This window comes from Microchirus variegatus, assembly GCF_963457635.1.
Source record: "Microchirus variegatus genome assembly, chromosome: 2".
Classification (NCBI taxonomy): domain Eukaryota; kingdom Metazoa; phylum Chordata; class Actinopteri; order Pleuronectiformes; family Soleidae; genus Microchirus; species Microchirus variegatus.
Genome location: NC_139803.1, coordinates 32,379,328 through 32,451,078, shown reverse-complemented (window position 1 = coordinate 32,451,078; position 71,751 = coordinate 32,379,328). Strand labels below are relative to the sequence as shown.

The window sequence follows — 71,751 nt, the reverse complement described above, 5'->3', positions numbered from 1 at the left end:
CTGCTCGTTGTTTGGGTCTCCACCACGACTCAGAACAGCCACCCTTGCTGACTCTTTGACTCTGTCTGGAGACAAAGCTCGGGTCCATGGCCTATTCTCCGCCTTTACTTTCTTGGCCTCCTCAGAATCAAAGAGACTGGCATGACCGTCTCCCCTCTTCCTAAATTTAGGATTCATTCTGTTACTAATTCTGGAACAAAAACAAACAACGACAGTTAAAATATGCTTGGTCTGATATCTTACTGCAAAGTATGCGTATATGCATGTGTGGGGACATGAATGTATGTTTATGTATATACTGTTGCCCATAAAGTCGGAATAAAATATTTTATACCTCTTCTCATGAAATGATTGTGACAATGTGATTTATTCTTGATAGATGAAGTGTATATCTTCTCAAAACTTTATTGATCAATATCTTCCAAACATATAAGTGAAAATTCAAACACATAAATAACATTAAAAGATCAATGTGTCTGAACACAAAATCATTCCAACTTTAATAGTGTATCTGCCTTACAAATATATTTTTCTGTCCATACAATGTATTTGTTGATTATGCTTTTACCTTCTTTTTTTAATATCATAATGCAGAATATAATAATTTAGCATTTTCATAAAACAATCAAAAATACATTGACTTCTCCATACATATCTGTTTTGGCCTGCTTTAGATAACAGGGGGTCCAAATAAACAATAACATATTACGTTGTTTAACTGTGTGACACTCCATCTTGTTCTAACGTCACTCTTTAACATTTATTAACAGTGTAGTGAAGTTACACGGTTTCAAACTGGCTCAAAGTTGTGACTGTTGTCAGCGTGTAAAATAAATGGCGAATTGTCCGTCTGTTAATGTTACAGTCGTTCGTCTGTAGTTACAGCATGCAACGCAAATGAATGAAATGTTCATCATTAATGTTTAAACAATACACGTAAATATTACGTTGGGAAACTGTGTGACATTTACACGTCAATCTTGTTCTAACGTCACTCTTTAACATTTATTAACAGTATAGTGAAGTTACACGGTTTCAACCTAGCTTAAAGTTGTGACTGTTGTCCGCGTGCTTGAATAAATGGCGAAATGTCCGTCTGTTAATGTGACAGTCGTTCGTCCGCAGTTACAGTATGCAACGCAAATGAATGAAATGTTCATAATTGACGTTAGGGGTGTTTGATAACTAGCACCGTAAGTATATTAATTCCGCGTCACAATATATAATATATAAGACACAAACACTTTGAAACATTAGAATGACAAGGTACTTACTGTAAATACAACGTAAGCGCAACAAGTTGTCCGTCGGTCCTCAGCGAAGCAGCGGCTCTCAAATCTTGGTAGCAATAGCGATTGTGATTGGTCATATCGTGGTAGCCGACGGCGAGAGCTGATTGGCTCTCGCCATTCTTGGTAGCAGGGCGGCGTCTGATTGGTCAATTCGTGGTAGCATTCTTGGTAGCGATACGCGATCTGATTGGCTCTCGCGCGACGTCAGAACCTCGACAGACAAGCGACAGGGAGCACTCGAGGTGGAATCGAACCAGCCATCACCAGACAGGTACAACCTTACGGTCGTGAACAACTCCACCACGCCACACATCCCTGTTAGATTTTGGAGCTCTTGGTGCTTATCAGTGTACACTTTGGCTGTGGAACCTTAAAATCTCGACATATAAGGGAATTGAACTCTCGACCTCAGGACTGGGGTTCTGATGCCTGCTCTTTAACCAGTTGAGCTAATTCCACACTGTTTCATCAGTTTTCGAACACCTATTTACTCTTTTTCGTTGAACAGTGTACTGAGAAAATGACTCCAACCAAGATTCGAACCCTTGCCCGAATTAGGACAAGGATTCTGATGCAAGCTCTTTAACCAACTGAGCTAACTCCACACTCACTCTTTTTTTTTCGAACACCTATTTAACTCCTTCTGGTTCAATATTAGACTTAAAAAGTCACTCCTTCATGGATTCGAACCCTTGCCCATAGTAGCCTTAGGAACTGTAGTCCTTTTCTTAGTCACATGAGCTATTTGTCCTTGTATGCTTGACCCCAAAATTTAGACCCCATGAATTCACAGTATATTTAAATACGTCTGTCTGCTCATGGCAGCCGAAAAGTTGGTGTAATGGTTTGGTTGCTTGCCTTTGGAGCAGAAGACCTGGGTTCGAGTCCCGCTTGGAACAGGTGCCTTTCTGCAAGCTGTTTTGCATGTTCTCCCCTTGCGATCGACACACACTGCTGTCTTGTATGACACTGCTGTCATCAACACTGACGTCGCTAACATACACACTGATTAACACTGTGTGTGCGTTCCTCCTACACAAGGGGAGAACATGCAAAACAGCTTGCAGAAAGGCCCTTGTTCCAAGCGGGACTCGAACCCAGGTCTCCTGCTTCAAAGGTAAGCAACCAAACCATTACACCAACTTTTCGGCTGCCATGAGCAGACAGACGTATTTAAATATACTGTGAATTCATGGGGTCTATCATTGAAAGGCTTCTAAATTTTGGGGTCAAGCATACAAGGACAAATAGCTCATGTGACTAAGAAAAGGACTACAGTTCCTAAGGCTACTATGGGCAAGGGTTCGAATCCATGAAGGAGTGACTTTTTAAGTCTAATATTGAACCAGAAGGAGTTAAATAGGTGTTCGAAAACAAAGAAGTGAGTGTGGAGTTAGCTCAGTTGGTTAAAGAGATTGCATCAGAATCCTTGTCCTAATTCGGGCAAGGGTTCGAATCTTGGTTGGAGTCATTTTCTCAGTACACTGTTCAACGAAAAAGAGTAAATAGGTGTTCGAAAACTGATGAAACAGTGTGGAATTAGCTCAACTGGTTAAAGAGCAGGCATCAGAACCCCAGTCCTGAGGTCGAGAGTTCAATTCCCTTATATGTCGAGATTTTAAGGTTCCACAGCCAAAGTGTACACTGATAAGCACCAAGAGCTCCAAAATCTAACATGGATGTGTGGCGTGGTGGAGTTGTTCACGACCGTAAGGTTGTACCTGTCTGGTGATGGCTGGTTCGATTCCACCTCGAGTCCCAAGAGATTACTCACTGGTGGTGGTGCATGTGGTGGAAGTGCTGGGCTTGTGTCCCCCCGGAAACCCAGAGACATTACAGGAGGGGGTTATGCCATTTTATTCAACATTTTTTGGCCAGAAATTGATAAAAAAAAAACACAAAAAAACAACAAGGGGTTCACACCCTGGAAAGTCCACCAGACTATTGGGGTCCAGCTGTCCAGTAACTGCTGCTTAAAAATCATCCACACATTAATTAGACTTCTGTGTGATTAATGCATGCACATAATTGTTCCATTGTTAACAGGTGACTTTAGTGAAAACCACATTCACTTGTTTGCTGGTTTTTCATGTTTCAGTCAGTCCAACTCAACTGCAGCTGTTTGGAGCTCTTCAGTATTGGGATGTTAACACAGAAACTTCACAAACACTAATTTTGGACAATAAACGTTGTTTATTCAAACACTGTAGATGATCCATATTTAGCTCGTGAATATTGTTCACTACTTGACTAATGTTTGAGCCACTAACAGCTGCAGTTAAAGGGATAGTTTGGGCTTTTCTCAATTCTGCTTGTACACATCATCAACACTGACTTTGTCCATCGAAGCAGACTGTGTTCCAGACACTCACTGTCACTCATAACATGGCAGCCAGCAGGGACAGAAGGACAACGACAAAAGGCTGTCCCTGCTGTCAGCCATGTTATCAGGCAGAGGAAGTGTGTGGCTTCCAGGCTGCTTGATGGACAAAGTCAGTGTTGATGATGTGTACAAGCAGACTTGAGAAAAGCCCAAACTATCCCTTTAACTGCAGCTGTTAGTCTGTGTTTAGTGTAAATGTGGGAGTGGCTCAAACAGGAGTCAAGTCGTGAACAATAATGGTATTTAGAAAGTGCAGTGAGCTAAACATGGATCATCTAAAGTGTTTGAATAAAGACAAAAATGAGTGTTTATCAAGTTTCTGTGTGAACTTCCCAACACTGAAGAGCTCCAAACAGCTGCAGTTGACTTGGACTGGAAACATGGAAAACCTGCAAACAAGTGAATGTGGTTTTCACTAAAGTCACATATTAACAATGGAAATCAATGCAGACACATTAAACAGAGACTCTGTTGACAAGTGCTGTTTACGTCCGTCTGAGGTGATGAAATCACAGGTGAATCCTACTTTACTGCTCCATAAACAAATGTACACCATTTGTGTTTGTTCTCAGGCTGCAACTAGCCATTGTTTTCATAATGGTTTAAACTGTGCATTATTGTCTGGATTCATGGTTTGGTCCATAAAATGTCAGAAAATGTCGATCAGGTTTTTTTTTAAACCTGGAAAATGATGATATTCTCCAATGTCTTGTTTTGTCCACAAACCAAAAATAATGTTGCTGTGGTTGTACACGGAATGTGACGCTGTTTGAGTGGATTATTAGTCGTGGTGGTGGGAAAAACAGATACAGTGAAATAATGCGACAGTTTGTGTGGCAATATTATATCGCTTTTGAGACAGCAAGTATATTAGTGTTTATTTTTTTAACTGATGTTACAAATAAACATCAAATGTTTTTGTGGATTAACATTCAAAAATAACTAAATAAATTAATATTACAGTCCACTAGATGGTGCAATATATGATTTTTTGAATATTGTGATAAATCGTATCATGGTGTCTCTGATGATTTTAAAAATATATAAAACCAGTAGGGATTAAACCATTACTAAATGAACTGTCAAATACTATAATAATCAATGAATTGTTGTTGTTTCCTTAATTGTTTTATTTTATTACAAATGTTGAACATTTTCTGGTTTCTTTGTTCCTTATAACAAAGAAATAATAAAAAACGGAATCATTTTTGGTTTGTGGATAAAAAGAGAAGACATTTGAGAATCATTATTTCCAGGTTTGAGAAACACTGATCAACATTTTTAAACATTTTCTGGACCAAACAAAGACAATATTAACATGTCTTTGTGTAACAAACAGACAACAACATCATTTGTATGTGAAGAGAAATTAAATGAAAGGTGTGTGTTTACTTTGGAGCAGTGACGTCACATTAGCATTAGCAGCAGGTGCTAACCGGAGCAACACCTGTGATCAGATCACTCAGGCCGGATGTTAACAACAGTTGTAAACAGAGCGTCAACAACAGAACATCTAAGAACTGTGTGGATCATTTTTAAGCAGCAGTTACCACATGTTTGTCCCCGCTGCTCCTCGTCCTCCCGGGTGTCTCCTCCTGCTCCTGCTGGCTCCGCGCGCGTAGAAGACGCTAATGGCAAACAGGAAGTGGATGATTCCAAATAGATTTATCGAGAGGGGAGGCCGCGGACCGCACTAAAGCCAGGAGGCGAACAAATCTATGTAATTCAAACTAGAAATAAATAAAAGGGAAAACCAACCGATAGTGAATTCAATAAGATGAAAATTATAATGATGCAATGAAACGTTAAAATTATCCATTTAATTTATATGTGTTTTTACAGGAATAATGTTGTTTTCTTGGACGCTTTTTGCTCGATTTGCCATTCACTGATGTACTGTATGCTAATAATCATAAATGTTATAAAAGATAAACTTTTGCTGTCACAGAACTCAGGGATTTTATATATTATTGTCCAAGAAAATAATGACAACATTAAGAAAACAGACTGCTTTACTTTTAGGATGATAAAAAAAATACTCCATTGAATATTAACCGTGAATATGCTTGTATTTTGGTTTAAATTTCAAAGTTCAAATTTGTAACTAGTTTTTTGGATAGGTGGTTTACAAATAATGCTAACTTATGGTTATGGTTAATGGTTAATGCAATAATCGTAAAATATTAAAATAAAATCGTCAGCCAGAAATCCTGCGGACTCTAACATGATCATATTATTAGGAACAATGACAAAGTGTTGAAAATCGCTAATAAGTTTGAAAATAAATGCTAATGAGCTAAGGAAAAAAAGCTAAAACTTGCTTCGACATTATGTATATATATATATAAAAAAAGTACAAAACGTAAAACCCCTCATTGAAGTGAGAGCATGTTTTTCTTGGAAAAAATATGTGCAGCCTCGAACAACACAGGCTACTGCCACCTACTGGCCACCCGTTGTATAAAATAATGGCCAGTTACCGCAGGAGCCTCCGGTGATGGAACTGTTCACACTCATGAAACCGTCTTTATTAGTCAGTTTATTAATCTGGGAATCAGGTACATATTTAAGTTAGAACAGGTGAGATGTTATACATTTACAGGAGAAACAAGAGAAGGAAGGAAAGATACTACAAAAAAATACTTCATATAAATTTCAACGACAGCTTAGTAAAATATTGCATTGTATTCTAACCCATATATATTTGTGCATCTATTTTAGTGATTTCACTTTGATATTATTCAGTCACGGCACTAGCGTTCCGGCGTCATGCTTTCCTCTCGCCATTAGCGGCTGATCTTGTACACGACGTCGCCGACCTGCAGGATCCCCGTCTTCTTCACCGTGTGCAGTTGTCCGAACAGCGGTGACTTATTGTAGATGTGCTTCTCTGACGGGTCGCACAGGCGATAGCTGAGGAGGAAGTGCCGTCAAGAGTGAGTTCAAACGGTGCAGAAGTAGATGGAAGATAATCCTTAATTGGTTGGAGTGTTAATTTAAATTAATTAAAAACAAGTTTGTCTGACTTTTCAGCTTCTTAAATGAGAATATTTTCTTGTTTCTTTGCTCCATAGAACAAAGAAATGAAGACATTTGAGAACATTGTTAGAGGTTTGGGAAAACACTGATCAATGACATTTTGTTTGAAATTAAATGACATTTGGTTTTCATGTTGTTGAGGTTTGTCACCTCTTTTTAAAGTTTAAAACAAGCGCTCTTTTAAACGAGAACTACCTTATTATTTAAATTGTGTCAAAAGCCACTAAAGAAAATTATGTAATTATCGTAGAAACTAGAGACTGTTACCTCTTCAGTGTCTCCAGAGGCTCTTTTCTGGTGATGATACCAGTTTCAGGGTCGACCGTGGTGAAAATACACCTGGAAACAAAAAACAAATCATTTAAATTAATTTCATGTGCAATGTTGCAATGCCAAAAGTGACAGTTTCTTTAGATTAGGAGAGAGTTTTGGTTGAATCAGCAGATTAACTAACAGTGTGAGGGTTTACCTTCCACATGACATGACTCGCTGCAGTCGCACGTTGCCAATCTGGATGTCTGTCCATGAATCCTGGCGAAATGAATTCAGTTTGTCATTTGCCAAATAAATAACAACAACTTAAAAACTGTAGCGAATTCACCTTCACCTACAATTTCAGTACTTCCTGTCGCCTAAAAGCCGAACGACTCACCTCAGCAAACGCCTCACAGTCACTGATCACAATGTTTGGACGGAAGCGGCTCACAGTCACGTCCTTCTCCATCTTGGTGCTCAGATTCTGCACAGACGCCTCGGACAGCAGCATCACAGGTCCCACGTCAGGGTACGCCACCTTCTGGATGAAGAAGAAAACACCGCCAGGAAACGAAAAATAGAAGAAAAAAAACACAGAGAAGAACTGTGATTTAATTTTCAAAATAAAATGGACAAACAGAAATCAAGCTGTAATCTCATTTTCAAAATAAAATGGAAAAACAGAAATCGAGCTGTAATTTCGTTTTCAAAATAAAATGAAAAAACAGATAACAAGCTGAAATTTCATTTTCAAAATAAAATAAAAAATGGAAAAACAGATAATGAGCTGTAATTTCATTTTCAAAATAAAAAACGAATAACCAGCTATTTTTCCATCTGACACAAGTTACGTGACCCGAAAGTTGCCAGTTAAGTAAAGTTAGAAAATTATTCATAGATTCAAACTTCAATTTTCATTAAAAAAAAAAAAAGAGCTGGAGAAAGAACTTTGATCTCTAAGTGGTCATGAGTGAGACCTTCTACAAAGTGCAAAAAGATATTTAAAAATGTTCAATAACTTCAGCATAACACAGTGTAGTGACGTCAAACTTTCTGTAAGCTTTACTGCATAAAAAGCATAACAATGTCATTTTTTTGCTGATTTGCAGAAAGTTTTGTGAAGGCTCAGCAGTAGAAACAAGGATTATAAGAAGATACCTACCTCATCTTGTGGGAACAGCGGCTCTGGCGACCGTCTCCCCTTCATCTGAGGTTCAAAGTGCACCAAGCGAAAGGTTCTCTCTTCCCCGAGGTAACGGGTGAGCCAGCGAGACGCCTCTTCGCCGCAGTCCCGACCCTGGATGTCATCGCCAAACACTCTGCACAAACAAACAACATTCGTGACATTACAGACACACATTTGCATAGTTCCAATGTGATATTTAGGCACAATAAGTATTTTATAAGGTTAACTCCTTATATTCAACTCTTAGTGTTATGTTAACACTGTGTCTCACATTATTCGTACCACATGACCTCTACATGCGCCCTCTCCTGGATTCTAAGGGGTAGTACTTAAATAATATGATATTTGCAACACGTCATTTCAGTTTGAGCTTGAACTTTAAAATGGAATCAGACGTGTTGACCTGCAGTCCATGACGTGGTTGTCGGGCTGTTTGATGGGAAACCTCAGCTCCTCCATGTTCGGTCCGTTCAAACAGACCTGACCTCCCTCACAGGTCAGAGACACCAGGACCAGACGAGGCTGCTGTCTGCCCGTCACCATGTGACCGTCCCCCGCCACCACCAGCCAGTGTCTGCAGACACACAGACACACAGACACACACACACACACACACACACACACACACACACACACACACACACACACACACACACACACACACACACACACACACACACACACACACACACACACACACACACACACACACACACACACACACACACACACACACACACACACACACACACACACACACACACACACACACACACACACACACAGATAACCTGCACTCAACTTTCTCTGATGATGAGGGAAAAAAGAAAAGAAAACCAGGCAAACATAAACAAATTAAGGGCTTCATCGATTTCTACATGTTATCATCAGTGATAGAAAAATAAATGAATATGGATCAAAATTGTATATATATATACATATATATATATATATATATATATATATATACACTGTGCAAAAGTTTCAGGCACCACCAGCTCTGTTGTTTTTTCTGTCAAATTCTGTGATCATCGGAAAATTTGGAATGAAGTGATGCGACTTAAAACTGGTAATAGCGAGCTGTCAATGAGTTTAACTCATGCAACATGTATGTAATTCATATATAGATACACACACACACGCATATACATACACATATATGTGTGTGTGTGTATATATATATATATATATACATACATACATACATATATATATATACATACATACATACATACACACATATATATACGTATATATATATATATATATATATATATATATATACATATATATACATACACACATATATATACGTATATATATATATATATATGTATATGTATATGTATATGTATATATATATATATATATATATACACACCTTTGTATATGCACAGCCTAAACAAAGCATCATCTCCAAACTTACCATAACCAGATCATGTCTAACATTAACCTTAACCACGACTAAAAAGTAAGTCTTAAACCAGTTCCTCAGAAATGAGGCCCAGCCTCATTAGGACCAGGTCTTCATGAGGACTACTGGTCCTGACAAGGTCAGTGTTTGACAGAAAAAAAAGGTCCTAAAGAGGCAACAAATAAAAGTACACACACACCTGTCTTGTAGTTCTCCAAACCTCAGTCCAAACTTGTGACACTCGGCCAGCGCCACACTCACAGCTTTCCCGGACTTCATAGGGTGGACGAGCAGCTGAGAGACGACCCCCACACGGACCAGCTGCTCCGGTTTCCGCAGGTATTTAAACGCCACAATCGCAGCAGCAGCTGCACCAACTCCTCCGAGAACAACAAGAACGCTTTTCTTGTTCTCGGCCAACGCGTTCATCACCTGTGTTTTCACCTCCATTGTTGCAGCTTGTTGTGATTCACTCTGCACTTGGACTTCAGACTTCGATTTCAGCCTCCACAAACAAACTTTTAGTTTTCTTCTTCTGTATTGAGGCAGACGAGACGCAACGATGGCGTGTTGCTGCCCCTACTGTTTGTTAATAGGTCCTACAAGAAAAGTATCAAATCCCTTTGTATATTCCTGTTTAGTGAAGATAATACATCAATTTAATTGTCTTTGCCAAATAATCCAGATATAAGAGTGTGTGCAGATTAATGTGTAATATGTTTCCCCATCTGCTCCAAGTTTCCTGAAGTGAGACCGTCTTTAACTGATGTATAGATTACATTAGGTAAAGTTTACGATGCTTCTTCTTAATGGAGCTAGATTTGTGTCTTTAATATTCAATCAAAAAAAACCTCACTTCAATCAAAGAAAACATTTTCAATCAAAGAAAAACAGCGTTCAAATGCAGTTTTTTTGAGTCTCAAATATTTGTTTGCATTCACACTTTTTCTTTGATTGAAAAGGTTTTTTTTGATTGAAGTGAAGGTTTTTTTTAGTGAAAGTATATATTTTGATTGAAGCAAACTTTTTTTGATTGAATAATAAAGACACAAATCTTCTTATACTTTCACAGCTTTCAACAGTTGGCAATTGGCAAACAATACGACCTGTATAAATAAGATTCTGTATCAGCCGAATATGAGGACAATAAATGAATGAATGATTAATGAATTCCCTAAATACATAAACACATACATAAATGAATGAATAAATAGATAGATACAGAAATAAATGAATGAATAAATAAAATAATAAATAAATGAAAAAGATAAATAAAAATCGACAATTAAAAACACACTGATAAATAAATGTATTAAATGTATTTCTGTATTTATTTATTATTATTTGTATTTATATATTTATTGCAGTATTTTTTTTCATTTATTAATGTATGTATTTATTCATTATTTATTTTATTTATTATTATTGAGTCATCCTCCATAGCAGTATTTTATTCCTATCTTTAACGAATACTTTCCTGTATATTCTATTTTTATATTATTATATAATATATTATAATATATAGGACTATTCTATTGTTATTTCTATACTTTATTTGTTATACGTTTGTTTTGTTTTTCTGAAACATTAATTGGTTACAAGTTTTATTTTGTGAATTCATTTATATGAATTCGTGAATATAAGTCGGCATAAAAGGATTAAAAACGATTGATACTCAACAATGAGTCATTCAAAATGCACGTTGTCAAGCCTCCTTTTCTAACCTGTAGATGGCGCTCACTTGTAAACACAGCCTCTATTCGCTGAAAATCACTTCCTCGGGTCACAGGGCAATAAAATGGCCGCCCCCTTACATCGCTAACGCTCTCATGTCAAAGTTATATCGTACATTTTGAATTAACACCATATATTTACAGTTTGCCGATCGTCTGTGGCGGTTTCTACATCTTTACACAAAGCCATGTTCCCGGTTGTCGGCGGTAGGAGCGTCCAGGTCGCCCGGCTCCTCGCACCCAGGAGCGCCGTGCTCGTGGCGGCTGTCCGCGGCCGAAAGTCCCGCAGCGATCCGGTGGCTAAGTCCAAAGAGGGGCGCATTAAAGTTCCTCCGCCCGTCGACCCGGTGGAGATGGTGGTGATGAAGGAGAGATACACGGAGTACCAGCTTATCATGAGGGCGCTCCGGTACGTGCTGAAGTGTTTAAAACAATCTACAGCCTCTCTGGGACAATCCAGTCCAGGTTTGACAAGTGATCTAGCCCTGGTCTGATGTGGTCTAGATGCAGAAATAGTAGTGATTTTTTTTATTTTTTTGCATTTTCATAAATATGTAAGATGTTTTAGATATCAGAAGCTGTGCTTTAAAGAACATACAGCCTTTCTGGGACAAGTCATTCCAGGCTTGGCAGTTCTAAAGGTTTTAAATGTTTGGGATCTGGACCCAGACCAATGTGGTCTAGATGCATAACAAAACAGTGAAATGTCCCTTTTTTGTATTTTTTCCACATTATTTCAAATAAAATAAAAAAGGTGTGTTTCAGAGCAGGGTTTAAGGACAACGTTTATTTTAAAGGCCTAAAATGGACAGTCAGAGCTTTTCAGATTAAGTTTAATTTCCCTTAACTTACCCCTTAACTTCTGAATTGGATGCCAACTTCAGCATCGTCTGTCTGCACTGTTGGATATATGAGATCAATGTCAGAAAATTATTCTTAATAAATGTATTTAACTAATTGAGTAAAAATATATCAAACTACAAACAACTGTGTACTTTCTATGTTTATGCTCTGCGTGACGACGTGACTCAATTTGTGTTTCTGCGTTTGTCAGTCTGGAGTTTAAGGAGGGGGTGATACGGAAGAAGTACGAGCAGGAGACAGGCTCGCGGGCAGAGGAGAGAGCCAGGCAGGAGGAGGAGCAGCACCGGGCCCTGATGGAATGGAACAACCAGGAAAATCAGCGCATACTCAAACTGAGGTGAGAAGAAACAGGAGATTGTGCGACGATGGAGAACACAAAGCTCATTTTAAACTGCACAGCATCAGTGAGCTTCTCCTCTCCGTCTTTCAGAATGAGCAGGGTCGAGAAGGAGAAGCAAGAAGCCGAGCAGAAGAAGTTGGAGGAAATCATGAAGACCGAAGAAGAACAGCAAGAATTCATGAAGGAAAAAGAGAAGGAAATTTTGCAGCTGCAGGTACAACGCCTTTTAAGTTTTCTTCTCCTTGTATCGCAAACTACAACGCAATATCTAAACCAAACAGGAGGAGCTCGGGTCTTAGGAGGTTCAATAATCCAAGTTTAATTCTTACCTTCTGCTTGTGCTTTCGCTGCATTACAGGAGGAGGCAAAGAACTTCATCACCCCGGAGAATCTGGACCAGCGCATCGAGGAAGCTCTGGACAATCCAAAGAATTACAACTTTGCCATTGACAAAGAAGGAAGAGTGGTGAAACAGACGGTGCTGCAGTGAAGCAGCAGGTGGACGTCGCTCTCTCTCTCTCTCCTGTCAACATGGACGGATTACATTTATTTTCTTCCACACATGAACTCTGACAAACATTTGGGATGAGGCTGAAGTTGTGCCTGTAAACTTAGGGCATATTTCTGCGTACAGTGTGGATTTAAAGTACATGTGCGAGCGTGGACCGGGTTTAGATGTCTACCTGGATGTTTTCAGCCAGGCTGCCTTTATTTGTAACGTCTTTGTTGTCCTCAACAGAACATGTCGTTGTTGTCATCGTTACTGTCCTCAATATGTAATGTACATACATTAAATTAATGTTAATTTGAGTTCCCTAACATCTTTCTTTTTAAACAGAATGGAACAATTAAAAAAGGGGCTTTTTAATTAATCAATGTTTTGCCTCCATTTTCAAACTCAAAAAACAGATTAGCTGCAAAACTGACAGTTGAACTTTATATTTAATCAGTCTTTATCTATAACCTCCCCTCTTCTCCATGTGCTTCACTGTTTGTGTTGTGTTTACTCACTGAAAAACGGTTTCCATTCAGGATTCTTCTTCTTCTATGAGGGTTTAAATGCAGCTTGCATTCCCGATGTCACATTACTGCCATCTCCTGGAATTAGAAATACCTTAAAGGTGCACAGTGTATAAAATTCAGGGGAAATTATTAAAAAGTATATTAAAGTATAGTTATTACGTATGTTTTCTTTTAATATGGGACTACAATAACATGGTTGTATGAATTATTGTTTTATTCATTAGCACAGTATGAGCCTTTTATATTTATATCAGGCGCTGGATCAGCTCCACAACACTAAACATCAATTAACTGAAGGCTTCCACTTAACTTTACCAACAAATGTTTCTAAACTTTACACACTACATCTTTAAATTTAGACTTTTAATCTTTGTGTATAACTGCCAAACTGAAAAATAACGAAAATTAAAGCGAATTAGGTCTCCTGTCCTGCACCTTGAACAGGTGCCCACTAGGTGACGCCGTGAGCGTGAAGCAGCTCTTGTCGTGTTGTTGTGTGTGAGACAAACTTGGTGCCGAGCAGAGTTTTTAATCCTCAGTCTCACCCAGGTGTGCAGGTTGAAGGGATGATGGAGATGAGATGAAGAGGAGTGACCCGCAGAGGCTTTAGTGAGGGAGAGGTCAGGGGTCAGAGGTCAACGCAGCAGCTCAACACAGATGACACGCAGGCGTTTTACTTCATAGACAGAGTCACGACTGAAAAATGACTAGAAAGAACATCAAATTCTCCCTGTTTGAACAAGACTTTACATCACAGTTCAGTCACAACATGATTATACATGTTATATCTTAGTAATAATGTAATATGTTGGTAAAACTAAACAGAAACACATGTTTTTAATGTTTTGTGGTTTTTATGTAGAAACTACTACTGATTTTTATAAAAAAAAGTCCTGGAATTTAACAAATTAAATAAATATTGTACATTATGAGAGATTATACATACAGTTTAAAAAAAGGATGGGCTCAACGCTGACATTTCTTTAATCAAAAGCATTTACACATGAAGGTACAACACTTATAATAATTCTTATAATAACTATAATACTGTATATAATCCATATATGCTGACGAGTGATGTAAAATAAAGCAAACAGATAATTGAGAGTAATATTCACAATTTTAAAAAGCTAAAACCACAGAACTTATTTTGTTTTAATTTCTGAATGAATCACCCCAGTGCTAATTTAGCCAATTTGTAGCAATTTTAATAACAAATGTATACAAAATATTTCTGAAAGCAGGAGTCTTTGGTTTCTATTTTATATTATAAAATGCTCTAAATGTAAGTGGAATTTATTCATTGAAAACAATCACAATCATTAGATTAATTATTAGTAAGAGTAAATCTGTTTTTATGGCTCAATACATTAAGAACATTATGAATATTCTGAAGTTATTACAGGATAATTATGTAGTTATTCCACTATATTGTGTTATTATTATCATTCTTATTGTTGTGAATATCACTCAGGAGCTGCTTCTGGACTCTGGACACGTGAGTAAATCCGTGCACACAGTTAACCTGATTGTTAACTGGGGTTAATGGGATTATTCTACCGTGGCAGTGAAGACCGAGATAAGCTGTGGATTAGGATCAACTCTGCGTTCGAGCGCTTCTCACATGGGTCAGTCAGTGTCACGATCTCCACTGAGGCCGATTTCAAACTCGCTTTTATCGTACGGCGTATTATACATTTTCTGACATTTATTTATTCATTATTTACATTTTACATTATCATGTATAATTTTAACATCTACATTGTTTGCTTGTTGCATGCTCATCGCTAATGATATAAGTGTCTTATGCACAGAAGTTTTATCGTTCCTCTTTATTTGGTGCAGCAGGTGCGATTACATCAGCAGACAAATATTCTTTAAACATCTCAACTTTGACTCTACTACTGAAATATGCAGATGCTACAACTCTACATGAGACGTTAAAACAAAGGAGTTTTTTTTTTTTCGAGCACCTTGACACCGATAATAAATACATTCATAAAATATTGTTGCTGTGGAGACAGGATCCAGACACTGGGTGATGTAAAACTTCCACAGAGCCGCATCAGTTCCCGCTCACGTCTTTAAACACACTATGACTTTTGGTTATACCGAAAAAAACATTTAAACATTTAAACATAAAAACCTCATTTATCACTAAAATGTGCGTGTGTCGCACACAGACTGTACAACTGACCTTAGCACTTGAATATTCAAGTATAAAAACACATTCACCAGAGGAAACTGTACTGTTGGCTTTGCTTCCATTTTGGTTCCTATAAAGACTACGTCAGGTGCAATTTCATTTTTTTCAACACCCCATTTTTTCCTCATATTGTGGTTTTATATATATATATATATATATATGTATATATACATATATAAATATACATTAAGAAATCTGGTTATTGAGCTGTCCAGGATATTTATCAAACCTCCTCTCGGCCTCCTCGCTCAATGCATCGCCTGCAGGGTGCAAGAAGAAAACAATCAATACAATCATATTGTAATCATATAATCGTCAATCCATCTATCCATCTGCCTACCTACCTATGAATTGATGTGGATAATTATTATTAATCATTAGTAAACTAATGTTTCTTCCTACTCTTTTTCAGACATTCATTGAATCATTCATTCATTTTGATTGCGTACCAACGTGGCAGTTATGGAGCCAGATGCGATGGCCGTCGTATTTGCAGTTGCACTTCATGGCGTTGTTGGTGAAGTCGCTCTCGGCCACTTCTTGATTGGGATTAATCACAACCTGATCGGGTAAGGAAACATAAAAACAAACAAATAAACAGATGTGTGTTTTGTCACGTAAACACAGCCATGAAGGATTGAAATCGCAGTTACTTCATTTGTGGATTTGTACGCCTGAACATGGTGTACTTTCTTGGCAGCCTCCACTGTTGTGAATGGCTGTAAACGTATAAAATAAACCTGGCAAAAGCCATTGCCTAGACTGACTGAAATGAGAGTGAACCAAATTAGGATTAACGCAATACTTTGGTTTTGACCATTGATGGACATTTATTATTATGTGGTCTCCACATGACCCCGCTCACCTGCAGAATGTAGTTTCCAGGTTTGATGTCCGTGATGTCGATCCACTGGCAGTCGATGTCGTGTCGGTACAAATCCCAGCAGCCCACGGTGATGCCCTGGTCGCCAAAGTTGGCGCACGCGTACCTCTTGGAAATACCTGAGGGTCACAGATGGAAATATTCAGTCGAGTCATGTTGGAGTGAACACATGAAACATGAACTGAGCTTTGTTCCAAATAAATACACAGATGACAATTTCAGTTTACGAGAGGCTCAAATCATTAAAGACTTGACTTTTGGACACTCAAAACTGAACACAAGTGAGCATTTGTGCCAAATTTGAAGAGACTTTCTTACATTCCTCCTAAAATAATGCAATCACAAGGCAAAAAAAAGTGTTTCTAGGGTTTATTTTGACATTTAACCACTAAAATTTAATCAGGTCATTCTTGAATCCAAGTGAGTGCTTGTACCAAATTCAATATCCTCTTCACAAAGGCAAAGAAAAGTGTTGCCGAGGTCATGGGTACGCAAAGAAAAACTAAACGAGCACAAACCATCCCACAGTTTTAATCCATATAATCCTACATCACACCGTGACAATCCTGACTCCAGATATTAATCCAGATCACCATCAAAAACGAAATCATCCCCAGAAAATGTCATCCAAATCTGTCCTTTACTTTTTCAGTTGCACTGCAAAAACCCCTAACTAACATCCCTCTGCTTTTCAGCCTCTGGAGACTCACCCTCATGACAGTCTGTGTCCTCCAGACAGAAACTGGCCTTGTGTCCCTCGGCCACTTTGGTGCCGTTGGAGTTCAGCAGATCGTAGTGGGTGAAAATGTTCATGCTGTGGTAGTGGCTGTGGAGAAAGAAACGCAGAGAAAAATGTCAAATTAGACAAATGACAGTAGAGGAAAACCAGGTTTGATACAGACTTCAGATTTTGACTCATGATTCAAATTAAATTAATAGAATCTCCTCTCTGCTTTGAGAAGAGTTGAAGTGCGTGTAAAGCAAATGCAGAGTTTCCTCCTCTTCACACATTATATATGTTATAAAATAGTATCTCATGAAGTGAGTTTGACACCAGAACAGCAACGTTCACCTGCTTTGGTCCCCACTAAAGTGTGTGAGAGTGTGTCATGAGGCAGAATCTAATTTCTGAGGAACTGTGCACAGAATTTAATTTGAAACCCAATTCTTAAACACTTAGCAATGTTTTCAATTATTCAAATTTGGCATTGTGATTTGTAACATATCAAAATCAGAAGAGAAGGTTTTCTTCTTAAACCACTTTAACCAGTTAAGACAGCATTAAAATGAAGACATTACGCGTGGCAGGCGTGCCAGATCCACGAGTGCCGCCCAGCCTTTGGTTTGAAGTCAGCACGGCCGATGTTGTGGATCTGTGAGGAGAACCGGAGCAGGCGTCGGTGTCCGTACGGCCAGTTGGCCTTGGTGGCAGACGCTGACAGGCAATCCTCCTCGGCGGCGCAGTAGAGCATGTGCAGAGGACGGTCCTCGATGTAAACCGTCTGTTCGACCAGAGAGGCGTTCAGGACCAGGTCAGAGGCGGCTGGAGAAACACAGACAACAAAATCTACTCAGGTCCAAGTCCAATTTATGGAGTATGCTTCAGAAATATCTGCTGACTTGTCTGAAACTGTCAATCACAAGTAGGAGTATTTGACTCATTGTCTTCTATAGTGGCTGTAAAGGCCAGGCTGTTGAAAACACTCTAAACGTGTTGTTTGCTTACGTTTCATTTCACCATGAGTCAATGCTTATAACTGTGACGCATTAGCATGATGTGCTACAGTCCAGTGAGATAAATCCTGCCCACTCAACCCCAGTCACATAAAGTAGCATTGGTTGCCAAATCACCAGCTCAATACCCTACAAATTCAGTGTACAAATGACAAATTGTATTATATTTAACTAGTTTTCTAATGAGAATGATCAGCATCCCAATATTTTATCTGCAGTCTTCTGCATGGGTTTACAGTCATGGGTTTACAGAAAAAAAATCTCACTGACAGCAGCTTTAAAACACTTTCAGGCATTTATTATTCTGCTAAGAGAATTGGTTCTCCTATGAAATGCGTTTATCTCATGAAAATATGATTTCTTTTGTTGTTTTTTGACTCACTCTCAGAGCAGATGACTCCCGCTGAAAACTTTGCTGCTGCTTTCTGGCAGCTGACTGTTTTGTGATGCTGACACTGACTCAGAGCCATTTCTGTCCCCGTGCACTTCAGGCCACTCATCACCATCTCCGTCACATTGCTGCTGTCCCAGTACCACGTTTCCTTACATTGATTGAGAGACACAGGATCAGAAAAAGAATCCCAGTTCATAGAAGGAGCTACAGAGAAGTCGGTGCCATGTCGCTGCTCTGAAAAACAGATGTTCATGAGTCAGCGTTTGGCTGCTTGACGTCGACTTTACGATCGCTGCAGCACAATAACAGATTCTGAGTCATTCCACAATCACATTAGTCAATAACGTCCCTTTCAGAGTCAAGCCACAATAACATAATGACAAGACTAATCAAACACAGTTTCATCTTCACACAACAAGTGTTTTACATCAAACTGTTTCCAAAACTCGTTCTTCTTTGTGTCCTTAGGCTCATCAGTTTACTCTAAAAAAAAATAATCATTACCAACCTCAAACATTTCCACAACATTTTCAGTCTGGAGAAGCCTCTGAATAAGTAAAACACGGTCATTTTAGTTCTGAGGGTTAAGAAAATGTGCCTCATTAATGTTGATCCTTTCTTTGCTGTTAAAAAGTGATATGAATCGGTCCTCACAGTTTCAAGAGCTGACATGAAAATATGAGTGCAACACAAAACATTTTATTTAGATTTTTTAAATGAATCAGACTTAAAAGTGATCCATAATTAAATCTAATGGAATCATACTGTAGTCAGTTTTTGTCTGTGCTAAATTTTAATATCATCATCATACCTTCAATTTTTATTATTTGTAGACTTTTTATGTACTGAAAAACTAAATAATACATAATACATACATGTCTATGTATATGTAAATAATTTTTCCTTGTTTGTATTTTACCCTTATGCATATACATAGTTTGTATAATGTCGCGGAATCAGTGACATCTTTTAAATAACTTGTTCCCATTTTTATTTCATTCTTGTAACCTTGTCATTTAATTTAATTTATTTATTAACATTTATTAACACTGCCCACTTACCAGTTATTATTATTTTAGACTCATAAATCTCCGTCCTCAATTGCTTTATTTATTTTAATCTTTAGTTGGCTTTACATTACTGTTATACTTTTTTTTCCTTGTTGTTACTTTTGTTTGTTTCTTGTCTCTATACATTTTTTAAAAATGTATTTAAAACAAGATTCATATCAAATTTGTATGTAATGTATTCATTTAGATTACCTCAAAAGTTAATTTTAATTCATATTGACATATTAAATCTACGACATTACTTGATGATTAAACTCTCTGCATCTACTTACAGTGATGGCATGCATGGAGTAGCCGAGCCCTAGCTGCCTGCAAGCCACCATGGCTTCCTTTGTGGTCCAGCCTGTGCTGCACACTGTGCCCCACTTGGACCCAACCTGAACCTCCACGCGGCCTTCATAATTGCTGCGGCCGCCCACTATCCGGATCTGTGGAGACGTCCTGCTGGGAGTCAGTGAGGGGGGAGGGCACAACTTCCTGTCCTGTCTCTGAACTGTCTCAGCTACAAAAACCTGACCGCGCTCACGTTCGCAGTCTCCTCCGGCAGCGGAGAATGAGTTGTTAAAGAAGTAGCAGCTTGGTTAAAGTTTAACGGGCGAGGAAAATGTTAATGTGGCTTCCAGTGAGATGAGGTCACCACTCACTCGGCTCTTGTGGTGGTTTGATTATGAACTTCATGAGTGGCTGCTCTGCCCACACAGAGCAGGCACTTCCATGAAGGAAAATAAGCATCTACACCATATGGAGAAATGATAACATACTGTCACACACTGGTGCATGAATCATTGTCCAAGTATATTCCAGAATATTTAGATTTATAGCTAAGTTTAGCTAAATAAGTTTAAAGGGATACATCAGATGTTTTTGAAGTGTGGTTGACTTTACTGGGACGGGAGGAAAAACACATTATTTGAGCCACTTAACAAAAGCTTTTCCTATTAAAATCAACTGTGATATATTAAGAATATGTTTGGCACTTTATTTCAGCCTTTTTCCAGATGAAATCTTAAGTTTGTGAACCACAAATTTTCCCACACCAAAGTTCATAGAGAAAATCAGCAATTCTATCATACAAGGACACTGGAGTTGCTTGTCTACTGCTACCTTTTTTGGTAAGTCTGTGTCACTTGTAACTCCAAAGGATTTCAAACACAGAAGTCACAAGATGACGGGTTTTAACTTCCTGATGGAGACACCATAGGATACAAGACTTTTGCTTGCTGTGAAGTAAAACGTTGATTTTCTATATGGACTTTGGTTGAGGCGAGACAGCGTTGTAAAAACTTGAAAGAACAAGCAAATGTATTTTTAAGTTGCCATAGACTTGTAAATTTTAATTTCTTTAAGTGGCTTAAATCTGTTTTCCCTTTTCTGAGTGTCTGGGTCCCAGACATCTTTGTAAAAAGAGCTAAATTAATGTTCATAATGCATCAACACATCACACAAACCTGAAACCCTGGATATATAAATGAAAACTGGAATAATAACTACACACAGAGTTGACAGTATATTATATTTGCATATGTAAAGTATCCCCAAAGACAACCGACTGGTCAAAGTTGCCCCTGTGGTGTTAATAACCTACTTGCAGGCCCTGGTTAGCGTAGCCCAGGCCCAGCTGTCTGCAGGCCACCATAGCCTCCTTCATGCTCCAGCTCTCCCCGCAGACCAGACCCCAGCTCTTTGTCCCGTTAGAGTCCAAACCCAGAAACTCCACACGTCCCTCGTAACGGGTCCGTCCTCCTGTGAGTCGGATCTGTGTGGAGCCAAGGAGTTAAGAGAGCAGAGCGCACAGACGCACAAGAGCCGGGCTGGATTTTTAAAAAACAAAAACAACCTCACAGGTGACATTTTTCTTTTCTTGTTCCCCACCACCTAGCCTTCACTCTGTGTGTGTTTACAGAAGCCATAGACAAGTATAATCTGGTATAACATGAACGGTTAAACCAGAAATACTCAAGTGTTAAAGAGAAAACACTGCTGTCAGGAAAAAGGGTATGAATTTTTCTTATTACTGTTATTGTGAAGTTTGACCAGATTTTTATCAATCAGGCATCTATTGGACCAACTTTATCGTTTATTTTTTTCTCCAAATTACATAATTGACTTAAATTTGTATCCACAATACCCTTGTGGCTATATGATATACTGTTATTTCTCGGTTGGCGTCATCTGGAAAATTGGAAATACTATGTCCACTTTTAAGATACAGTATACGGAAAATTAAAACAATACAATTTGGATCAATTAAACTCAGATTAAGACAAACTTTTTTTCTGATAGCAGTGAAGAATTTTGTTAATTAGAGTGAGATTTCTGTAATTAGCAGCTGTAACTCTCATTAGGACAAAAGGAGGAGACGGCTCAGATCAGCGAGGAACTAAATTAAAAGAATAACAGAAAACATCTTATACAATTTTTCCCTAACAATTTAAACATGGTATGAAAAAGGTTCAGCCCTGACCGAGTTCTCCAGGCCCATGTAGGGTATGTTGCATCGCACGGCGGCGTCCTCCGTGTGTATGCAGCCCTCGGACGTGATGTTTTTGAAGGGGCAGTTCCAGATGGTCTTCTCCTGACCGACACACTTCACCTCGTTCATGTAGATCGGACCCATTCCTGGACAAAAGACAGACAACAGGAGCCTGGAGGTGAGACAGAGTCTTCCCACAGCACACACAGATGATCGGGTCGAATTTAAGATTTTATCTAATTTAAAATTTATATCAAGAGTCGAAGGCATCTCAAGTAGGAGTGGCCTGAAATCTCAATTTCACTAAAATTAATTCTGATTAATTCTAAATTAATATACTTCGGAAATGGAACATTTCTATAGCTAAAGGTGAAGTTTAAGTAAACTCTGTAAATGAGCACCATGAGGATACTGTATTATGACATTTTGTTATGAAAGGAATTCCTTCAGCCGCCTTGGTTTCGGACTTCAGCCACGTTCAGGAACATTTTGTGGGCTGACTCGGCTCAGGTGGTGGTTTTGACATCCATGTGAGCACAGAGCAGGTACGCTGGGCTGTATCAAAGAGAATCTGTGAGCGGTTCTCTGCAGCCAACTTCCTCTGTGGTGGAAATCATAAAGAACGCACACACACAGCTGCCCCCTCAAAAGACTGCTTGTTTCTGCACAGGAGGAATCTCAGGACATGTTTATCCACACATGACACATACGTCCATGTTCTAGAGAGGAGTTACTCATGAGGAACACACACAAATTAGATTTTATATCTTGGTGAGGGCACATCATAGACATAATGGATTCCCTGGCCCTTAACCCTAACCATTAAAACAAGTCTTAACCCTGAAAAAGTCCTATAAAGATGTGGGGATGACCCTGTCAAGTCTACCTAATGTATATGAACTGCCACTCTGGTAAAAGACAATTTTCTATTCTCACTGCACTTTCTTCATGCTTTCTAAATGCAGATTAAATACATACAAAAATATTCTAACCTTGTCCCATGCGAGATCCAGTGAGAGCCTCCTTGGCGCTGCCGAAGCCGAGTTCCCTGCAGACGACGCTGGCGGACTGCATGTTCCAGCGGTCGTCGCACACCGATCCCCACTCGTTGTCCTTTAACACCTCCACGCGACCCTCGCCCACCTTGGCACCGCCCTTCAGCCTCACGTTGGTCTAGACAATCAACACAATTATATACTTTAATGGGATAGTTTGGGTTTTGACGTGAACTGCTCACTCTCCTGCACCAAAGTCCATAAAGAACATCAGTGATTTACATTACAGCATTCAGCAGTTGTTGAGCCACTGCTGCCTCCGTCAGTAAGTTAAAATGTGTTATGTGGTGACTTCAGTGTTTGAAATGCTTAATTCAGCTTTACTATAGTGGCACATACTTACTTAAATGAGGCAGCAGTAGACCAGGAGCTCCTGTGTTTATATGAGCTAAAAACAAAGCTTTTCTCTATGGAGTTCAGTGCTGGAGAGTGAACAGTTTATAAACTTCAGTTTCAGGCCAAAAAATGCTGTCTAATGACGTGAAGTGCAGATTTTATTTGGTGATCCTTTTGATAAGTGTCTAATATCTGTTTTTTCCACCTGTCTCTGAGAACTGTATGAGTTCAGCTGTCAATAAAATCCCTTTAATCTACACTTCTTTAAATGTCACACTCATCAGATGTGTTTACAGCCCTATTTCAGTTTCTATGACATAAGAGGATGAAATGAAATTAATTAAATTAAACACACAGGGAATTTTGACTTTGAAAGATAAGGATAAAATCAATGTTACCGATATCTTGATTTTCTTCTTCAAGGCAGTTTTTTGCATGAAGAGCGGTCCTGGCATGCAGCTGACGACCGCTGCCTGCCCACCCTCGCACAGTGATGTGGCGTTTGGCTTGTAGAACTCCAGCTGGCAGGCGGCCAGGTGCACCTCTGTGCCCGTGCACGCCACAGAGTGGATGCGGAAGTGGCTCTTCTGACGCTCCAAATATAACCTGCAGGGACCAGAGACAGCAGCAAGGCCTGTGATAAGACGTTAAATATCAAATTGATTACTCTGTTGTCCTTAAATATCAGTCTTTACAAAAGAAAATGACACAAATGCACAAAATAAATTAAACAAAGCAATGAAATAATATTTTTTCTACACAGAAATCACACTATTAGAAAAATAAAGATTGCCCAGTCAAGTTACAAATAGGGCTGAAACAATTACGCCATTAATCAATTATTCATCAACTACTTAATTAATTGTCACATATTTTGATAATCAGTTTGGGTGTTTTTGAAACATATAACAAAGAAAATCATTAAAAGTGAATAATTTTGTTTTTTGGACAAAACAAGACATTTGACATCATTTCAAGGTTTGGGAAAAACTGATGAACACTGATTTGAAAATTCTCACGCAAATGTCTCTTTGTAACCAAAATAACTCATTCATATGGTCCACACACTTTTTAAAGACAATTTAACAATCATTTTTGTTGTATTTAGTAAGAGGCTAACCACAGATTAAAGACACATGTGGAGGACAGGTGCTCAGACCAGAGGGATGAATGTGGCACGGATAATTCGCTTTTTATCTGCTATTTTCCCTCTTAAATCAGTGTGTTGTTTGTGAGGTCTGTGGAAGCAGCATGTGTTCGAGTGTTTTCAGACAGCTTGAATTTTTACCCACTGAACATTTTTTTTGTATCCTCAGATTACCTTTTGCCAGGGCTGCTCTGTTTAGACTTAGGGTTAGCTTTAGCTTTGGGTGTCTGCCTGCAAAGTAAACACGGGTTAGACTGCACATTGAGGAAGTGAAAACAAGGTGACAAAAGAGGGAAAGAAAACAAACAAACAATAGGAACGAAGGGTAAACGATGCACAATTATGCTTAAAAATTGTGGTTGTAATGCCAGAAAGGACACAGTTAGTTCGGTTAGCCACATGTAATTTTCAGTATGGTATTTATGCTCAAGTCAAACAAGACTCAGAATTGTTAAAATGAAACATAATTTTTAGATGTAGGTTAAAAAAACACACACTAATAATGACAAAGAATTACATCACATTGAGATCCAGATTGTAAGATTACTATTACAAAACAAGTGGCCAACGTGTAGAAGCTAAAAAAAAGTGCTTAAAAAAGCAGTGCCACTTATATTTTACACACTGGACCTTTAAAAATTAACATTTTTATATATTTCAGCACAGGTTGACATACACAGCATGGCCATAAGTATGTGGACACACTCTCTTATTAACATAGGGTGTTAAAAATTACGGGAAAGCTTTATGGTCTGCAAACAACAAATTCTCAATGAGTTGTTAAACAGTGTCCATATACCAGTGACCATAAATAACACATGTACATGTATGTTTGTTAGTAGAAATATTGAGATTTTAGTTTTTCTATTGTGAACAATGTGAACCTCCAAAGTTACCACATTGATTCATTATTAACGTATGGCATTGCTTTTTGTTCGGGTGGGATGTAAATTCACTGATAAGGTGGGTGTGAATGTGACTGTAGTTCAAATACAGTAGCAAATTAGGGCAAGCACTGATGAATTCTTGCACTGATGTTGGCAGGAGCATTGCATTCAGTCAGGTTTTTAGGAAAGATTTATGCAGTTTAATGATACAATACAAATTCAGACTATTCGAGTAAGTTGAAGAAAGCTAAGAAAGCTTATAAAATAGGTAAGTGGTAATTTGGTGTTATATTTCTAACTGCAGGACCTTGATCATTGTCAAAAAAGAGTAATGGTCTAATTTTCCAACGTCCAACGTGGCAAATTCCACCCGTCTGTCACTCTGAGCTGGCTAAAACAAACGCTGCAGCAGGTCAGTTAATATCATGAGTTTTATGAGTATTTAAGTGGAAGAACGCGGGATTAGAAGTTACATACCACCTCCAAAAAAGCAAACCACAATGAGGAATGGGGTTTTAAGATTTTGTGAGTTCCTGACATGGCACAGATCGACAAGGCCCTCACAAAAAGAATTTAGTGACATTGTTTTTTTAATTCCAGATTGTTTGTAAGAAACTGTTTCCTTGCGATCCGTCTGTAAATCTGTGCCAAGTCACAGGAAATGTAGAAAACAAAATAAATAACAGAAAACTAACACCTTGAAAATCTGACGTTACTGCAGCATAAATTCTAATTATACAACCCATTCACATGCTGCACATCGTCATAATATGATATGACAGAGAGGGGGCGAACTAGAAACAGGAGCAAAATGATTTTAATCTACTCCCAACAGGAGGAAAACCCACTGTGGAAACTAGAGAAAAAGGGGAAGTGCAGACAGTGGGGTTTTCCTGTGACTGTGTACCTTCTACCGGCTGAAACATTAACCTTTGGCCTGGAGACCTTCTCAGCTGCACGCTTTTTCAGATGTCTGCAACAGTGAGACGGCCACATTCCATCACATACAGCGGAGAGATGACATGCAAACACTGTACACATACATTTATACTGGCCACACACACCTACACACACACACACACACCTGGAGGGTCAGTGGTGAACAACATTTTTGAAATTCCACAGGTTTTCAGTTCATTATCTTACAGACTTTATGTCACCACTCGTTGATGACAATCACTGAGCTATTCTAGCTGTTCAGAATCCAGTGTAGCATGGAGTCCCCGTCAATATCGCCAGTTAAAACACCTCATTAATACTTATCTATCAATTATTTGATGTTAATACAGAGTTAATCCATGTAATTACATAATAGTAGCAACAAATTAGCAAATAAATCCCTCACATGTCTTAAATACTATCTTAAATTCAGTGCAATTGTTTTTTTTAACACATATTTCCTCAAATTAGTGTCATATTATCATATAGTTTTACGTTAGGAACAGGGTTGGCCCCCCAAACTCCACGGTCATAATAGTAACAACAATAATAATCATCATCATACATATTTTTTTCAGAATTCCCACTTTTTCTTTTATAGAATTCTGAAATTAGAGTTTTCATGAGTTTAAAGGTGAAGTAAGTAGTTTATAGTGACATCTAGAGGAGAGGCTGAAATTTACAACAAAGAACTGCTCCTCTGCTCACCCCCTCCCTTCCCTGAGCGCTACGGTATCCTCAGCTGGTCAAATGTCGTCCTCGTTGTCTTTCTCCGTGTCAGCAGATGAGGTTCGTGAGGCGAGGGAGAGGGTGAGCTACCGCGGCCGTAGCAGACGAAGCGGAGAGAGAGGAGGCGGGGCTTCCGCTACAAGTAAATTGACGCTTGATTTGTTCTCTCGCGTTTGTCCTTACAGGCTCTGGTAGAAACATGGCGTCTCGCTGCTAACAGTGGCAATGCAACCGCGGCCCACGACCATGTTATTTAACATGACTTTTTGAAACACTACGAAAATGAAACAAAAAATATTATACAGCGACTAGACAATGCAGGAGCACATAATATGTATAAAAAAGTGGATTTTGGGTTATATAAACCCATAAATACTACACAGTGTCCCTTTAAGTTAGGAATATAATTACTTACTTTAAATTGTGACAATAATCGGTTTCTGTATCAGAATTAATGCCATTGTAGATTTTTCTAAAAGGACCATGAAGGCATAACATTTTGTCTCTCTCTCAGTCCTTTGTTTTCCTCTTGCTATAAAGTGGCAAAAGACAGGCTAAAATCGCACTTTTAGTTGCTGTTGATTATTGATGAGCAGCTTTAGTCTCATGAATCCACATCAGATAGAACAGAATAAGTCTGGCAAGCACAAGAAACACACAGGCAGAACTCCTGGGAAGTCCTTGTAGGGAATGACACTTCAAATGTCTGGCCAATCACACAATAGTTGTCGGACACCATACAAGACAAAACTTCTGCCAAGATGATGTGTCAAGAACAAGCTGCAAGAACTCCCAAATGAGGGCTGCAATGTTCTTGCAGCCATCATTAATGACCTCATTCTCTTCTCACAGCCCAGGGAGAGAGAACACATTTCTCTGTTCTAGCGATTAGATTTAAAAGTGAGTCACTTACTTGTAGAAGTTCTTGTTGACCTTCCTCTCGTTAGGGAATCCCAGCATGCCGCAGACCACACGGTTGTTTTTGACCGTCCATCCCAGGTCACAGATCTGGGCCCAGCCGTCCTTGTACTTCACCTCCAGCACCCCCTCTGTGATGGGCAGCTTCTTTTTGGCCCCACCGACCACAGCCCGGAGTCGCACCTCCTCCACTCGATTCTCCACCATTTGGACCTGTAATGACGGTGAAAATTAAGCTTTTATGACATGAATAGTATGTAATTGTCATGAAAAAAAATAGGTTTTAATGGAGGAAAACGTATAACTAACTTATAACTTATAACAACTATATTTAACACAGGATAACAGAACAATTTTAAGATATTTAGTTTAAGAGAGTTTAACTGTTGTTTTCCTCATATATTTCACTGACATCCAACCTCACAGACCTGTCCTCACGTGTGAGCATCAGAGTAACAGACACACACAGTGAGTCAGAGCCATTACAGTGAGTAATTGCAGGTCTAGCCCTCACATTAACAGCTCATACGTGGTAAACGTGACGTTCTTTGATGGCCAGCTTTGCAGTGACCCACTTCCGTGATGTGATTTATTTCGGGAAAGACAATAAAAATGGCTGCAATCACAGACCTAGGCCACAGCTGAATGAACCATGAACTGCAGCAACAAGCACAACAAGGAGGAGTTCTGAGGTTATATCAAATTGTAAAACTCAGGTGACAAAGTGGTTGAACATTGTATTTTATAAATGTTCTTTTTACTATACACCCGCATTCATTCATTCAGTCTGTTTCCAGTGGTAGACGAATGGAAACCCCAGTCTAGCCTTGTTTACCTCAGAGCAGTCTGTTTCATAATCAAACTTCAGAGGAGGGGGAAAAATGTCAAAATAATGAGCAGCTGGAAACAGCTCAGCCAGAGTCTCCATCAGTTTACAGTGTTTGTTTATCCCGGGAGGCCGCTGAACTCAGCACGACTGATCATTCACCTTCAGCCGTCCATCATTAGCACATTAGTGAATAAAAACACTGTATGGAAAAAGTCTTGGAAATCAAGCACCTTTGGTGGCACAAACAGGGAGGCTGGATGTTGTTTAGTAATGGTTTTATTGTAGATTTTTCTTTTGTCTTCTTTTGTCTTATCCAGTTTGACACTTTGCTAACCTTGTGAAAACCAAAGACAGAATTCTTTCAAGCACACGTGTGAAGAGAGCCAAGAGGGAAGAGAAGTCAGTTTCTCTGGCAGGAGAACAGGACAGTTGTAGTTGATGCGGTGCACGTATAGTTTCCACTCACATCTGTGAGCCACAGAGACACTTAAAGGCTGTGATAGGCTGAGGTCTGGACACTGAAAATCTGTGACTCCAGAATCTAACTGAACTGACAAAAAAAAGGGTGAAAAAGGGAAGAAATAATGAGTGGGGGAAATACAGCCACTCTTTCATTTCACAGAGGTATAAATGACAATCCATAAACATGGATGTGAAGGGGCTTATTTTGTCTTGAAACATGAATTTACCTCTACAAGGTGTGCATGGATGTTTCCCACATCATGAATGAAAATGAAAGCTGAGAACTTGTTCTTATCTAAAACCGACTTAAACCAATTAATCAATTATCGAAGTAGTGATCTCTAATAATCAGTTAATCGCTGCAGTCCTAATAACATTCATTAGCAATCTTGATAATGAACAAATGAATAGCATTAATAAATGAATTAGATTTTTACTTCTGGAACAAAAAAAGCAAAGAGAGAACTGTGTACAACAGAGATTCGTTGATATCGTTTGTTTGCTGATCAACACACGAAAGGAACAAATTGACCTTCATGTCATAAATCTGCTCCTCCTCATTGCATCACCTCAGGAGAGGCTACTGTTTTTCACACATTCAGACACCTGGTGTAGAGCAGAGCTAATCATCTCCAGGTGTTTAACAGCTTACCATAGATTTAACATCTTCCATGTGTCTTTAACCTATAAGTGTCTATAAGCTGTGGAGCAGTAACGGCCTCACATTAGCGCCATGTTAAATGGTGTTTTAAACACTATCATATAATCATGAAAAAACCTATTTCGGCAACTTACATCGATAATGTTGGAGTCCAAAAAGCCGGGAATCCTCTCGTCTTTGCACACGACTCCAGCATCTTCGTCGTGAGTGCAGTCGCTGTTGCCCCAGCCGCGAGACTTGCAGGCTTCGATGCTCTTCTCGCCTCCGCCGCACTGGACATTGTCCAGCCAGATTTTTCCTGAGCAGACAGAAAACTGTGAGTGTGGTAACATCAACTTAGCAGGTTCACCATTTTAGGGTGGCATGTCAACCAAGTCACTTCTACTAATCTGAGTTACGGCCAAATGTGCAAGGTTTTATTCCACACATAGGTGATGTTTATGTCTTAAGACTACTGAGTACCACTGCTGCTACATGTACCACAGTTTGACAACCATGGAGATAGTGTATTAAAGTGGCTGCATAGACTCGTACCTAGGCCCTTGCCATATTTGGCGCTGTGCGTCCATCCTGTGGCCTCCACGAAGCCCAGCTGACGGCAGAGCACGTTGGCGTTGGTTATTGAGAAGTCATCGTCACAGATGGTCCCCCACTCTCCCTTGTAGAAAAGCTCTATCCGACCCTCGTTGTGTTTGCGGGGGTATCCGGCCAGTCTGACCTTCAGTCGCGCCGCCTGTGGCTGAGGGGACGGCACAGGCATCGGTGTCGTTGTGGCGGCTGCGTTCGCTGGTGTTGTTTGGGTCAAACAGCAAGGTAACCACAACGCAAACAAGAGGCTGAACGCTAACCGATGCCCACGCCTTGACTTCTCCATGACTTCAGCTGCAGATGAAGGAACAGAAACGACAACACTCAGAAATTCCGACATCCGACTACAACTGGAATGCACCATTAAGCGAGAGAGAAATAGCATTTTCATTAAAAAAGCTAGAGAAAAATAAACAAAAATCATCAACAAATAATCTACGACTGAAGCAGGCTGAAGCAGACCACTGAAGTGACCACTGAGTTTGACCTAATTCATTAGCCTCATGCAGTGGGAATAATGCTGAATGATTTACAGTAGAACAGTATTTGTGATTTGCTCAAGGACCACTGGCACTGGGACATGTACCACCGTTTGAGAACCATGGACCTCACATATTTTAGAAGCAGCCGTAGCTAAGAGAGCTCACGGAGCTCTGGTGGAAATATTCTCAACATGTGGAAGTAGGACTGATGTGACCGTGTCGAGTTGCTGCAGCAGTCTGATCTGAAACATCTGCTCACTGGAGCAGAGAAGAATGCGTGGGCTCTAATGACCGCACAATCAGACTGGATATATTTACACCAATGAGATTAACGGTTTGTTTGTACCATGACATAGCTTTTCTGTTACAGTAAACATTTTACAGTTGGTGCCATTCATACATATTATTTCCATTCAAACCTTCCCGTACAGCTCTGCTAGGGACTGGACACTAACAGAAGCCCACTATTGATAATGTAAGAGCTACACTCCTTAGCTTTTTAGCAAATGTGGAGGAGGGAGTCGTCCCCTCCAGAGACACAAACACACTAGTGTGATGTGTTTGTACAGAAAACACAAACTTATGATTCTGTTCCAACTCATGTTCCATCGTCTGAGCCCAGCTTGAATGGAAGGCCCCACACATTCACACTGAGCATGAATCAGCAGACATTTGAAATCAGAGCCGGTATGACTGGCAGGCTACACTCAGGCCCTATCCACATGGAAAAGGAACTCAATGTCCATCCATTCATCCATTGTCTACTGCTTGATCCTGCACATGACAGAGGTCAGAGGTCAGAGGTCAGAGGTCACTGGAGTCATTGCCAAACAACAAACAATCTTTTTTCTTTGTTTCTATATGTTTGTGATGGACCAGTCACCTGTCCAGGATATGGCCCTGCCTTTCGCCCTGTCATTGAGGATTGTCTCCAGCTTCTCGTGTGTAGGATAAAGCTGTAGGAAATGAATGAATGAATGACCTGACTCAGACCGACCTCTCCCCAGTTGGACTTGTAAAGTATAAACAAATGAAAACAGGAGCCACGTTTCAATACCCTTCAAGACAAAACTGTGCAAAACTGCATAAACTAAGACTTGCATACTAACAATATTATATTATTAAGTGAAATCAAGGATTATTTCACAATAACTGGTGACTCTGCAGCTTTTGCAACAAAGAAACTCCATCACATTAGCAGACACAGACTCACTCGTATCCAATTTCAACACAGGAAATACTTTCATAAAGTCCAATTCTACTAATTCAAAACAAACTCTCTCTCACACATACTCATCCAACTCTTTCTCTCTCTCTCTCTCTCCTCCCTCTCATTGAAGCAGGGACTCTCATGGATCAGGTCACATGAAAGGTTCAAGTCAAGCAGGCAGAAGTTCCTGCTTTAATTCAACATACAGAAAAAGCTCAAACACTTTGGTTTTATCCCAGAATCGCTGCATGTACACACTACCACAAAACACACACTCTAATGACTACCAGAGGTCTGGACCGTGTGGGTTCGTGGACTGAAAATAAAAGGGTAGTGAAAGTTCCCCGGGCCACTGAGGAGAGTTTTCCTTCCTTGCTGCAGGTTGCTGTTGACCTCACAGGATCTTTTTTAGGAAACTGAAGATCTAAACCAGTCACTATGAGCATGAGCCACATCACAGAGAGTCGGTTGATACATAAGAGTTAGCTTCAGATCAAGAAACTTAAATTCAGCCTCATTCAGCCACTTCAACTAATTCAACAAACGTCCAGATACGCATCTCAGACTAAATCACAGGAAGAATATTACTCTGCCAGAGTCAACAGAGAAATTAGACAGACACACTGTCCTAATATTTTTTCAGAAAGTTCTTCTGGCTTTGTTGGCTCTCTCCTTCTGTTGCTGTAAACACAGGTCCAAATACACATCTCAAAGCAAAACTGCAGGAAGGATATTCTTTGCTAGACTCAACAGAGAAATTTGACACTGTAATGTCCTAACAAGCCATTAACAAGAGCATACTTTTACAAAGGATTATCCATCTGGCTCTGGTCCTTTCTTTCTTAATCATTAACATCACAGAAAAACAGCTGTGCAGCATCTGGACCAAAGTCAAAGTATTAACTGTTTAAATGGCACAGTTTAAACAAATAAGTGCATGTATATTTACAGCGTTATTACAAAAGAGTTAAAGATAAATATATTGTTTAGTTGATCAACAAATCAGCAACTATTTCTGGTTAAGTTATTATGGATGTTTTTTTGTTTTGTTTTTACCTAACTTTACTTTGAAGTTATTGGTGGACAATAAAAATAATTAGGAATGTGTGCAATAATACACATACTGTACACTTACAAAAAAAACGACTGTAGATTCATGTTATCGCTGCATATTTCATTCATCTCAGTCCCTGTCAGTTTAACTCATTGGGTGTCACTACTTCATGTCTCCTCAAGGCAGCGCTGCTCAAATGAATGAGGGAAACTTGGGTGGAAGTTTTTAGTGTTTCAAATGATCATTTGTTTCAACCCTCACAGGCTAGAAATCCAATTATTGGCTTAAATGATTCTCAATTACATAGTATCTAACAATTATAACAAGCAGGTCTTGGTTTTGTGAATTTGTTGTCCTTTGTCAATATGTGGGTCTTTTGATTTTGTTTTGATGAATGAAATCTTTAAGTTCTTGATTATGAAAGAACTTCCTGGATAGAGAAAGGTTAATAAAAAGAGGTTAAATTAGGTTATAAAAAGTATAAAACAGCACCAATTTTCCCGATCTCACATCTTCTAATCCAGACCACACATCAGCAGCATACCACTGACCATTCAGACTCCTATTTGACTTTCCAGGTACAACATTCCTCACATTTTTTCCTCATCTTGTTCATCTTTAAACTGCTCAGAGAAACAGTCTGTTTCACCAAAGCATGAGATCTTGATAAAGTTGGAACAGCAAAACCAAACAAAGTATGTGTTTTTTTCAAACAGGAACATTAAAACCAGCTAAATTTCTCTTTTACTTTGACATGTTTTTGATTGCAGCTCTTTTATTCTGATCAGGAAAAGAAAATCTCATAAATAGTGTGAAATAATCAGCTTTACCTTACAGTGCCAGTGTGAGGAGGTTATAACGGTTCCAGTGGAGAGAGAGCTGGAGAGGCTGAGTCTCAAACTTTGGTCCAGATGTTTAGAAACTGAGCCCACAAAGACAAAAAGGTGAATAAATTTCCTTCTGCAGCCCTGCTACCTCATCCGCTCAAACAAACGCGGGTCCAATTTGCGGTGCGGCCGTCCACACAGCAGCAAATTACTCCTTTCAGTGTTATTTTGTCTGTAAATTGCCAGCTGTACAGCCTCCACTGGAGGAGGAGGTAGAGGAGGAGGAGGAGGCTGCAGGGCTGGAGTGGGCTGGATTTATTCCCTGGAAAGACACTAACTCTTTCATGGATGGTTCAGCCACAGTCCTCTGCTCCTGCATGGGGCCAAAAAAAAATGGGGAAAAAATGGATTCATCGTACGTGCCTTTCGCAACAACCAGTGTGTCTGCAGGAGATTTACAACTGATGTGTCACTAAAACTGTGTGACCCATCATATCATATCACCTGATGTGATATTAAACCATACATGCAAAACACCTTTTAAATAGTGGTTCTGCAGGCAAACACAGGAGGCGTCTAGCAAGGTGTACCTAATAAAGTGGCTGTTAAGCGTGGTTCAGATGTTTCCCTGCTCAAACACACCTGATTCAAATTATCAGCTCGTCAGCAAGCTCTGTTGAAGCCTGATAACGAGCCATTTATTTGAATCAGGTGTGTCGGAGCAGGGAAACACCTGAAACATGCAGGATAGTGCAGGTCCCACAGGGGGGCAAATAGAGCTCAGTAGAGGTGTCAGTGATATTAGCTTAAAAGTACATCACAATATGCCCTCATCATGTCACAATAATGATATTTCACAGAATTACAAAGTAAAAGTGTCTGTTTTGACAATGGGATGTCATTTAGCTCACAATAAAAATGTGTTTATGATGCTTAAAATGAATCAAAAAACACACAGAAATGACTCATTATGGGCTATGAGTTTGAGATCTCTGGTAGTGGTTTAGAATCTACACAGACATCTTGATTGATATTAGCAATAACACTCAAAATGTCCGACTTTTTTCAGAATATAATCTCAAACCACGTTTATAACACACATCTTTAAAAGGCAGGTTAAAAAAGTACTAGCGTTTAATAGAAACAAATGCATTCATTGTGAATATTTAGATAAATTAGATAAAGATAAGTAAATAGACTTACCCTACAACCCAGGTTTTCTGCTCTCAGTGACCTTTAACTGAAATTGCATGAAGATAGCAAAATATATCCTGCATGAAAATGTTGAAAAACTCTATTAAAATATTGAACACAGCATTAAAACCTACTTTTCTTTTCTGGCGAACGTTTAACTTCAAGGTATTAAAAAATTAATCAATGACATGAAATTTAACTATTCTTTCTTTTTAAACTGGAGTCTATGAAAATTAGCTAAAGGTTAGCATAACCTTAGCGTAGCCAAAAAAACACAACATAAACTACTTTTAGCCCTCACCAAAAATTTTTGGACTAAATCTGCCAAACAGTATTTTAAAAGTGAATTAACTAGCAAATGTATTTAATCATTTAAAACGAGAAGAAGTCAGTCTAAAAAAACAACAAAAAAACAGTACTGCTAAGCTAACTTTGGCTAGGAGTTTGCTCCTGCTAAACACTGTATTTGATCTTAAAGAAAAAAAACAGTTCCTTGATATCAAATTTGCTATTATTCCACTGTCACACATTGATTTTTGAAGTACAAGTACTACTTACTACTTTTATGGTTCAAACTTTGTTGTGAAGTATAATTTCGACCAGGGTTTCTCACAGCTGGTCCTCCTGGTCCTGGGGAGCTACTGTCCTGCATGATTAGATGATTCCCTGATTCAAATGTACAGCTCGCCTGATAACGACCCATTTACTTGAATCAGGTGTGTTGGAGCAGGATAATACTCTCTAGATATATGAATGATAAATTAGGATCAAGAAAAGCATCATGCATCATAACGCGTATCTGAAAGCCAGATACACAATCAAAACTAAGTTTTCAAATATGCAATATTATTACTTCGATTTTACTCATTACTGGTAATTGGTATGAAAAACTAACTCTTGCACACATTACCTTAATGTTTTTACAAGAAGTTTAAACATCACACGTTATTATGAAAAGTTCATATTTTAATGGTCATTTTAAAATCACAAATAATACAATAGTTTTCCTTGCAATGCACAAGAAAACAAGCAATGGTAAACTTTGAAAAACGACAAACCAAAGTGCCACGTACGACGTCACATTGCTGTATTCCATAATAAAAACATGCCAGGCACTTTATTTAAAATAAACCTCTGCCTGCTTACAACTTGCAGATGCATCACTTCGCATAACTGATTGGTGGGGGAAAAAAAAAAAAGTGTGTCAAATATTATTTGGTAGTTTCATTGTGGTCCCTGTAATCCATAGACAGATTGATGACACACAGGTGAAAGCAAAATGCAATCATTATATATATTTTAAAAAAAGGGACGGTTGAGTGATCATGGCAGTATTTAAGAGCAGAATGAACGTAGTGAAAGGGTATTAAGATGCAAGGTCTTATCTGTCTTACTGAGTTGATTGTATCTGGGCAGAAAATGTGATATAATGCCTTGATTTTGCAGGGGTGAGTAGATGTTTTGGGTGAAATATTGACTTTGTTGACTTATTGACTTTCTCAATAACGTTCTCAAACCCAATACTCCCACTCCAGTACACTCAACAACAACAGGGTCCTCAAAATATTCATGGACGGTATATGGTATACATTAAAAAACAAACAAAAACATTTAATTCCAATTCAGAAAATCATACCACATTGACTTCCATTAAAATGTAAAGAACATTTATTGGATGGGTGAAATGAATCTCCAGACTTTTAACATTAAAAATGTTTTTATCTTTTCTTTTATGGCTCAAAATTTCGAGTCAGAACCAGATTTCAAACCCAAACAGTAACAAAGAGTCGACGCTCATACATTGTTATTACAGTAACATAATACTTTCATTCACTATAAGTGAATGGCAGGACATGTAAAAACGGAAGAGGATTATCATTAATTGCAGCCTCAAATGCTTTGTTTTCTAGTGTGGCGACTAGGATTATTTTTGCATTGTAGCACCTGTATACTTGCTCAGTATAACCTCGTCTCAATAGTCAAACTCTCGTCCACCTGGTAATCTCAGTGGGATTACATAAACCCTAACGTACTCGCAAATGCTGTATATGGTCCAGGACCTGTTAACCCACTGAGGGGCAACTGCGGTCCACAAAACAGGATTATTAGTTACTAACAGGCAACCGCGGTGAGTTTCCTTGAGATGCTCTGGACCAAACCTGGCTCGTCTATGTAAAGTCAACACACAAACTTTACCAAGGCAAGAAAACTGGCTTTAAAAACAAATATGATTTCAGAGAATAAAACAGAATATTCCACAACTTGGCAGGTCTTTTTTTTCAGTCTGAATTTACCAGTAACTGTGGCTAACGAAACATCCGGCTGTGGAAGTGACTCTGATTCAGCCTAAAGTGCTATTGGTCTTTGCAGCAGATCGACGTGTGCTTCTTTGAATGCAGTGTGGACGGATTAGGAAGGATGCAGGAGCTCCAGCAATGCCCCGACTGCTCCGAAGTAACCCTAAGAACACGAGAAACAAAACAGAATCAGCACAAGAAAGTTCTTAGACACCTTTGAGAGCCGTCAAAGCAAAAGAAACTGCAATCCTGGGCGAGTGTGACACCCTGGTTGAGCTTCTTACCTCATGGCGTAGGAAGAGGGCTTTGAGCTGGCCTTTGGACCAGTAGTCCATGGCGTAGGCCAACAGCTTCATCGAGAGGGTGTTCACTCTTAAGAAGTTCCCAACAAACACCACTCTCTCAATGTTCTTATTTGAGAAAGGGAACGCAAATAAATTTAGATCGTAACAACACAAATGCAGTTAAATTGACTAATAACCCATTCATGCTAGTAATAAAAAACATTTAATCCCAGGTTTTAACTGTTTTTTTTCATGAGTTGGAATATGTTTTATTAAACTTGAGAGGATGCATATACCAGAATATATAAGATGTTTTGCTTTTTGACCAAAATAAACAGGCATATCATGCCCAAACCTCTGCTTCAAAACACAACACCATTTCTGGCTGATTTGTCCATTTGGGCTGCCATATTTAATGGTAGCATATTCATTTCCTGCCAATAAACTCTCCTAAATGTTACACACTGGATCTTGAAACAACATATTGCTAGTTTTATGGGTTATTGTCTTGTAATGCAGTTGACCTCTACGCCTTCATAGCCCTGTACAATGCTGCTTGATCATGACGTCACAAGGCAGCACCGTAAAGAGGCTGAAGGCAAAGAGGAAAGAAAAGGAAAATAAGATTAAAGAGATTAAATGTTTATTTGTTTTCTCTCTAATAGTGTTAAAATGGCAAAAACTGATCCAATCCCCCAAAGTTTGACACAAACTCGGCCTCCATTTCCTCCCTGGAACTAGTTTCCACCACATTTCCCTCCTCGCTTCACTAAATAAGTCATGACTGACCTCATTGAGAGCACACATCCTGGTGATGGAGCCGATGTTGTTGGTGATGGTGACGAGCGTCGCTCTGGCCAGGTCCTGTTTAGACACCGACTCCCGCTTCTCTTTGGACATCATGTTGCCGAAACTGTCGAATCAAAAACAGGAGAAATTGAATGAAAATGACCATCAAGGCCTGTATTTTTTTCTCCAACTAACCTTTTCTCTTCTAATCTATACTAATCCATATTGTACAAAAATGGCAAATTTAAGAGATATGTTGGTAACTTGAATTTTCCAGTTTTGGTCCACGGGCCGGCAGTTGCTTTAATGTGAAGCTGATCCAGGAATTTGGCTGAATCCTGGACCCCAGCATCACGACGCCCGTGATTCTGCTAATGCTGTAGGCTTGTGATGTACAGTGTGAAAGTAAAACAGCTGCTGTAAACCTCACCTTGAGGCTACAGCCCAGCCTGGCAGTCCAAACCTCTCATAGTCTCCTCCATAAATGTCCCGAACCAGCTTGTCCACACGGGTGCTCTCGCCCTGAGAGGCCATTTGCAAGGCTTCCTCGAAAGTAGCGCAGCCGGTCAGCAGGCAGCACAGACCCAGGAACGTCCCACCACCGAGGCTGCAAAGACAAACAGGGATATAATTCAGACTGGAACAGAACTGCTCATTTAAAACAAAGACACACATTCTACAGACTCTTGACACGAATGCACTCGTCTAATTTTCTTCTTCGCAGCACAGAAGACAATAGAGGCATTATGTCGAGAGGAAAGTGAAGCGCTCACGGTTTCCTTTCAGACAGAGAAACCACATGTGAAAACAAACCAGAGAGAAGGGAAAATACTTACTAAAATGACCATCATTCAAGCTGTCAGCTCAAATAATTTAATAAAAATTTTAACTAAACACAAACACATATTTCTTAAGCAAACTGGGGGTAAAGGAAGTGGTTTAGTAACCGACAGTGACAAGAAATGCTGCTACTTTTCACACCAACATACCAGAGAGACACTGAGGGCAAATGTCACCTTCCTGCAAATCCCTGCATCACTTCAACCTGATATCAGCCTGTGTGTGTTTGTGCTCAGCAAGTGTCATGTTTCGCTTTCTCCCTCTGCTCTGTTGTTTTTCTACTTAAATAAAAAGGAGCCAGTGCCAAATAGTGCAAAGTAATTTAAAATAAATGAAATAAAATGGGGTCATCATTTTGAATCCCTGTACAGAAACATTTCCAGATACTTTTCTTCAGAATTGTGATTCCTTATTTGGGCATGTATGCTCTTTTGTGTCTCGTTTTTTAATTCAACAATTAGATAATCTTATGTTTAGATTTAAAGTCATATTTTGTTGATTTAGTGTGGTCATTACGATTTTTAACACTGTAATCACTGCTGCCCCTATCAGTACGTTTAAATTCATGTAATCTTATTTTAAACCAAACTAAACAAATGAGGCAGCAGATAACCAGCAGCTTTGTATGTACCCACAAACAATAAAAATGCAGATTTCTCTGTGGACTTTGGTGCAGGACAGTGAAAGTTTTACAAACCTCAAGTTTACTGTGAAATAAAGTGGCAGAAATGTTCTTCAGATGTCGCAGAATTAAGCAGGCACACATTTTGGAAATAAAGGAAATATCTTCTCTACCTGGTCCCAGTGACTCGTCTGTAGTTGTTCTCAGAGTAGACGGCCAGGATGCTGACCCCTGACCCTATGTTGACCAGCAGCAGAGGATAGGGGTTTTCCAGTGTGTACGGCTTCTGGACGCAGTGATCGGGGTCTGTGGGATTTTCAAAGTAGTAGCACTCAGAGGGGCCGCTGGACATCACCGAGTCGATGTACAACACTCCCCGAATTAAACAGTCCAGCTCGTCCAGCTTGTGGAGCTGCAGGTCCGCCATCTTTATTGTGTCGACACAAAAATAGAGAACAGGGATAACATTACAGACGGGATGTGGTCAAGAGGGGACAGAGGCAGGAAACTGAGGGAGGAGGCAAAGCAGGGGGTTAAAAAACAGGAACCTTCCTTATCATTTTTATTAAGAAGGAAAATAAACACTTAAACAAACACAAAAAACAGCAGTCAATTGTGCGGAATGGCTCACCGTGCGGAAATCAGACTCAAACTTGTACGCGCCACCTCCCGTGGCACAAAGGGTGGTGTGGAGGCTGGAGAAGTGCTTGTCACGGACCATCTGCAGAAAGGCCGGCAGGTCGTGTGTGGGGAAGCGGATGAAGTGCAGGTTGCCCGTCCTGCCACAAAGCGTGAGGTCCTGCAGCTCCAGGTGCATGTCCCTGATGCCCGTTTCGCGGTAGGCGGTGTTGGAGGTCAGGTAGCGGCGGATGCTCTTCAGATTGGCCACCTCCTCCTGCTCCTCCTCTGCTGTGATGTCTTTGGGCTCAAAGTAGACCAGCTTCACCAGAGTGCCTCCAATGTCCATCCCGAACCAGGGGAATGCTGCATTATAAGAGAAAATAGGAGTGATTATGGATCATAAAAAGCCACATATAGATTATATTAAATGGGATATTTCTAAATGTATTACTATTCTTTAGTATAGTAAACAAGGGTTCTGCATTTATTGTATGGCTTACTGTGTTATGGGTTTGAGGACATGCTTACAAAACTAATAAGATCCAATACTTAAATGTCAGAAAATAACTATTAGAATAATAAACAAAAAAGGGCTATTAGAGATCTGCAAATACATTATTCATACATTTTTAGCCATTGTGTATATACACACACAGTACATATGTATTGTATATATATGTGCGTGTGTGTGTATAATATGTATATTCCATTTTTTGTGTTAAAATTTGTTGTCAAAAATATCCATATCAGATCACATTGCTGCAACTTGTGAATATTTTCATATTGGATTAATCTGTCATATCACTATGTGATCGTTAGTTGTTTGGTCCAGAAAACGTGCTCGAATGTCCTGTTTTGTCAACAAACCAAAACATTTTTTTAATTTTCATAATTTATTTGTTATATGGAGCAAATAAACCTAGGAAAAAATACCTTTTAGAAAGCGTTTTACTTAAAAATCAACAATGATCGATCATTATCAAAAGACAATTGAAATCAATTAATTATTAAAGCCCTGTATGATACATATCAAAAAAAAGAAGACGTTTTTACACATTTTAGATAAAAATGCATTGTGATAAACGGTGCTCATGCATTATGTTTAAAAGGTTGCACTTTGGGTGTGGACATATTGATGATGGTGTCAGCCTCATCCACAGCAGCAGCAACAACAGTACAGTGTGTACCGCGAACGCCATCTTGTTGTAAAATAGATCCTGGCTATTTACTGCCATTCCATGTTACACTGTAATATCATACAGAAGAAAACAAAAACATGTGATTGATTCTAATATCGCCAAAGCGCGCTATATATATATTGTTTGAATTTTGTTGATAAATTCATACGTTGAGTAATATACTTTCATTTACAAATACGCCATTTATTGTTCTTGTTCTATATAATCTTTGTACACAACATACTACGGTGGCTCGACCAGTAAATACACTGATCCTCCCCCTCCCCCTGGTAGCGGTGACAACACCTACGCGGCCTTGTTTTCTTCACCGAGTCGCAGCGATGCCTCGTCGTCGAGTGGGACGTCGGCCGCTCGGATGTGGCTCTTCCGGCGGCCGTGGCAGCCTCATTGTGGGGCTCACTCCCCAGGTAACCCGGCGTCTCCTCCGTGTTGGACGGCGGCTCCTGCTGCTGCTGCTCCTTCGTGGGCGTTTTGACGTCGTCGTCTTCCACACAATCATCGTCGCGGTAGTGGCCATTGTGCGCCATTTAAACGTCAATTACCTACATATATGCGGAAAGTATAAGTAAATCAAACCCGTAACGTCGACGACTTACGCGGATAACAAATTCCGGGTGTAAATGAGCTAGCTAATTAGCGAGCTGCTGGATCGCCACAAACGGCTCGGCAACATACATGTCTCATTCACTTTCGCTGTCAAGTCTGTGGGCGGGGCGGGGCGGGGCGGGGCGGGGCGGGGCGGGGCGGGGTTTAGGGGCGATTGACAGGAGGTACAACCAATCCTAGTGCGAATCAGTCACAGCAGCGAATATTAAACTAGGCTGATGTCACCTTTATTTCCATAAAAAAATATAATGAAATAATAAAAAAAACATGATCACACATGAACAAATTACACATTTTGATGCCCAGAAAATATAGCTGGAAATGCTGACTTTTTCCATGTTCTTTGAGTCCTCTGTAGTCTTTGATATCTTATTTGATTTAATTATTATATCTATAATATTATATCATATAAAATATAATAGTGTTGTTTTGTTTTACACTTGAGTAAAGAAGGGTTCCACAGGATTTAAATTGATTTGAAAGAGCCAAATCTTTTCATTTAAGAATTGCTGGAATTGGTTTCAAATATGAATTATTTATGGTTTTCCCCCTTAAAAATAAATCAACATTCATGTTCAACAAAGGACTATAAATATGTCTTTACATTTAAGGTTTATTGATAAGACTGCACAGTGTATAGCTTACAAATTTTTATTAGCGAGATTACACTTAAACATTTGCAGTGTAGCGACGGTATACATTTCATCTACATCTTTAAAGCCCAAATTTCCTCTTAAAAGGTTAAAAATGTCCCTTTTAAATTAAGATTTCCATGCTATTTAAAATAAACTATGGAAAAAAATATCTTCAACATGTACAGTAGAATATTTAGACAAGTGGTTGTTTTTGTGCAAACTATGAGATACACCTCTAAGAACACCACAACTAAAGAAAGAAGCAAAAAGCATCTAAATAAATATTAGAAACAGGGCCATTGAAGAAAACTTTGGTCTAATGGAATTTAGTTTCACAACTGGTCTCAAAAATTAAACTGGATACATTTGCAAAGATATGTGATTTAACAGCATGAGGCTGACTGACTGGTGAATATCTTAGATATAATGAGTGGCTTTTAAAATATTTTAATTCCTAATATATCCATACACAACTATATAATGTACATATATGCATAAATAAATACCAACAGTTAAGCAACTGTCTTCACCTTTTCCCACTTCAAAATAAGACGTGTGACGCTGCTTTTCTCTCTTCTATGGTCCACATGCAATTATAGTTTGCTCTTTGACACAATAATCGTCGGTGGAGCTCCGCAGACAGTCTTATCGTCAAAGTGCTTATCACACATACAAATATTTATATCATAACTACACAGTGGCTGTGGTCTACAAACCAAATGTGTACAGCATAAATAACCTGAGAACTCAACCGTACACAGGAAGCTCCATAGCAAGTCGTAACTTGAATAAAAAGGGGTAAAATTTGTTTTTTCTTTGCTAAAAAGGTCAACACCACTCAATATTAAAATCATAAAACACGGTCCAACCAAACAACTGACTTGAAAATAATTATATGATCAAAGGTCCTGCAGCTAATATTCTGACTAATCATTAAACAGCTGCCTCATACCATCAGAGTCCAATGACTATAATAAGGCACCAAACCCTTTTAAAAGCTTTAACATCTTCATCTTCTCATCCTTTTAAAAAAATCCCTTTCTTAAACTTCCATGCCATCACCAGGGCCAAGGCAGCCACTCCTGCAGCAGCCACAGTGTACTTTATATTTGCTCGACAGGCGTGCCTCCCTTTTTCTGCAGGTAGCAGTGTTTGTGGCTCCGGTTTATTCACAGACAGTGCAGGCTCAGGTGAAGGGTGGGCGTTTAAACTTGACTCAGTACCAGCAGTGATGGTGGTGAAGGAGGACAGCGGGCAAGGAGTGATTGTTCTGTCTGCTTCACCGTTGATGATTGAGTCGATGACTTGTGCTGAATTAGGAAAATCTCCGTCCAGGATGGACGCATCCTCGGATAAGTGCAGCACATGCTCCTGCACGTCCATCATTTCCAAACTCTGACAGGTAGACTCCAGGTGGTTTTCCGCTGGTTCCTGTTGGTTAGGCGCAACACTGTTCTCCTGGCATGGCAGTCCAGAGTCTGTGTCGTTGGTGGTGGAGGTGTCAGTAGAGCATGCAGGAACAGAGGAGGCGGAAAGTGACTCTGTTGCAGGATCACTTATTTCCACCCGGGCGCTGTCACCTGAGTAGGGCTCCACTGGTGGGTTGTATGCAGGGAGAGTGGGACCGTTGTGACTGGGTGGTGGTGGTGGGACACTGATGAGAACATTGGGCTTGCTGAGACACAGAGAGCTGTCATCAGCGATGGAGGCGTCCATCCCGTCATCGTCAGGCTGAGGAGAAGCTGTGGCTGCTGTTTCTGTCTCAGTGCCGTTTTCAATGTCCTGTGGGAAAAATCAACGCCACACGTCATATTTTCACATAGAGGCGCATGGCTTAAAAAAATAAATACATACTGTGCCTCTTGTAAATATGAATGTGGGCTGACAGCAGTTTCCCAAAGATTGGGACTGCACAGATTGATTTTGAGTGTTCCCCAACATTTTATGCGTATATGTTTTAAAAGAAATGTATGAAATTAAGTTTGAATTAATTTACTTTGGAAATGACTCTAACACTTATTAAAAATTGCATTAGGTTTTACAGATATGGCTGTAAATGAGTCACCACATTATGCACAAATTTGCTTGTCACGATTTATATTGTGATTTGGGTCGTGATAGTTTTCTATCTTTAAAATGCAGGTCCTGGTAGAGAACGTTTGGGAAACACTATGCTAAAAAGCAAAAAGTGTCTGCACACCAACCAAATGTTCAAATCAAATGTTTAAATGTCTTTAGACCAACCATTAATTGAAAGAAAATCTAAAGCTGAAACACTTTGGTTACAATATTAAAAACTAATTGCACAAACACACAGTGTAATGGTTGATTCACAAGATCTGCAAGATTCTGTGTACAAAACAATGACAAGAAAGGCAGTGACCTGCAGTATGTGTGCTATTTATGACACAACACTACACCAGCTTTGAGGAAACATACCCGTGTCTTGCTAATGCTGCATTTTTTAACAACAGTCAACAAACAGGAACTGGCAGTGACATGAAACGTTACCCGTTCCCTCTTTTTAATTGTCATTAACTTTCAAATGCCCAACATCTACTTTTTTCACTGTTGGTTTTTAAAGGCTTATTTAAGTGACTATTTATAAACTTATAATCCCTCATTTCAATGTTCTTGCAGTGGCTGATGATAATTTGATATTTACCTGTGTAGTAGGAGGCTCCGATGTCTCTTCAGGTTCCAGGACCGCAGCAGGTACTTTGTCCACAGGAGGCATGGTGTCCTGTACCGGAGGCTTCTCTGGGGTCAGTGTGGGGAAAGAGGATCCATCAGTTACGTCTGAGTTTACCTGAGGTGGACTCTCAGGCTGTCTGATCTCTGTGCTTGCTGTTGTTTCAAGAGGATCAGGGTGCAATGGAGAGTATGTTTCAACCAGCCCAACACCAGGAGGCATCACCTCTGGAATCAGGTTTACCTCCTCAGAGACATCCATCATGGATGTCTCAGAGTTTTCCTCTGGCTCCTGGCGAGCAATGACCTCCTCCTCTTTCTGTGGACTGTCAGCTGGAGTGTGTGGGGTCTCTGGGGAGGGAGGAGGTGTTGATGGAAGGGCTGCCACTTCAGTTTCACTTGGCTGTGAAGGCTCAGGGACAGGCTCGGGTGGAGAAACAGCCTTGGGTCTGTTGGGCTGCTGCTCTGATGGGCTCTGTGGTGAAAGCATGGGGACCTCCAGAGGAGGTGAGATCTGAGCAGCTGGCTCTGGAGGAGCTGATGCTTCTGCTGGTGCAGCAACAGCTGTAGCAGCGCTGTCTGGACCAGACAGATGTCCGGCTGGTGGTGCTGGATGGACGTGTGCTCTTGTGACAGTGGTGGAAGGGGAGCTGGGGCTGGAATCTAGGACAAAGCAAACAAAGTGGTCATTTAAATAAGTTATGAATGCACAGGACAAAAGCTCTGAGAGCCTACCTGACTGTTGTGGCAATTGTTTGTCTGAGATGTCTGATGTGGAAATAAAGTTGGATGAAAAAGCAACTGGGCTGTAGCGTCGGTTTATTCTTTGCAAAGAGAGAGACAACCAAAAGACAACCGTTCTGAGGCAAGTCTAAGATGGCTCTGAAAAGGATGAGAGAAAAACCTGCAGATATATTGTTGTGGCTCTATGCTGTGTGCAGCTGGTTGACCTTGGACCCCAGACTGGTCTGTTCTGTGTAAGAGCTGTATAGGTGTAATAAAATGTGCCAAGAGGATTATGTGTATTAAGATTTAAGTGTTAGGGAGGTGTGCATGTATGAATGGGGTACCTGTGTGAAGGAATGTGTATGTATGTGTGTGCTAAAGATAAAAATGTATATCTGTGTGTGTTTGCTAAAGAGAAAATGTTATTTTGCCAAGACACTGACTTAAGCCCTATTCATACAGGATTCATTTTAATTTTAAATAATCCGTCATAGCCAGTTCACAAGTACTTTTCTGTGGATTTTCAAGCATGGAGGCACTGGAAGAAGCATTCAGTTGCATAAATCGAATTACCCCTCCCACTGAGATTTCTTATCCCATGCGAATTGGTCATATTCATATAAACATATACGTTTATCAAAAAAGTAAAACCAGTTGCTGATAATTGATGCCCATATATTTAGACAATTTACATTTTTTTCTCCAATAATGATAAATGGACTTACTGTCAACTCCTCTCAGAGTGTCGTATTCTGCTCTGATCTCAGCTGCAATAGTTGGGTGTTCACACGCCTCCAGAGCTTCAATAAACTGCTCGGGCCAATTCTCCCTCCTCTTCAGACAGTCCAGGAGAAGCACCATGGCGTCAAAGTTCCCATACGTCTCTCTTTTAGCCTCGATATTTTCCTGCAATTACATTTAATTCAAACATTTAAAAAAAACAAAAACATAGGTATCACTCTCAGTAACACACCGTTATCACAAAATGCCGTTTTGTAGATATATTATTTGCTGTCCTGCAGCAACTTCACTGGCTTCCTATCAAATATCAGATCATGTATAAGATCCTGCTCCTCACTTTCAATGTCATCGACAGCATCCCCCCTCAGCATCTAGAGTGAGTGAGTGAGTGAGTGAGTGAGTGAGTGAGTGAGTGAGTGAGTGAGTGAGTGGAGTGCCTAACTAGTATTAATACATAATGGTATTTCAACATAATTTAAACAACCATGAGATCGAAACCTGTCACATTCTCCTGGCAACAAATGAAACGTACCCTGTCGTGAGCGGTGAGGCAAGGCAGGTAGACCATTATTTCCTTCACTTTCACCTTGGATACAATGGCTGGCATTCTTCGCCGCAGGTATCCATTGTACAGTTTGTCACTGGCAAACGCCATCTGTGAAAGGAGACAAAAACACAAAGACAGGAAAGAGTTAAACATTTTCTTGTTATTCTGCTGGCAAGACATTATACCATTAAGTCACTTCCTGTCTTACTTCATATAAGTGGATGTGGAAAGCACCTGTAAAACCTAGCAAAGAAAACCTGATCTGTGTGTGATCTGCAATAACCACAGATCAGTAATTCACAAGACTATAATTGTATAGATAGTGAAAATGTAAGTGTGAGTGATGATGAGCCTTCCTGTGGAAAAGGAAAACACTGAGGTTTCCTTCTAGTTTCACTTGGCACATTAAAGTATGTGACTCTCTGCAGAGCCTCTGCAATCTGTGTTTCCACCACTGGGAGGAAAAGCCCCTGACTTTTCAAGGTTGCAGCTGTTTAAAGCAAGAACAAGGTGAACAGGTGTGGGTTAATGACTGAATAATTATCTCCAACTTTAATATGTTCATCACTTTACCTTTAAATCACACAGATAGTATGTTAAATGTGGAGTAGGAATCTCCCAAACATGATTCCCTAAACGGGCTGTGAGAGAAATGTCACCTCTGTATTAAGCAACTGTGTTCCATGAATATCAATGATGGCAACAGAGAAAGATACAAAGTCAAGCTGGCCAAAGCCCCAAATTGGTGTTATCAAGGATGCATAAACATGACTTAGGAGAACATTATTTTTAAGGATTTGCTTCACATTAAAATTCTCACACCTGAGAGGCTGTATCCAGACATGTAGTTGCTTGTTGTACAAGTTCTCCATGGCTTTAACTACTCGTGTTGCTCATCTCTGCTCCACAATAAATCCCCAGCTTAAGACGCGTGGGTGTGGAGGTCGACTAATATGTTTTTTCTATGGCTGATGCTGAAATTAAGCCAATGAACTGATGGTCTGTGAAACATGGTTTATTGATTATTGCATTGCACATGGAAGAGATATTTTGACCCATCCATAGCAAATAATACACAAAATTGCTTCACTTGATTTCTTGATCACTTGAACATTTACTAAACACTTATGGCTGTTCTCTCCAATATGCATTATATCACATCTGCACTTTCAATAGAAATGTCAAACTGAGTTATGAATGTAACTTAACAGAACAACAACAATTACCATATACGAGTCTCTCTTGTTAATTCCTCAATCACCAGCTCAAAAAATGTCCCTTATAATGGTTTCTCTGGGTGAAATGAGTAAGTAATATGTTGTCAGGTTCAGTCGGGGGAACGTATTTTTTTCTTTTTCTTTCTGCAGGGTGTCCGGTCACCAGCAGCCACGTCAAACAGTTAAAGTTTAGCGTAAGCTATGTGTCTGACTTACAACAGGAGCAGCAGCCACAGTCTGACTGAATGGAACAATTGTCAGACGCAGTAACTAAAGAGCAAAGTCTTACTCGTGGTATCATTAGCCCAAAGAGGCCATGATCTACCTAACACACGCACGCACACAGTCTGTGAGGTAGATATGCTGCCACTGCTGCATGTTCTAGGCCTTTACAGGACAACGAACATGTTTGCACTGTTGGATTATATTCTTGAGTGTAAAGCGATGACAGATTAATACGACAAGGGAGGGGTTGTGAGAAAGAGAGAGAGGAACAAGAAAAGCAGCTTGTTACGAAGGCAAATAATGAATTGAATGACCTCTAACTGCACAGGTCATTTTCCTGCCTGTGTCCTTGGATTTACAATAGACTGGGTCACATGTCTTCCAGTTATTCCATGAAAACCTTTTCTAATTTAGTCACACAAAATCTTACACAGGAGTTAATCTGGAGACATGACATTCAGACATGAGACCTATGTGAGTTTGTGCTTATTTTGACTCAAAAGAAAGAAAAGTATCGTTAAAAAAAAAATTAAAAAAAAAAATGTCATGACCAGCATAAACAACAAGGGAAATAGAAAGCCAAGGAGAGTGATTCAAGTATGTATAGCAATAACATAGCAATAACCTATTATGACTTTAAAAGACTGAGAAATATAACAACTCAACTGTCTTTATATTACATACTTTACAGGATTATGACACACAAATGCAGTTTAACATTAAAAACAAGGATATCTGAGACTGATAACTGCCTGTACTTAGCAGAAATGCTCTCTAACGGTTTAAAGGTAGATTTAAAGCGTGTTTTGAACGGTTGGTAAGGCTTTTAACGGCTATTTTAACGCACATAACACGCTGGGGGATTATGAGAATAAAGTCTTGAACAGTCTTATTGTAGAAATGTACAGTAAGAATACATTCAACGCCTATGAAGACTAAAAAAAAGACGAGGCAAATGATTTTAAAAATAAAGTTGTGCATTAAAAACAAGGACAGCAGGCACTTTTAAATGTCTCTATATTGGAAAAAAATGTGTATTTTGGGGTAAAATAAAGCGACTTATGGAGTTAAAATGGCTGCATTTACAAGATAGAGAGTAAAAACCGTGTTAAGAAAACACAAAAATCGTCTTGACAGTTGTAAGTGATTAAGGTTGTGTCCAAGCTACTTTGCATTAGCTAAAAAGTACGACATAACTTAGCTAATGTCGCCGCTTTCCTGCCTTCGCCGTCAACTAACACATACATATTGACTTAAACACTCAGTTAAAGTTAATACATTCCTCTTTTACGTTAATATGTCGTGATATAAGACGATTTAAGGCTCACCTCGCGTGTTGTCGTGCCTCAGAAGTTCGTGACTCTCTGCAACTGCTATTCCTGATCTGTGTCTCCTTCACACACACACCCACATCTGCGCAAAAGGTTCGTCGTCCGGGTGGTGGGGAGGGTAGGAGCAAGCTCGGTTGCTATTGGACGACAGTGCCGTCAATCACATCCGGAGGCCAATAGGAGAGGTTTAGGGAGGGGGTGGGGAAAAGAGGGCGGGGTTTGTCTAATCTCGACCCTTGCTGCGACCTGTCCTTTGCTGTGATGGATGACTGTGGAATTATATGGAATCTGCTTCTGATGCTGGTTTTACATACATCTCTAATCCCTGATCCTAATCCCCATCAGATTATGATTTCTGTACTTATGTATCTATGTATTTATATATGACGCATTAATTATAGTGTTTTTATTAGTGTTTTTTTTTTTTTTTAGTGAATTTCTGTATTTTAGCATGCCTCTGTTCTTTACTTTATTTATAATTATAGAATGATAACTATAATATCACCACTAATACTATAAGTACTACTAATACTATTGCTATTGATAGGAGTTTTGTGCATATGGTGATATCGAAGTCTAAATAATGACAATGCTAATATGCTTAATTGAGAATAAAATATAAAGTAAAGGGAGAAGAGGTGGGACCTGATAATTTTGGAATTCTTCCCACACCCTTTTGAACATGTAATTTAGATGAATGATTAATTAAATCTTTTGTCATTAATCCCATCTGACATAGGACCAAAGAAATGGTACAAGTAAATAATCTGTCAGATATGACTGATATATATGTAATATAATCTGCACTACCATAATAAAGATGCATGCAAATAATCTGGCTGTGAAGGAAACACACAAAAATCACTGAAAACCATGCCGTATGTTATCTCTTTATAATGTTAACCATTATCAGCGTCACATTTTTAATGCTTGATGCCAGGAATTCTCCAAATCGAAAGAAGATAAGATGCATTTTATTGATCCTGTGCCGGAGCACTGAAGAGTGTAAACGGATAAAACAATAGATTTTATTGTTGGATTTGATTTGTATTGTTTTTATAGATAGATAGAGTCAACAGAGAGGCTCACTTCAGTCTGCAGCATCTGCCGAATAATAATAAAAACATACAATATTTGACTTTATATGACCTGAAAAGAGCAGCAAGACTGAGTTAAATATCTGGCCTACATGCTCGTTTTAAACCAGAAGGTGGCGCCACTAACTCACACAATGAGCCAGCAGGTTTCTACATGTAATTCAATCAGCAAGAAATGAACAGTATTAAGTATAAGGAGCAGACTTTCCATTTATATATATATATATATATATGTTCAGACTTTTATATATGTATATTTATTCAGACTTTTCATATATATGTAGACGTTCATATATATGTATACTTTCATATATATTCAGAATGTTCATATATATTCAGACGTTTATATATATATATATATATATACATATTCAGACTATCATATTTATATTCAGACTTTCATATATATACAGACTTTCTATTTATATATATATATTCAGACTATCATATATATATATATTCAGACTTTTCATATATATTCAGACTTTTCATATATATTCAGACTTTTCATATATATTCAGACTTTTATATATATATTCAGACTTTTATATATATATATTCAGACTATTATATATATATATATATATTCTGACATTTCATATATATTCAGACTATCATATATGTATATATTCAGACTTTTCATATATATTCAGACTTTTATATATATATTCAGACTTTTCATATATATTCAGACTTTCATATATATATTCTATTCATGTATATTCAGATTTTTATATATATATTCAGACTATCATATATATATATATTCAGACTTTCATAAATATATATATATATATATATTCAGACTTTTCATATATATTCAGATTATCATATATATATCCAGACTTTTCATGTATATTCAGAATTTTCATATATATTCAGACATTTATATATATATATTCAGACTTTTCATATATATATATACACTTTCATATATATTCAGACTATCATATATATATTCAGACTATCATATATATATTCAGACTATCATATATATATAGATTTAGACTTTTCATATATATTCAGACTATCATATATATATATATATATATTCAGACTTTTAATATATATGTAGACTTTCATATATATATGTAGACTTTCATATATATATTCAGATTTTCATATATATGTAGACTTTCATATATATGATCAGACTTTTAATATACATATGTACATACATAAGCTGTATATATCGAGCCTTCCTCGTCTCGCAGGACAGTTGCTTCGTAGCAGGGAGGAGGAGGACACAGACGCACAGAAATAAAACCACATCGACCCCGAGGCAGCGTCAGCAATCCATCACGCCTGAGTGAGAAGGAAAAACACCATGTATGTCTCAATAAGAGCAGAGACTGTGCTGGTTTTCACAGGCCCTTTAGCTTCAAAAACAAGCCCAGATGAAAAGAAAAATATGGCGTCGGCCCAAAAAAACAGATCTCTGAGTATCACTCAGCTTTAATAGTGAAGTGGAAACAAACAAAAGAAAACATCTCATCATTCTCCGTGTTTTCTCCCTCGGCTAATAAACTAATAAACACTGACTTTTAAAAAATAAAACTCTCAGCGTGAATTAGCAGTCATGAGTTCAGATCTCGGTTTAAGTTCATCAGTTCACTCTTTCACTCAGACGGCTCACCCTTGATCCAACATATGACTGCATGAATGATGAATGAGATGGCTTTCATTTTTTTTTCACTTTTCACGGTACAGTATTTATTTATGTACATGCTGCAGGCAACTCACTCCTGCCTTTGCAGCAGAAAGAGCCAGGTTCACAACCCGGTCAGAACAAGAGCCTTGCAGAGTTTGCATGTTCTTCCTGTGTGTGCGTTGGTTTTGTCCGGTTTCCTCCGACAGGCCAAAAACATGCAGATTATGGGATTAGGCATAAGTATAAATACTTCATTTCTGTGCTTCTGTGTTTCAGTCATTTATTTTCCCACTTGGTCGGAGAACGTAAAATCATTATGACGCTACTGTGTTTGTTTAATTCAACCAATTTTATTTAAGTATTTTATTTTTTTCAGATATTTTACTCATAAAACTTGACAGAGGGCTTTTATTTTCTTTGAATCCCAACTTCCTCTGTTGTGGGATTGATGATCAAATAACACATTTATCTCCGGAAATTACTTTTACTTTTTACTCCACGACATTTCCTATCCTAACTATCTTTGTTACTCGTTACTACCAAATAAAATCAGAAGAAGAAGAAGAGTTGGTATTATGGTTTGCTGGTGTTCACAGTGGACCCCGTCTCTTGCCTTATGTCAGCTGGGATTGACACCAGTGCCCTCCCACAACCCTCATATGGAGGATAAAGTGGTAGAAGATGAGTGAATGAATGAAGGTAGCTCCTCCTCTGTGAAGCAGTAGAAACAGGACTTTTATCCCCTAAAGGCAGCTCAGTGTCTGCTTTGCCAGGATAATGTTTATATGACCTCGTAGAGTAAAGCTGAGTGCATTAATGACTGCATTGAAAATGACATAACGGGCTTCATTATTGTTCATTAGACACATCATGGTATTATAGGCAGCATGCTGCACGTATGAAACTGTTTCAAACACAGAGGCTGACGTTTAGGGAGTCAGGGATGTTTGGTGGCGACATATTGTCCAATGTTTATGTTTTTTTTTTTTCATTTAAAGACTAATTTGCAACACAAATACATGCTTTTGTTGTAAACTATATCATCGTTTCACTTCAAAATGAACACTTTCGTTCTGAAATTAAAGTAAGTATTAAAGTATCGCCACAAATAACATTTATTGCAATCTCATGATGAAATATCGGGCCTTACTTTATTGAGGCCACCATGTTGCACCGACAACTTACCATCCTCTTTTTTGACAATTCTACAGCCATAAAATCAAAATAAATCAGAATATGATGATGCTCATAAAAAAGGCAACCGGACATCTTGCCGAGTCTGAGTAATATAATAATAATATTTATTTTGTGACTTCTTTAGTCACATAAACTGAGAAAACATTTACCGGCTGAATGTGGGAAATGATAAGCTAAGGCTCTGCTAAGTGAAGAAGTGGACTAGAGTTTATATGTTGTCTCCTACTTCCAGGTCAAAGACCGGGGAGGACATTTTGGTGCATGTGCAGAACACAGAAGTCCAACTCCAGTCCAACTCCCGTCCAATTCCAGTCCAACTCCAGTCCAACTCCAGTCCAACTAAGCGTATACATGCAGGAGTAATCGGACTATGAATCACATCATCCAGGTATGTTTTAGTCCGACTAAGACTAGCTCAATTTTAGTCAGACTACGACTAAAATTGGACTTTCAACATATGTATGTACACACTAACTGTTGTGTTTCCTCAGACTTCAATAATTCAGTCAAAATAAATGACACCAAACAAGAGTCAATAACTCCAACTAAGCATAAACATACAGGAGTAATCAGACTATGAATCGTATCACCCAGCTTGGTTAGTCTGACTAAGACTAGATCGATTGTAGTCGGACTAATATGTTTACATGACTTTAAGAGAACTGAATTAAACTTAGTCTGCCTGTACTGTGCTACTACTCCTTGTCGGATGTGTTTGCCACGTGGACTGACTTCCTGGTTTGTACTCAAACCCGAACAACATCCTTTCGACGATCATGTGAGCGTCACCCAAAGCCCACAAACAAAAATGGACAAAAGGTTGCACTGCATTTGCAGTTTTGCCGTGCGTCTGCGTCAGTGTAACCTTTCAGTGGGTCATGAAAAGAAGCCTGCTTCTTTTCTTTCTTTCTTTTTCTTTTTTTTCCTTACCAGTAAAGCAGTGGTCACCTGCAGTTCTGACGGACGCCGCGGCAGATTTGACATTTGACGTCAGTCTGAATGAAAAGAAAGGTTACAGGTGGACAGGGTTAATAATAATAATAAAAGTGTGATTGTGCTCCTGCACATAATTTATTCATTGACAGTATGACAATAGAGAGAGCCTGTGCCCAAATGTCTGCCCTTGAGTCACTGGGGATTTCATTCATTTAGATTTTTTTTTACTCTGTCATTATGACTGAGGGAGAATGTGATGCTAACTTTTCCCCAGCCAATCAATCTGACCATTCAATTAAAAAGAAAAAATAATTATCCCACATTTGCCCCACAGTGTTTTTTCTTCCTGCATTATTTAAAGATGGAGGCTGAGTGCTGCCAATAAGAGCAAACTAAAAGTGAAGGAACATAATGAAGAGAAAGTCACTCGTGCACCGAAAGCTGTGATGTGTGAGTATAAACAATGTTATGTTCGGTTCAGTCAGTGTTTTAATCCTGACAAAGCACAGATTAGACCATCCAGTCAAGACACAGGACAAACACACTTGGCGTTTAATCCATTGATTTCAGGGAGGATGTAGGAGCTAAAACCTCATAGTTTTTAAAGATGTCATACATTTACAGTATATGAGTTACAGTATGATGATTTATTTTGAAATATAGAAGGAATTTACAGAAAGCTGAGTTTTTTCAAGGAGAAAATCGATTTATTGGCAGTGTACGTCTGACTCCGCATCCATAGGTGGCACTGTAGCTCTGTATAAGCTAGTGCGTATTGAATCAGTTTCCTGTTGACCTTTACGTCACGGCAAAACAAACAGGCGACAGCGAGATGGACGGTGAAGCGTAAATCTTGTCTCTCCGTCGTCCAAAAGTGGGTCTTCTCTGTAGCTTTCACTCTCGCTGACACTTATCGTGTTGTTTATTCTTTTCCGGCAACGGTGCTAAGTTAATACATCATCTCCTTCTACTTCCAGGTCAAAGAAAATGGACACCAAGTCCGACTCCAGTCCGACTAAGTGTATACATGCAGGAGTAATCGGACTATGAATCGCATTATCCGGCTAGGTTAGTCCGACTAAGTCTACCTCGATTTTAGTCAGACTAACGTGTTTAAATGATGTTAAGAAAACGGAATTATGGTCTTAGTCTGACTAAAATTGGACTTTTAACATGCATATATGCATTTAGGCCGTTTAAGTGAACTAAAATGAATTAGTTTGATGAGACTTCACACACGTGACAGGCTGAATATGATTAATGCTCTGAGCTCAGATGTGCTGCTGGATTAGTTGTCAATTTAATGGAGAAGTGATCTGTGATCTGTCTGTCATCTCATGATTTGATGTGATGTTTCATTTGCATTTTATTGAGTGATTAAGGTTGGGATTGGTGGCAGGGTTAGCATTAAAAAAAAAACTCAAACAACCTCAGAACAGTCTTTATTTGAGAGGGTTTTAATATCCATGTCACACACACACACACACACACACACACACACACACACACCACAATCACAACAAACCCTTTGATGCTTGAGGGTCGAGGGATATTTACATTTGATTCATCTTCGTACAAAACTCCTCTGGTGAAGGTGCTCTCTCTACTTGACAGTGCAAGAACAAATATCCTATACGTAGATATGTGGAAACATCTGTACACAGTGCATTTTGCAGAGTCAAAGGAACACTTTTGAATGATTAGGTGTTCATTTAACATGAAAAGAGTTAAAGACAAACTGAAATATTGTTAAATCAGAGAGTTAAGAGTTAAAAAAGAAAAACTAAAGTTCTATGGAAATGTGTTGAAGTGAACTTTTTGGTATTAATTCAACACTAAATGCAAGTTACAGATACTTAAATATTGACTGTCAAGTGTTACTTTAGCACTAGAGAAATTCATTTAAAAAAAATGTAACTTAAAAGAGTTTAATACATTCTGAAACATAATTAAACTTAACTTAAAACATATTTAATACTTGGAAGAACGTTTTCAGTGTTAGCCTAAAACCAAAATGTAAAAATATGGTAAAATATGGTCTAAGTGTGACAGTTACTTTCAAACAAATGTAGAAATGCAGTTTTATTGCTACTGGACATCAAAACTGTTAAATACAGTTTGAAATGATGTTGAATTGAATTGTTTTAGTGTTAATCTGACTGTGCAAAATCCACTGTGTCACAGCAAAAACAATGACCAGTTCATTTTTACATCTGACCAATGCAAGACAAGACCAAGAGTCTGCACTAGAGCTGCAACTATAATCAATATTTTCATAATCCACTGATCTGTAGCTTTGTGGTCACCAAAATGTCAGAAAATGTTGCAAAATGTTTAAATATTGACTATAACATGACCTCAAATGTCTTGTTTTGGTCCAAAACCCCCCTAAATGAATCGGTTTGAATGATGTATTGTTAAAACAAGATAATATTTAAGCAGCTGAGAAAATAAAAATACACTCAAAACGACTGATTATCAAAAAAGCAGCTCTAGTCTGCTCTGTGCGTCAACACATATAGAAACCAGATGATTTTTTCAAAAAAGACACTTTCCACGTCTGATTGTCTACAACATCTTCTCTTCTCGCTCCCACGGAACCGGATCCTGCTCCTCCTCGACGTGCGTGTTCCTGCGCCCCGTCCAGAAGTGCTCCACGTCCGGGAAGGTCTTCTCGTTCTCCGCTGGCACCGCGTTGGCGACGGCGTTCGCGCCCTGCACCTCCGCTCCGGTTCCCTCCGTTTTTGGACACTTGTTGCCGGGGAGGTTCTTCTTTGCGCTTCTGCAAGTCGCCAGGAACCAAATGGTGATGAGTCCCTGGCGCACATCGTCGTACATGGTCATCAGGATGACCGGAGAGAGAGCGCTGCATGCGTAAAGCAGGACTTGCGCAAAGATGAGCAAACCAACGGGCGGTTTGTTGTAGCCGAGTCTGATCCAGGTGAACGTTCCCCACTCCGGCAGCAGCATCAGCCCCAGAGCGCCGCTCAGACACAGAAGAACCAGGGTGACTTTGCTCTGGTGCTGCGGGCTCGGCGCGTGGTTCACCGCAGTGTGCAGGGTTTTGGTATAGTAGGCAACCGTGGACATGACCGGCACCACGAAGGTCGAGGTTGGGTAAATCTTGTAGAACAAACTCATGAAGTTTGACGCGCACGCTGGCATCTCAGAGACGCACACGGCGTCGCTGCCGTGGGGCACCAAAGACGCGAAAAGCATCTGCGGGATCGGGAACATCATGGCCACGATCCAGATGAACACCAGCGCTCCGTGGATCCACGTCGGGCTGCGGCACGGCCCCGCGGCGGCGCTGGGAGCCAGCGTGTGCTTGGCCCGGGTGGTGAGGGCCAGGATGAAAGTTTTGGCCACCACGCACGAGTGCTGGAACCAGTCCGCGGTGCTGCACACAAAAGCGCCCATGGTCCACGTCTGCTTGTAATAGGTGACGGCGCGCACGGGGGCGCACAGCAGCAGGATCAGCAAGTCTGTGGACGCCAAAGAGGCGAGGAGCGCCTTCACCTCGGAGCCTCGTCCGCTCCTGAAGTCACGGGTGAAAATCAGCAAAACCAGCAAATTTCCAACCGCTCCGGACACACAGATCCCAATGAGGATGACCGGTATGGCTGTCCTGGTGTCCTCGCCCTGGAGAAGTTGGACTCCTCCGATGAAATCAAAGAAGGAGATGTTAGTTGTACCCATCTTTTTCTCAAACCTCCCACCTGCTTAAAGTAAAAAATACACTTCTAATTTCTCTGGTTTTCCTCTGTAGATGGAGGAGCTGTCCAGCGCGTCGCGGTGCTGAAACGCAAAAGCGAAAGTGCTCGTTCGCGATCGCATCAGCCAAGTGGGTGAAGCGCGCGCTGCTGGCAGGTACAGGCTATTTCAAGTGCTGCCATTTAGCGTCGTCAGCTCGCTCACGTCACTTCTTCACCAGTGTGGCTCCAGGCTGTAGCCAGACCCAAATGTGAGCGCAGCGTGATGTGGTTCACATTCAAAAAGCTCACAGGAGATCAGAGCTTACAGTCAGAGACAAATCATCTCACTGTCTGATGAATAAAAGAAAGCGGGCAACAGATGACACGTGGAGCAGCCATATGAAATGTTTAAATAATAATAACAACATGCTGCAAAAAAGTGGGGATGGCTGAGGGGCACGCAGCTGCTGCTCAGTGGGAACAGACTCTCCATTAAAGGTCCAGTATGTGACATTTGGGTGAAATTATTTAAAGCTTGTGTTTGTTGTTAATCCAGTGATTTTATCCACGATCAGACTGATACTGTGACTGAGTACTTTACATCAGCTCACCCTTAACTCCCAGGCATATGTAAACTAACAACAAGACACTATATGAAAATATTAGAAAAGGCAAGACAACATACAACTGTGGCTCAGTGGGAGAGCGAGTCGTCTTTCAACTTGATGGTTGTGGGTTCGATTCCTGGCTCCGCTAGTCTACAAGCCGATGTGTCCTTGGGCAAGACACTTAACCCCACGTTGCTCCTGACGATCCTGATCCGGTATGAAAGATGAGTGATAGAAAAACGTGTGAGTGAATGGGTGAATGGGAACTGTAGTGTAAAGCAGCTTTGAGTGGTCATCAAGACTGGAAAAGCGCTATATAAATACAACACCATTTACCAATACCATACCGTAAGATAAGGCAAGTAAAGATAAGATAAGGCAAGACAAGATAAGCTAAGACAAGATAAGATAAGGCAAGTAAAGATAAGATAGGATACGATAAGGCAAGATGAGACAAGACAAGATAAAGCCCAATTTATACTCCTGTGTAAAGTGCTCTACGTAGGTTACGCAGAGCCCTCTGCGTCGTCTCCGTCTGCACGAAATATTTAAGTGTCCGTCACTCCGTCAAAGGACAACGGAGACGGCAAGGGCTGCGATTGGTCCTCAGGACAAACCGAGCTAACACTGCTCTCTGCCGGCCACTGTGCGCACCGAGCGTCCACAGAGGCGGAGCTGATCACCGCCGACAACGTCGCTGCCAAACTATGAATACGTCATATCTCAATACACACAGCACATGTTTAGACTCTAAATGGCCAATTTCTCGCCTCAAATGATCTTAAAACTATGTTCCGTGACACAGAAAAGTGAGAAATGGCCATTGTTTCAATGTTATTCCGCTTCCACAGTCTTTCTCTCTCGGACGCTATTGCTCACTGTAGCCAAAAGCACAACAACCTTTCGTAGCGACCCCTACTGATCGGGCGGGAAATTGCAGTACGTATCCGTCACCACGACGGAGAAGTATGAAGGCTCGAGGGGTCTCCGTGGTTACGCAGTCGGATAACGCATTACGCAGTCGGAGAAGTGTAATGTGGCCTTAAGGCAAGACAAGTTAAGATAAGATAGGATAAGACAAGTTATCATAAGATAAGATAAGACACGTTAAGATAAAACAAGATGCGATAAGACAAGATAATATAAGACAGGACAAGTTAAGATAAGATAATCCTGTATTAGCCTTACAATGAGGAAATTAAAAACAAAAGGTAATAAACACCAGGAAATATGAAAACATAGACAACACATCAGAAACAATACATTTTTACCTTGGACACGTGTCCTTATGGAGCCTTGTTTGTTTATTTTAAATAAATAAATAAAAATCAACTTAAATCACACACACAGTCTTGTGTCTGTTTTACTTACAGGACTAACATTCATGCTAATCAGGCCAACACACACATACACACACACACACGGTGACCCTGATAGCGATGGCACCACAGAGCGAAGAGTGTTTACGAGACTTGAAGAGCATCCGGATGGTGAAGGGGAGGAAGGGTGAGGAGGTGGAGGTGGTGGTAATGCAAATGCTGTCACCTCCTCTTACAGGGCCGGTTGCTAGGAGACCGGCACCACGATCACAGTATGGGGTTTGGAGAATGTGAGACATCATGATGTAGAGAGAGAGAGAGAGAGAGATATGGAAGGACGGAGAGGGTTTAAAGTGACTCTGGAGCTCCACGTCTGTCTAATGAATGAGGAGTCACAAAGGTGGGATTTTTCAGAGGCAGAAAATGGCCCTGGTGGTATTTAGAGGGATGAAAGCATGGGCAGGGGCTCAGCCCTCACAGTGTGCAGTAATCATGGATAATTATTATGTAGTGGACTTAGACAGCCAGGCTAAGAATACGAGCCGCTCGGCACACCGATGCCACTGAAACGAGAGATAAAATGCGAACATGTGTACTTTTAATCCAACATAACTGGAACTGTGTGTAAATTGTTCAACAACAAGGTCATTCATTATTATACAAAAGTGTGTTTTTGTTGACAAACATGATTGTATTTTGTAGATATATTTAAAACTCATCTGACACAGACTAAAAACACTCAGGTACACTCCAGTCCAGTCTTAGTCCGGCTAAGACAATAATTCAGTTTTCTTCATGTCATGTAAACACATTATCGTGTATCCAAGGCTATTCAACTTAAGGCCCGGGGGCCAGATCCGGCCCTTCAAGCAATTTGGACCGGCCCGCAGCCCATTAACCCATAATGTATTATTAAAAATCCAATAAAACCGTAGCTTTGCCTATTTTTGGCACTTTGCAACACTTTTTGGCAAATACTAGTACAGCTGTAATTGTAGGCAGCCTATGTTTGTACCAGAATATTTTGCAATATGAGCCAACTGTAGCGGCACCCGTGTCTTGTTGGTACTATAACTTTATTTCTGCTAAAATAGCCTATTGTGGCCATTGCACCTTAATGTTTATATTGTTACCTCTAATTTTACCTCTAATTTTGTACGGACATTTTAGTTGAATAGCCCTGTATTAGTTCATCTAAAATATACCTAGTCGAAGTCGGACTAACATACCTGGATAATATGCGTTGTCTGCTTCTACTTCCGCGTCAAAGACGGGGGGGGACATTTTTGGAGCATGTGTGGAACGAAAAGTCTGACTAAGCATATACATGCAAGAGAAATCGGAATATGAATTACATTATCTCAGTGTTTTAGTCCAACTAAGGCTAGCCCTTTTTTTATTGACTTACGTTTTTGCATGACATTAAGAGAAACAAATTATTGTCTTAGTCTGACTAAAACTGGACTTTTAACATGCATGTAGATACAGTGTTGTTTCCTCAGACTTCGGTACGCTTTCCACCTATGCCTGAAAGTAACACAATGAAGAAGAAACTCGCAGAAACATCACTGAGTTCTCCTGAAACTCATCTGAGACAGAATAAAAACACTCAGTGTGTGTTTACATGTGTCAAAAGTCCAATTTTAGTCAGACTAAGTAATGAAAACAAAAATTCAGTTTCAATAATGTCATGTTAATCCGACTAAAATAGAGCTAGTCTTAGTCGGACTATACCTGCTTAATATATGTCGTCTACTTTGACTTCCGGGTCAAAGATGAGGGAGGACATTTTTGGAGCATGTGTGGAACGAAAAGTCTGACTCCAGTCCGACTTAAGTATGCATGCAGAAGTAATCGGACTATGAATGGCACTATCTACTCGCTCTTTTTATTTGGACTTGTTTACTTGAAAAAACTAATTATCGTCTTAGTCAAGACACATTCTTTTGTTTCCTCAGACTTCAATTATTCAATAAATCCAATCCAAACGACACCAAACAAGAGTCAATAGCAGGATAAGCTGTGTGGCATTGAGAAGATAACATTTATACTCAACTCTGCTGCTGCTCAGCCCACAAATGCATTTTCCTTACAAACGTGGCATCATTTAAAAGGGAAATAAACAGGCTTTCCAAGGGTATTAGGTTTAATGCCAAGAGGCATTGTTACGACAAAGAAACACACATTTCCTCACTTTTTTGTCTTCATTTTGTATAAAAGGACAATCATCCAGACCGGCTTTCATGGATTTTGTCCTCTCGCGTCAACATTTTGTGTTGCATTAATGCATTGCGATCTCTCAGACCTAGTTTCTGTCAGTGTGCACATGTTCCCCCGTCTGCTCCTGTGGCTCAAAACTGTGTGGTTTTTTTTTCCTCTCAGCAAACAACAACTCAGACCCAGTGCGACACAAGAGCAAATGCCCCTAAGTTGAGTTTCCTTTCATCTCCTTTCATCTGTGCATCCACCAGCCTCTCCAGCCCAGACTGAAGCTGTATTGTGTGGGAGTTGGATTCTTCACATCCCCCCCCCCCCTTAAGGCTTCTTCTACAGCACCAGTGACACACAGTAACAGAAAGAGCGAGAGGGTTGCATGAACAAAAACCCAGACCAAAAAAGAGTCTAAATGAGCTTGGGAAATGTTCCATTTGGAGATTTTCCCCAAGTAGAAACTGAAGACGGAGTAGTTTTTTAGCCACAGGGATGCGGTCTGCCAGGACAAATTTCTGTCCCACATCCCTTGATGCAGAAAAAGCTTTTTACAGAATGAAAGAAAACTAATGCATCATACATATGTACATTTGGTGTCATTACAGAGATGAAAGGGGTTAAAACAATAAATCAATGTTCTCAGATATAAATCGCGGCTCTTCATTGTTATCTTCGCCCCCTCAGAAGTGTTTTGTTGTCGTTTTTGTTGTCGACCCAGTTTTGCATGAAAAGTGACTCCTTTCAAGTCATCAAACGCAGATAGAGAGAGCACTGGCGCCCGCCAAGCTGCTCCTATAGGTGACAAGATTGACAGTTGCCACGACAACCTGTGGATGGAGAACACTTGACTTGCAAAGCTGCTCTCTGTGACTGAGAGAATGAGTTTAACCTCCTCGACTGTTTTAATTTGTGTGTGTGTGTGATTATCTGTGGGGAAACATCATTATCCACCATCATTATTTTCCTTCATTTGATTCAGACATCATGCAAGGAGATAAATGACTCCCTTTAGGAAAAGGGCAGACTCCCGCCTGCAAAATAGCAAATAATTAATGTCAGGCTTTTTTTTTTTTTTTTTTTTTTTTTTAAACAGTGCATGTGTTGTAGAATATGAATCGTTAATATGAGATAAATCAGCAGCGTGAATAAACAGTATTAGTCGTTTTGCTGTGTATTTTTAAGGTTTTTTTTGTCAACGTTTCTCCCAATTAGCGGCAATTAAATGATTCATCGTTGAATTCCTTTGAATGCAGATGAATGTTGGCTCAGTGCAGCTGCCTGCTGCGTCTTCCTGCCGCCTGCTGTCATGACTGATACCGGCTCGGACACTGATCCCTGATTAAAACGTCACATTTAATAAGATGATTGGCTGTAAAATAAAAAAACAAAAATAAAAAAACCAAGGTGCTCAGGTGCAACACAAAGACAGAGGAGCTATTTAAAAACAAACAACAGCAACTGTATTTACATTTCATGAGTGAAACTGAAAATTACACAACATGTAATGATGAGCTTTGGCCCCACTGAGGGTTAAATGTAAGAGAGAAGAATTTTAAAGTCATTTTTATGTATATTTAGATTGAAAAGATTTAAAAAAAAAAAACAAAAAAAAAAAACATGGGATAAGATTAGACAAGCTAAGGTAAGGTAAGATAAAATAGTATACGATAACATAAGATAAAATAAGATAACATAAGATAAGGTAAGGTAAAATAAGATATGGTAAGATAAGGTAAGGTAAGATAATATAAGATAAGACAAGACACTATCAGATTAGGTAAGGTATGACATGACAATGAGATAAGATAAGAAAAGACAAAATAAGATAATATAAGACAAGACAAGAAAACATGAGATTATATAATATAAGATAAGATAAAATAAGTTAAGACAGGACAACACAAAATAAAATAAGATAAGATAACATTCGATAAAACATGAGATAAGTAAATACAAAATAAAATATTGTAAGTTAAGATAAGATAAAATATGATCAGATAAGAAACAACAACTGAAATAACAGCACTGGTGACAGGTGTGTTATGTGTGTGTGATGTACAGAAAGAGTAAGAGAAGAGCGCCACCATGTGATGGATGACAGGAAAAGTCTTCACTCAACAATTGACCGATGAGTGTTTCTCAGTCCGTCTGCGTTTCAGTTTCCTGTTTTATTTTGAAGTGTTTCCTTGTGCGTCTACCTTGTCCGACTTTACTTCCTGTCCAGTCTTCCCTCCTGATTGCCTGCCCCGCCCTGATGTGTCTCATGTATTGAAGGCAGTTAGATTGTATCCAATTAATGAATGCATTGGCAACAGCTGTTTCTCGTGGACAGGTGAGTTTACGTTTGTCTTCTTTGTGAACTTTTGAGAGTATTTGTTGTTTTTCGGTTGTTGTCATTTGAACAAGTATCCAAAAAGAGTTAAGGAGTTGGTTAGTCATTAACCAACTCCTTAACTAGTGATGTCATTAACTGACATCACTAAACTGAACGACAGATATTTGAAATCTGTGTAAATCTAATCTTGTTCCGTACTTAAAAGGTTTCAGAGGTTTTCTCGTCGCCTTAGAAAAAACAGCTTTAAAAAAAAAAAAAAAAAAAAATCTATGTAGTTTTGTAGCCGCAGTACTCACATATAAACGCTAGATGGCAGCAAATCATTATTAATATAAAAGGAAGCGTTTAAGCCTCTCAGTTCGGCCACGAGATGGCGACTTCAACACGTGAGATGTCATCACAGATTTGGAATCAAATCAAAAAGAATTACCTTCACCTTCGCTTTACTTGACACGTACTCACCAAAATAAAACACTTTTAAATGGCAGCAAACACTGTCAAAATAAAAGGTCATAAATGGCAAACATGTCTTTTAAACATCTAAATAGTATATACAATAAGAATGAAATAGTATATGAATATTATATTAAATATCAGTAAAGCCAAAATCGTATCAATAACAATGATACATAATATAAACGTATGAAAACTGTAAAAACTGCAATTTTATATTTTAAATACTAACTTTCTGCTTTCAAATGCAATGTTTTTGAAACAGATTAAAGTTCAAGTTTCAATGTACAAATACCAACTAAAGTTTAACTTTCAATGCATGCAAAAACTGATTATGTTTTAAGTTTCACTGCAAAAGAGGAGTATATTTTGATGCACAAAAATTGATTAAAGTTCAAGTTTAAATGGCAATTCTTTTTAAATTGAAATTTGAATTTCAATGCTCAATAACTGATAGTTTTTACACGATTAGAAAATATGCTTAATGGAGACATGTTCTAGTCTGACTTGCTGCTTCATATTTCTACGTAATTAATCAATTATCATCATCATCAGTCCCTGAGTCCTCTGTGTCTGTGCACACGTGTGTGAAACACTACAATATAAACAGTTAAAACTGATTAAAGTTAACACAATAAAAGAAGAAGCCGCTGTGTTTTGTTTACGGAGCCGAAGGCAGCTTTAATTTAATTTAATCTCCCATGTCTTGTATGTTTCCCGTCCTGACGCAACACGGGGCCCAGGATTATCTTGTTCTTCATCGGCTCCTGCACGTGCATAATGAAAAAAAAAAAGCTTATCGTGACGACGACGACGCTGGCCTCGGGGTGACGTCGACTTTTCTTTCCATTTCCTGCCCGAAAATAAGGTGAAAGGCACCACTTAAACCACGTGACCGGCGGGAAAATCTCCAGGGACCCATAGGTGCAAATCGCCCGCCTGGCGACGGGAACAATAACTCAGAGAGAATAAAAATGAAGAGTTCAATTGGGAAGGGATTAAAAAATGAATAGAAGCTTTGACCAGATAAGAGACATACCATTTCCTCATCTATTTAACATTCATTGAATTGAATAATCCGCTCTTATTATCGTAAATAGTCTGCATATTTACCCTGAATATGCTAATTTATGTTTGCTGCGAGCGCTCTGCGACTTAATAATGTTTTCATCAATATATGCATATCTCTGCCTTTTCCTCCTATAGCTATTTTCTAAAGAGGAGTGCGAGAGAGAGAGCGGCTGAGAGACCCAGATGAACACCGGTGCCCGGTGCTCAGTGTTCCTGTAACTTTTCTCTTTTTTCCCTTTATTATTATTATTTGCACTTTGCTCGGGGCCAAGCCAGTTACATTTCAATCAAAAGATTCATTGTAAAGTCATTATCCCAAACTAGGCTTCCATAATTGGCTGTCACTTTGCACAGTTTTTAGCGTGCGGGCTTAAGGGCAAACGGCCGCGTCCTTATCGCTCACTTTTAAGGAAAAATAATGGACAATTTATCACCAATCTTCCACGGGAAATAATAACAAGTTAAATGTCATTCTCTGTGTCGCCGAGCCTTACAAATGAAAATTGTGTCGCTCTGGGGCCCGGACTGATCACACGCTGACCCCGTCCTCTTCAAAGAGACGAGGGAGGACAAGTTTAACGCTGGCACAGAACGTTCACATTACCCCTTTATATCCTTTATATATATACACACACACACAATGTGACCTGTAATATGAGTTAAATCTTTATTTTTTCTTTGTTTATCTTTCTTCTTCAGCTTTGAAACTTTTTAAAGCTGCATTCGCTGGTTTTCTTGTGGTCAAAAATGATATGAAGCAACATTAGCTCCTTTAGCTTTTTGTGAGTCGCTAACTAATTAGGTTAAGCATTCACCTGGCTTTTATTTTCTTACCAAATCTAAAATGTCATTTCTCATTATAGGACATATGGCATGATGTCAGTTCATATGTCATGACATGATACAACAGAATATGCCATGATGTCATGACATGATATATGCCATGATATGCCATGACATCTCATATCCTCATGTCATGACATCATGGCATATTCTGTTGTATGGAGTCATGACCTGATGTCATATGATGACGTGCCGTTAAACATAACATGACATATGGCATGATGTCGTGACGTGATATAACATGATGTCATAAGACATGCCATTAAACGTGACATCATATGTGGAATGATGTCATATGAAATATGAAAATGACATGATGTCACGAGATGACTTGATGACATATAACATGACGTGTCACGACTCAACAGAATATGCCGCCATCACATCACATGCTTTGTCATGATAAAACATGACTTGCAACATGATCACATGACATGCCATTACATTATGATGTCACGATGTCATGTCATGACATGATATAACAGGACGTCATATGACATGATATGATATGTCATGACAACATGATTACATTATGTCATGACATGACTTGTCATTACATCACATATAGGACAGATATACAGTGTCCTGACATGACATATGACGTGCCATTACTCCTTACATGACATAATTGTATGATGTCATAACATGATATAACATGACGTCATATGACATGACATCTAACAACACGACACAACATCATAACATGACGTCTTGGTATACATACGACCTGAAACATGACGACATACGTAACAGTATGACAAACATATGACATTTATGATATATAACATAACAAACCTTGATCTGACACATGAATTGAACTCACATGACGCGACACCACTGTTATTATTATTTATTTTTGTCTGTTTATGGACTCTTTGGACACAGGACATCCTGTTTGGACAGTTGACTCTCAGACGGGCCTTAGTTGTTTTTCTATCTGTATCTAACTTATATTTTATCATTCATGGCATTCAGCTACTTTAGTTTCCTGCTTCCTTCACCTGTTCCTCGCCTGTGTCCCCTATGTCGTCCGTGCCTTTGGTTGTGAGTTTCCCTTGCTGTTTTGTGCAATTCTGGCTTCTGTTTCCTGCCAACAATAACTTTAATTCAAGTCATTTCCCTCTTTTTGCAACAGTCGCCCTGCATTTTCTAGTCCAGCATGTGTCGTCCTCTGACTCAGGCAGCGGGGCCTCAGTGCGTGACCCCGTCCACTGCCGGGGCCTCATCAGTAAACAATCTGAGATAAATAACAGAGTGAGAGGTTGACATCAGCCGAGGACGACACTCATTCCCATTCGTTTATGGGATTAGGCTGCTGTGGGCACAATGACTCATTTGTCATTCAGAGGCAACAGTGGCCCAAAGAAAGCCCTGTTTGAACGAGGATCAATTATCAATCAGTCCACGAGGAGCGGAGAGAGGGAGAAGAAGGAGGGATTAATAAAGCTATACGAGTCGTGTTGACAAATAAACCTTCGGCGATCCTGTCAATGAATGCACACGGACAAACGCCTTTGGCTTTGACACTGGCCACTGCCGAAATTCAGATTATCGAGTCCATCTCATCAGCAGATTAGTAGGCGTCTACGTCTGCTCAGTCGTCACACATTTCTGCTATAATCCCAGCATGTATTACAACCCCTGACTCTGACAATTACGCCCATCTAAACTCGCGTGTTATTCAACAAATAACATTTTTAGAAACTGTTCCCACATGAAAACCTCTCATGCACTTATATGTTTTCTGATAAACGACGGCCGAAGTGAAGCAACCTCATTTTTTAACAGTTTACAGTTTTATGTTGATGAATTAATATAATAAATAAAAAAACGGCTTCAGGTGCAGCTGCTGTGGATTTTGAACTAATCAGGAATCAATTAAAAACATGCACATAATGATACTGAATTAAAAAAGATAGTTTACGTGTATAATTTGCTGTAATTACTCTGGAAAAATATGAATACTTTGATTTACATGAGCATTAATGTCTATTTCAGTCAATATCAGTAGCAAATCCTTACACACTTTAAACTTTTGATCTGTTTTTTAATCTCAACTGATTAAGATTAATTAATACTCACTGTGGTTCATACAAAGGTATGAAAATATCTCAATAGTTTATTCTGTGGTGATGGCAGTACAGTTTTTAATGAATTCATATGCAAATGAAGGGAATTGAAGAATCTACAGTACAACCTTGTTTTCTTTCTTTCATACAGTTGATGAAAAGTCAGTGAAATTGTTTAAAATTGTCTAATTTCACGCCTAAAAGCAGTAAACACTGATGTAGAAACAGAGAATATGCAGGAAAACACCTGATATGTGGTATTTTTAAGTGCAAAAAAAGACTATTTTAAACCTAATCATGGACAGAAAATAATAATAATGACACTTGTACACGTGTAAGATAAAACATTTAAAGAGTTATTCTTGTTCAAATCTTCATATGAATCATCATCATGTGTCCTCAGACCCTCAGTTCACATAATTTACACATAATATCTCAACAGTTTGTCATGAACTTAACATCTGCTCATCACCATTCTGCTCCGAGCACGTGACGTTGAATTGGACCAAATGCTGCTGTTTGCCGATGTCAAACGAACGTCTCACAACAGGACAGAACGAGACGATGACATTGTCTCAGTGGACATAAAGAGGGATTTGACATTGTTCCCGGAGCGGTCAATGTGTCGGTTTGGAGGGCAGGTTGAAGGTCATGCACGGAGTCGTGGGGGCCTCAGAGAGCAAACAGCCTCTCGTAATCCTGACCTTCTCCGCAGCAGCCATGAGTTGACCGTGACGGTTAAGAAGCGCCGTCGCTCGTCAGGCACGTTCACGTGGAGAAAGACAGGGAGGACACAGGACAAGATGGCCGCCAGGCATGAGGGATCGTGGGAAGATGAGACTTTTTGAGGACAACGTAGGACATCAAGTCCAACTCCAGTCCGACTAAGCGTAAACATGCAGCCGTAATCGGACTATGAATGACATTATCCAGGTATGTTGGTCTGATTAAGAGTAGCTTGATATTAGTCAGACTAATGTGTAAACATGAGATTAAGAAAATCAAATTGTCTTAGTCCGACTAGAATTGGACTGTAAACATGTTTTGTTTCAGATGTCAGATTAGTTTTTAATCCACATAGTATTTTGTCCCTTTGTTTTCTGTACCATTTAAATTTTGAGGAAAAACAACCAAGTCAGATTTTACAGAACAATACTTTTACTCCTCCGAACACATTTCCTCACTTCCAATGTGATTTCTTTTGTTCATAGACACTTAAAACAATTGTTATTCCCCCTTAATATGTGAAGTATTTCCAAAAATCCTCCCTCGTCCCCAGACACTTATC

The 71,751-nt window shown here is 39.3% G+C and overlaps 6 protein-coding genes across 6 annotated transcripts; 1 reads left to right on the top strand and 5 right to left on the bottom strand.

Moving 5' to 3' along the window:
* Window positions 1-6,223: 6,223 nt before the first annotated feature.
* On the bottom strand, window positions 6,224-10,067 carry LOC310944938 (mitochondrial amidoxime-reducing component 1-like). The gene is made up of 7 exons (XM_083910794.1): window positions 9,769-10,067; window positions 8,559-8,729; window positions 8,132-8,288; window positions 7,367-7,510; window positions 7,184-7,245; window positions 6,982-7,053; window positions 6,224-6,588 (listed from the first exon to the last, which is right to left on the bottom strand). The coding sequence occupies exons 1-7, from the start codon at window positions 10,017-10,019 to the stop codon at window positions 6,462-6,464; spliced, it is 984 nt and encodes a 327-aa protein (XP_083766920.1). The 5' UTR covers window positions 10,020-10,067; the 3' UTR covers window positions 6,224-6,461.
* A 1,301-nt stretch (window positions 10,068-11,368) lies between these two features.
* On the top strand, window positions 11,369-13,469 carry mrps26 (mitochondrial ribosomal protein S26). The gene is made up of 4 exons (XM_083885811.1): window positions 11,369-11,711; window positions 12,357-12,503; window positions 12,597-12,720; window positions 12,865-13,469. Exons 1-4 carry the CDS (start codon window positions 11,491-11,493, stop codon window positions 12,994-12,996), a joined length of 624 nt encoding a protein of 207 aa, XP_083741937.1. The 5' UTR covers window positions 11,369-11,490; the 3' UTR covers window positions 12,997-13,469.
* Window positions 13,470-14,563: 1,094 nt separating this feature from the next.
* loxl3b (lysyl oxidase-like 3b) lies at window positions 14,564-34,599 on the bottom strand. The gene is made up of 14 exons (XM_083903136.1): window positions 34,417-34,599; window positions 30,787-31,134; window positions 30,387-30,550; window positions 28,296-28,513; window positions 24,079-24,286; window positions 23,282-23,462; window positions 22,281-22,435; window positions 21,402-21,572; window positions 18,735-18,894; window positions 17,918-18,161; window positions 17,329-17,444; window positions 16,601-16,737; window positions 16,185-16,296; window positions 14,564-15,995 (listed from the first exon to the last, which is right to left on the bottom strand). The coding sequence occupies exons 2-14, from the start codon at window positions 31,124-31,126 to the stop codon at window positions 15,922-15,924; spliced, it is 2,280 nt and encodes a 759-aa protein (XP_083759262.1). The 5' UTR covers window positions 31,127-31,134; window positions 34,417-34,599; the 3' UTR covers window positions 14,564-15,921.
* Window positions 34,600-36,583: 1,984 nt separating this feature from the next.
* pank2 (pantothenate kinase 2) lies at window positions 36,584-42,908 on the bottom strand. Its single transcript, XM_083904094.1, has 7 exons — window positions 42,549-42,908; window positions 41,071-41,423; window positions 40,613-40,866; window positions 39,408-39,584; window positions 38,978-39,101; window positions 38,189-38,314; window positions 36,584-38,067 (listed from the first exon to the last, which is right to left on the bottom strand). Exons 1-7 carry the CDS (start codon window positions 42,784-42,786, stop codon window positions 38,017-38,019), a joined length of 1,323 nt encoding a protein of 440 aa, XP_083760220.1. The 5' UTR covers window positions 42,787-42,908; the 3' UTR covers window positions 36,584-38,016.
* A 655-nt stretch (window positions 42,909-43,563) lies between these two features.
* On the bottom strand, window positions 43,564-51,041 carry mavs (mitochondrial antiviral signaling protein). The gene is made up of 5 exons (XM_083885907.1): window positions 50,976-51,041; window positions 48,191-48,313; window positions 47,643-47,823; window positions 46,166-46,854; window positions 43,564-45,282 (listed from the first exon to the last, which is right to left on the bottom strand). Exons 2-5 carry the CDS (start codon window positions 48,311-48,313, stop codon window positions 44,518-44,520), a joined length of 1,758 nt encoding a protein of 585 aa, XP_083742033.1. The 5' UTR covers window positions 50,976-51,041; the 3' UTR covers window positions 43,564-44,517.
* Window positions 51,042-58,427: 7,386 nt separating this feature from the next.
* Window positions 58,428-59,558, bottom strand: LOC310941424 (G-protein coupled receptor 151; the record flags this gene model as incomplete). The annotated part of the gene is made up of 1 exon (XM_083906597.1): window positions 58,428-59,558. One exon carries the CDS (start codon window positions 59,556-59,558, stop codon window positions 58,428-58,430), a length of 1,131 nt encoding a protein of 376 aa, XP_083762723.1.
* Window positions 59,559-71,751: the final 12,193 nt, after the last annotated feature.

Excerpts from the sequence above, each read along its gene's own strand:
- pank2 (XM_083904094.1), bottom strand. The coding sequence starts at position 42,786 with ATGGCGCACAATGGCCACTACCGCGACGATGATTGTGTGGAAGACGAC. Across the intron at positions 39,102-39,407 it reads GGCTGGGCTGTAGCCTCAAG|TTTCGGCAACATGATGTCCA; the intron begins GTGAGGTTTACA and ends TTGATTCGACAG. Across the intron at positions 38,315-38,977 it reads GGATGTGTGCTCTCAATGAG|AACATTGAGAGAGTGGTGTT; the intron begins GTCAGTCATGAC and ends TTCTCAAATAAG.
- loxl3b (XM_083903136.1), bottom strand. The coding sequence starts at position 31,126 with ATGGAGAAGTCAAGGCGTGGGCATCGGTTAGCGTTCAGCCTCTTGTTT. Across the intron at positions 30,551-30,786 it reads CAAATATGGCAAGGGCCTAG|GAAAAATCTGGCTGGACAAT; the intron begins GTACGAGTCTAT and ends CTGTCTGCTCAG. Across the intron at positions 16,297-16,600 it reads CTGGAAACTACATTCTGCAG|GTTGTGATTAATCCCAATCA; the intron begins GTGAGCGGGGTC and ends TTACCCGATCAG.
- mavs (XM_083885907.1), bottom strand. The coding sequence starts at position 48,313 with ATGGCGTTTGCCAGTGACAAACTGTACAATGGATACCTGCGGCGAAGA. Across the intron at positions 47,824-48,190 it reads GCCTCACCGCTCACGACAGG|GAAAATATCGAGGCTAAAAG; the intron begins GTACGTTTCATT and ends ATGTAATTGCAG. Across the intron at positions 45,283-46,165 it reads CGGAGCCTCCTACTACACAG|GACATTGAAAACGGCACTGA; the intron begins GTAAATATCAAA and ends TTTTTCCCACAG.
- mrps26 (XM_083885811.1), top strand. The coding sequence starts at position 11,491 with ATGTTCCCGGTTGTCGGCGGTAGGAGCGTCCAGGTCGCCCGGCTCCTC. Across the intron at positions 11,712-12,356 it reads CTTATCATGAGGGCGCTCCG|TCTGGAGTTTAAGGAGGGGG; the intron begins GTACGTGCTGAA and ends TGCGTTTGTCAG. Across the intron at positions 12,504-12,596 it reads CAGCGCATACTCAAACTGAG|AATGAGCAGGGTCGAGAAGG; the intron begins GTGAGAAGAAAC and ends TCCGTCTTTCAG.
- LOC310944938 (XM_083910794.1), bottom strand. The coding sequence starts at position 10,019 with ATGGAGGTGAAAACACAGGTGATGAACGCGTTGGCCGAGAACAAGAAA. Across the intron at positions 7,054-7,183 it reads CGAGTCATGTCATGTGGAAG|GTGTATTTTCACCACGGTCG; the intron begins GTAAACCCTCAC and ends TTTTGTTTCCAG. Across the intron at positions 6,589-6,981 it reads CCTCTGGAGACACTGAAGAG|CTATCGCCTGTGCGACCCGT; the intron begins GTAACAGTCTCT and ends CTTCCTCCTCAG.